The sequence below is a fragment of the Bos indicus genome, chromosome 18 (assembly GCF_029378745.1).
Source record: "Bos indicus isolate NIAB-ARS_2022 breed Sahiwal x Tharparkar chromosome 18, NIAB-ARS_B.indTharparkar_mat_pri_1.0, whole genome shotgun sequence".
NCBI classification, from domain to species: Eukaryota; Metazoa; Chordata; class Mammalia; order Artiodactyla; family Bovidae; genus Bos; species Bos indicus.
The window spans coordinates 35,189,184-35,256,858 of NC_091777.1; the positions used below are offsets into that span (position 1 = coordinate 35,189,184).

At 50.9% G+C, this 67,675-nt stretch overlaps 6 protein-coding genes across 10 annotated transcripts; 3 read left to right on the forward strand and 3 right to left on the reverse strand.

Annotated features, from left to right (window-relative positions):
• Positions 1 to 1,213: 1,213 nt before the first annotated feature.
• Positions 1,214 to 4,460, reverse strand: RRAD (RRAD, Ras related glycolysis inhibitor and calcium channel regulator). The gene is made up of 5 exons (XM_019979830.2): positions 4,312 to 4,460; positions 3,710 to 4,094; positions 2,967 to 3,040; positions 2,638 to 2,842; positions 1,214 to 1,883 (listed from the first exon to the last, which is right to left on the reverse strand). The coding sequence occupies exons 2-5, from the start codon at positions 4,077 to 4,079 to the stop codon at positions 1,606 to 1,608; spliced, it is 927 nt and encodes a 308-aa protein (XP_019835389.2). The 5' UTR covers positions 4,080 to 4,094; positions 4,312 to 4,460; the 3' UTR covers positions 1,214 to 1,605.
• A 5,646-nt stretch (positions 4,461 to 10,106) lies between these two features.
• CIAO2B (cytosolic iron-sulfur assembly component 2B) lies at positions 10,107 to 12,002 on the reverse strand. The gene is made up of 5 exons (XM_070770725.1): positions 11,821 to 12,002; positions 11,577 to 11,654; positions 11,196 to 11,321; positions 10,714 to 10,759; positions 10,107 to 10,317 (listed from the first exon to the last, which is right to left on the reverse strand). The coding sequence occupies exons 1-5, from the start codon at positions 11,992 to 11,994 to the stop codon at positions 10,220 to 10,222; spliced, it is 522 nt and encodes a 173-aa protein (XP_070626826.1). The 5' UTR covers positions 11,995 to 12,002; the 3' UTR covers positions 10,107 to 10,219.
• A 1,103-nt stretch (positions 12,003 to 13,105) lies between these two features.
• CES2 (carboxylesterase 2) lies at positions 13,106 to 25,183 on the forward strand. 2 transcript variants are annotated; one of them, XM_019979452.2, is made up of 12 exons: positions 13,106 to 13,303; positions 18,787 to 18,991; positions 19,937 to 20,072; positions 20,719 to 20,852; positions 20,938 to 21,196; positions 21,640 to 21,738; positions 22,045 to 22,185; positions 22,301 to 22,381; positions 22,617 to 22,761; positions 23,195 to 23,320; positions 24,251 to 24,323; positions 24,739 to 25,183. In XM_019979452.2, the coding sequence occupies exons 1-12, from the start codon at positions 13,228 to 13,230 to the stop codon at positions 24,923 to 24,925; spliced, it is 1,662 nt and encodes a 553-aa protein (XP_019835011.2). In that variant the 5' UTR covers positions 13,106 to 13,227; the 3' UTR covers positions 24,926 to 25,183. The 2 variants fall into 2 exon arrangements, with proteins under 2 accessions (XP_019835011.2, XP_019835013.1); XM_019979454.2 differs by lacking the exon at positions 18,787 to 18,991 and having other exon boundaries at positions 13,153 to 13,303.
• On the reverse strand, positions 17,956 to 18,226 carry LOC109572561 (small ribosomal subunit protein uS14-like). Its single transcript, XM_070770726.1, has one exon. It carries the CDS (start codon positions 18,224 to 18,226, stop codon positions 18,056 to 18,058), a length of 171 nt encoding a protein of 56 aa, XP_070626827.1. The 3' UTR covers positions 17,956 to 18,055.
• Positions 25,184 to 30,147: 4,964 nt separating the features above from the next.
• Positions 30,148 to 43,459, forward strand: CES3 (carboxylesterase 3). 4 transcript variants are annotated; one of them, XM_019979458.2, is made up of 13 exons: positions 30,150 to 30,354; positions 31,458 to 31,662; positions 31,767 to 31,905; positions 32,057 to 32,190; positions 32,649 to 32,802; positions 32,910 to 33,014; positions 33,907 to 34,008; positions 34,366 to 34,503; positions 39,786 to 39,866; positions 41,139 to 41,286; positions 42,318 to 42,467; positions 42,619 to 42,697; positions 42,809 to 43,459. In XM_019979458.2, exons 1-13 carry the CDS (start codon positions 30,273 to 30,275, stop codon positions 43,002 to 43,004), a joined length of 1,713 nt encoding a protein of 570 aa, XP_019835017.2. In that variant the 5' UTR covers positions 30,150 to 30,272; the 3' UTR covers positions 43,005 to 43,459. The 4 variants fall into 4 exon arrangements, with proteins under 4 accessions (XP_070626823.1, XP_019835017.2, XP_070626824.1 ...); XM_070770722.1 differs by lacking the exon at positions 34,366 to 34,503 and having other exon boundaries at positions 30,148 to 30,354; XM_070770724.1 differs by lacking the exon at positions 31,458 to 31,662 and having other exon boundaries at positions 30,214 to 30,354.
• A 7,450-nt stretch (positions 43,460 to 50,909) lies between these two features.
• CES4A (carboxylesterase 4A) lies at positions 50,910 to 65,316 on the forward strand. Its single transcript, XM_019979459.2, has 14 exons — positions 50,910 to 50,973; positions 54,134 to 54,335; positions 58,092 to 58,233; positions 58,310 to 58,443; positions 58,743 to 58,896; positions 60,360 to 60,464; positions 60,542 to 60,646; positions 60,771 to 60,809; positions 61,319 to 61,459; positions 61,968 to 62,042; positions 62,429 to 62,582; positions 63,247 to 63,375; positions 63,581 to 63,653; positions 64,571 to 65,316. Exons 1-14 carry the CDS (start codon positions 50,916 to 50,918, stop codon positions 64,710 to 64,712), a joined length of 1,653 nt encoding a protein of 550 aa, XP_019835018.1. The 5' UTR covers positions 50,910 to 50,915; the 3' UTR covers positions 64,713 to 65,316.
• The last annotated feature ends 2,359 nt before the right edge of the window (positions 65,317 to 67,675 follow it).

A 67,675-nucleotide genomic window follows, 5' to 3' on the forward strand; every position in this document is an offset into this window, starting at 1 on the left:
TCTGCCATTGTTGAATGGGAATGCTCACTCCTGAAACCACAATGGTAAATCCAAGCAGGCACCTGTGCCCAGAAGTCTCCCCTTCCCAGGTGTGGGCGGTGGGGAGATACACACCTCCAGCTATCAGCAAAGATGTACACATTTATACAAGAATGCAAGGCCTCTCATTCCAGGCAAGGAGGGCCCCAGGGACCTGCTCCTATATTAGGCAATGCCGAGCATGGAATCCTCTGGCGTGGCCACGCAGTGGGGAGAAGAATGGCCCTCCCTGTCCCCTCACCACTTCCTGCCTAGCAACCCAGCCTCCGCCAGGAGGTGGGGAGCCACACGGAGTCAAGTCCACCTGAGTGTGCCTTCCTTGTGCATGTGTGTGTGCTGTCACTTCAGTCGTGTTCAACCTTTGTGACCTGGTAAACTGTAGCCCGCCAGGCTCCTCTGTTCATGGGATTCTCCAGGCAAGAATACTGGAGTGGGTTGCCATGCTCTCCTCCAGGGGATCTTCCCCACCCAGGAATCATTTGGCATCAAACTGGCATCTCCTGTAGCTCCTGCATTGCAGGCAGATTCATTACCACTGAGCCACTGGGGAGGCCCTGTGCCTTCCTCACCCCAGCCTTAACAAACCAGCTGCTTCCTTCTCCAGCCAGGGAGTCTCGGAAGTCTTCCACAGTCACACCACCTTAGCAGCTTTCCAGCCCCTCAAGAGGGAGCAGGCCAGAGACAACCACCCAGGAAACAGACCCAGGAATCTTGTTTGGCCATGACACCCGGGGGCAGAACGTGGTCTCTTGGGCAGCCTCAATTTCCTTTACGTACAGTATGTGTTAGTCGCTCAGTAATGTCTGAATCTTTGCAACCCCATGGACTGTAGCCCTCCAGGCTCCTCTGTCCACAGGATTCTCCAGGCAAGGATACTGGTGTGGATTTGCAGTGATTGAACCCTTGATCAGCTGGGCAATGCCAGGCCCCAGTACAGAAGAATCTGAATAACAGGTTGGGTGAGATTCATGTCTCTTCCTGCTGCTTGGACCCCCACCCCCAACCCTGTTACCCCTGCAACCAGACCACAATCCACACCTGCCCCTTGGACGCAGCTGGGCACAAACATTAGAATAGTTAAGGCCACAGACTGGGGTAGGGCAGTGAGCCCCCTTCCTCAACTTAAGGAAACTTTCCTGTTCCTACAGCCCCCAGAATCAAAGGAAACACAAAGTTGCCAGCCCTGGCCTATCGGGAAATAGTCTTTATTACAAAAATCTGCATGTAAACAAATAGCCACTGCACTGAACAGCCTCCCTCCAGGGCATGCACACCAGGGTGTAGGGAAAGGCAGAGTCCTCTCCCCATTCACAGGCCTGTCCCCAAGGGCTGGCTGGGGTCAGCCTGCTGCTTGGGATGCACACGGGCCGGCACAGGCATCTTGGTGGGCCCAGCCCTCAACGGCCACTGGGAGCCGCCTCCCTGGGCAGCACTGTCTGTCTGTCCATGACCGTGAGCTGGGGGACGCCCAGAGTCTGAGCCAGCTCTGAGGCACCTTGGGCGGTTGGCTGGGCCAGCCCACCAATCAGCCCATCTGTCTGCACAATACAGCAAGTGCCCCAGGGTCTAGAGCACCGATAGGTCATGGCAGGACTTGGACTTGGCACGCATGGCCATCTTGCGGCTGTTTCGAGCGACGATGCGGCCCAGGAAGCGCTTCGCCTTCTTGCCCAGGCTCTCTCGCCGCCGGGTACCCGCTTGCCGACGCGCGTTGGCCTCTTTGCTGTCCCTGCGCAGGCGTATCTGACGCACGACACCCTCGAACAGTGCCTGGACGTTGTGGTGCAGTGCAGCCGACGTCTCGATGAACTTGCAGTCAAAGACAACGGCACAGGCCCGGCCCTCTGGTGTGTGTGGCGGGGGTGGGAGACAGGCACACATCAGTAAGCAAAAGGTGAGTGGGTGAGAAGCCCACTCCAACCCTGGCCACACCTTGGCAGCTATCCGTGGGGAAGGGGAAGGGAGTCCTGGATCCTCCCCAGGAACATGATGAACCCCGGCTCATGTAGGGAGGGGCCCAGGCATCACTGGGTCACCCAGCTGCAGAGCTTGCCCATGTTTAAGGAGCTCACAGAGGCCCACAAAAGGAGATTCATTTATTGAAATAATTCGAAGTTTGATATTTAAACGGTAGTGCTGGGGGGGAGGACATCATCAAGTCACTGCTGGTTCTTCTGTGGGGTTCAGGTCTGAGGGTCACAGAGGATGCTGAGCCCAATGTTGGGGGAGGGGTTCTCCCCAGGGGCAAGACTATGCAGAGACTGGACTGGGCCTGGAATCCAGGCTCTGGCCTCCTGGCCTGAGTCCCTGAACTCTCCTCACCCCTCATCAGCCAGGCCAGGGACAAAGAGGACAGAAAAGGAGGGCTCTGAGTTGGTCCAGCAGCTTTTACCTCCTCTAGTGCATCTGGTCCCTTCCCCAGGACTCAGGACTTGGGAGACCTGTGGGAGGGCAGAAGCTCTCCCCCTGCCTCCCTGAGTTTTCTTCCTGGACATTTTTAGCCACTGATGATCCCCAGGGACTCGAGCTGAGTCAAGACTGAGTGGACCACAGTGCAGCCAGGATCTCCCTCCCTTTCCAACCCAGCTCCCTGCTCACCGTCCAAGGAGACCTCGCGAGAGCGCACCAGGTCGCTTTTGTTGCCCACTAGGATGATGGGCACGTCATCTGTCTGCCGCGCCCGCCGCAGCTGAACCCGCAGCTCTGAGGCCTTCTCGAAGCTTCCCTTGTCGGTCACTGAGTACACAATGACATATGCATCTCCCATGGCTAGGCAGTGGCCAGGTAGCCAGCGACCCCCATCCTAGGGGACACAGACACATATTTACCCAATAGTCCTCACACCCCAGCTACAACGCTGTCATTCCCAGCAGGTCCCTACCCCAGCTCACCCCTCACCCAGCCCTGGGTCTCAGCCTACATCCTACCTGCTCCCAAATGTCATAGACCATGAGTGACGCCTCTTCTCCGTCCACCATGATGGAGCGGTCATATGTGTGCCCTGGGCAGGAGACCAGTAGTCAGGTTACTTGCTGGCAGCCACAAGCCCCCCCTCCTCCAATACATCAGGCGTCTTATTCTGGCCACACCCTTCAACTCCTCCCCAAAGCCCCCCAACCTTCTCCTCCAATGATGGATGCTATATAGTAACGGAAATGACAGGGCTGAGAAATGGGGGGCGGGTGAAGGGCGTGATATGCCGGGGCCCCCACCTAGCTACCCCTTCCCCAAGCTAGCAATGTCCTGGGTGGCCATTCCTGGGCTCCCTGCCCTTCTGTTGCCTGAGACCCAGGATAGTTTTATCACAGTGGCCTGAGTTAGAACAGACATGCCCTGGGGATCTTGGTTACCTAGGACTCCTCTCCTAGACTCTCCCTCTGGCTGTGTTCTCGCCGGTCCTGGCAGGGGGGGCTATCCTGTCCTCACACTACAGAACAATTAAACATATGCCCTGGGTCTTCTACTCCAAGCATTTCTTTCCCTACTAAAGGCTAGGGTACCTTCCCCCTTAGTTTCCCCATCTGTGAAAGGGGGAGGTAGACGCGATTCTCAAAGCACCTTCAGAATTCCGTTGGTATTTGCTGCTTTTAACCCTGATCCCCAGTCCTGCAGCCCCTAGTCCTAACCCTGTGTTCGCCCCTCCCTCGAACAGTCCCTCCCAGTCCCTCACCTGCGGCTTCCGCTTCAGGCCCGTCCTCTACACCTCCGAAGATGCGCGCCAGAGCGCTCTTGCCCACGCCAGGCGCCCCCAGCAGCAGCACCTTGTAAACGCTCTCGTCTGAATCGCTTCCTCCTGAGCTGAGCGAGTCGGAGGAGCCCTCGGGCCAGTCCAGCCTCGGACCCTGGGCCCCTGTCCCGGCTTCGGCCGTTGTCAGAGCGCCCGGAGACAGCGCCGCCTGCAGGTCGCGCTCGTCCACCGGCATGCTCCGGCGGTGCAGCGGGAGCGCGGGGCCCCAAGGTGTGCTGCCCCGACGGCGATCGCGTTCCCGGCCCCCGCCGCGGTTCCCGCCGGCTCCGCTGCCGCCGCCGTTCAGAGTCATCGCGTCGGACGCCGTCTGGGGAACGGGAATCCGGGTGGCCGCGTAAGCCGCGGTGGACATGGAGTAGGAGGCTGGACCCGGGACACGCCTGCCTGACCACGGGTCCGGAAAGATGCTCGGGGTGTAGGACCTGCCGCGGAAGGTCTTTGCGCCCTGACAAGTGACCCACCCTCCTGGCTCGTCCATCCCAGACGGTGAGACCACCCCAACCCCGTTCTGCCAGGACACTCACCCACTCAGACACGGTGAGGACTAGGTAGGTACCAGGCTCGGATACAGTCCACCCGTAGACCTAGGCGCGAACACTGGACCAGTCGCAGCCACCGCCTTCTCAGTCCGTACTGGGCTCAGGCTCCAGAGTCGCCTATTTAAGCCTCTGCCCGCCCCCGCCCCCACCCCCACCCCCGCGCTCGCCCCCGTCTGCGCGATGCGGGGGCTGACGTGTCGGTCTACCTCCCCCGAGGGGAATCCCCCACCCTCCTCCTAGGACCTCACACCCATCCAGCCCTGCCTCACTCTCTAGGGCGGGGCAGGGACAGACCCCGCAGCCCGGTCTGAATGTGTGTGTGAGAGACAATTGGGGGTGGGTGGAGGGCAGGTAAGGAAGAAGAAGGAGAGGGTGTATGTGAATGGTACGAGGAGGAGGGGGACAGAGGTGGAGAGTGCCATCACGGATGGGGCGGGGTGGAGGGGGGGTGCGGGGGTGGGGGGGACAAGGCGGGAAGAAGCCCTATCAGCCCAGTGGGCCAAGTCCCCACTAGGGCTGACTTAGGTCTGGCCCTTTAAAAGTGGTTTCTCGCTTCCCTCTCTCCCAGTCCTGGCCTGTTGCCCAAGCAAGCAGACCAGTTACAGGTCCACGGACTTCACCCTTCACTGCCCATGACACCCATTTGTTTTGGGGCCCTAAATCCAAGCTTCTAACCTCAACCCCAGGTCCTACCCACTCTGATTCCTGCCTTTGGGAGTTGACGATTCTACCTGATGAGCCTGCCCTTTGAGATGAGGGTTAGTGACACCTGAGCCCCCAAAGGGGCCCTCAGAGGCCTGTGGGGAAGGGGTGGAGAAGGGAGGCCCTCTGGCAGTGTGGTGCAGGTAGAGGTGCAAGTTTGAATCTTGAAGAGGGAATGTGGGCCCAGAGAAGGAAAAGGATGGACTCAGCACCACCTCCCCCTCAGCACCCTCCAGGCAGCTGCCAGCAACTCTGCTAAAAATACCTGGTCATTCGGCTCCTGGCCTGGAGGTTGCCCAAAGTTAGGGAAATCCTGGCAGGCAGGTGTCAGAGACCAGCAGGAGCGGATAGGGGTGGGACTAGACTGGATCAGGTCTGGTTCCAGTCAGAGTCTTCAATGTCTTCTTCCTTCCCTTTAGTCTCAGACTGGGCCTATAATTCAAGGCACACTCGGGGTCTGGAGGTTCATAGTCATAGAGCATGGATGGGATCGGGCTTCCCAGGTAGCTCAGTGGTAAAGAATCCACCTACAATTCAGGAGACCAGGTTCAATCCCTAAGTTGGGGAGAACCCTAGGGATTGGGAAGAAAGAAATGGTAACCTGCTCCAGTATTCTTCCCTGGGAAATCTCATGGACAAAGGAGCCTGGCGGGCTGCAGTCTATGAGGTCGCAAAGAGTTGGACACGACTTAGCAACTGAGTGTGCATGCACACATGGATGGGGTCAGGCGGTTGGGAATGGGATAGCCACCACTTGGTGCCACCACTGCCCAGAGATCAGCCCCTCCTCAGACCCAGGGAAGATGCTGGGGCACAGAGGGGAGGAGATGTAATGGAGAGACTTGGTTTCTAGTCCTAAATCTGTCCCCAGGCTCCTAGGTTTTGCTTCTCTCCCAGCTTCTATTACTCTATCCCAGCCCCTCTATTATTGCCTTGCTCGTGTTTGGGGTGTGTGAGGACTGGGGGCAGGCAAGCTGTGAGGTACTTTATAACAGGGACCTCCTATTAGACTGACGTTTGATTGTGAGGGGTGTGATGGGGGTGGGGGGCACCCATTCAGGGCTCAGGTGACATCACGAATGGATGGATCCTAGTGGGCTGCTGTAGGTTGTCATGGAGACCAGGGTCAGGGCTCTCTGGCTGCTGTGTCAGTTTCCTTGGCAATATCTGAAATGGCCTTGGAATGAGCAGGGCCTGGTTAGGTAAGTGTTAGAGAGTTCACGCAGGCCCCTCTAGTTCTTGACGTCCTCAAAGCAAGCAAGGCCTGAACTGAGGGGTGGTCCATCCATTTGTGTCCTTCACATGGCTTGGGGGGTCTTGGGAGGACTGGGCAACCCCATGTTGGCTCTAGCTTCCTGGACCAGGTCCAGTGGGAAGATGGAGTCATGGATTGAGCCTCCTGTCAAAGAACAAAAGTCTTGGGACTTCCCTGGTGGTCCAGTGGTTAAGACTCTGCACTTCCAATGCAGGGGGCATGGGTTTGATCTTTGGTCAGGAAACTAAGATCCCACCATGCCATGCAGCATAGCCAAAAAAAACCCAAACAAACAACAAAAGTCCTAAGAGCCAGCAAACCACTTTCCATCAGGAATCCCAGCTGGGCTGCTCACGGCCTCTCCTAACCACCTTACACATGACCTTGCTGCTGACAAGAGCCCCTGGATGTCCGACAGAGGGTGGGTGTTGGGGGGGTAGCTGTGGTCATGTAAGGAATTAGGGCTGGGTTTCCCCTCTGATAATCTAAGCTCTTGACCTCAGCAATGTTTCCTCATTGCCAAGGGAACTGCATCCACACTGGGCCACTCAGGCCCCAAGCATTCCCCAACATGCATCAGTATGGCCAGGGGCCCCAGGAACCATACCAGGACATGCCCTTGAAACACCCCCAATTCTCCGTCCTCTCAGTTCTCTGGGCTGAGCTTGGCTGCCTAGGAGGAACAGACCGAGGCAAGAACACCCTCAGGAGAGCCTGGCCTTCAGATCCCAGCTCTGCACCTTGCTAGCTGTTTCACCTCTTCCCATTTAGTTTGGCTGAGCCTCAGTTCCCTCCTGTGTAGAACAGGAATAGTGCCTTCATGGCGGTGGTTATAAGATATGAATAATCTGAGGACTTCCCTGGTGGTCCAGTGGTTAAGATTGCATGCTTCCAATGCAGGGGATGCAGGTTCGATCCCTGGTTGGGGAACTAAGATCCCACCCACTGTATGGTGCATCCAAAAAAGAAGAAAGAAAAGGTATAAATAACATGAAATTCAGAGGTAAACTGGTTGGCATGTGTCTGGCATATAGTAATATCGATATCTCAGTATGAACACTTTTATTATCACCCTTGGTTGGACAGGACAGGCTGAGTGGCTCTGTGGGCCCTCTCCTGCTGGTTCTCTCCTGCTCCTGCTCCATTCTGTCCACAACAGTGGTCTGCCCAGGACAGGGGCAGGTACAGATACTTCTCCCCTCTCCCCACTACCCACCTTTTCTCTGTGGGACCCTAAGCCCTTCCCCTTCCTGGGGTAGCAAAATGCTGCAAAGGGAACTTGGCTGGATTTCAGTGTCCCCACCCCTTCTCACACCACAGCTCCCATGCCCCAGTTCCTCTGTTCTGTTCTAAGGCTCGATTCATTCATTTCACTGACCTGTATTACCTAACTGTATGCCAGGCCCTTGTGCTTTGGGCAGGATGATGAGCAAAAATGGACAGACCTGGCATGTTCATATGTGTCCTCTAATCCCTGGGTTGGTCTCACTTAGCTATGATTTGTTGTTCCCATTTTGTAGACATGGTAACCGAGGCCTGAGAAGTCATAGGCCAGAAACAGCACAGCCAGACACACCTGGTGGAGGGCTTCAGGGACCTGAAACTTCATTCCCCCCTCACCCTCCAACCCTACCCCTACCCCCGTGTTTGCAGATAGCAGCTGGGATTCCAGAAAGTTACTCAGGCATTAGTCCAGTATTCACAAATGGTGTCACTGCAGGCAGCTGGGGGCCAGGCCCAGATGAGTCAAAACTGAAAAGGGGATATCTGATACGCTGGCTGGCTGGATGTGAGCAGCTTGGTGTCCCTCATCCACTGTGGCCTGGCTGCCAGGAGGGCCAGCTGAATGACTCAGTGACACCTGTCTCCCCTGTGACCCACCCCCCCACAACCCCCAGCTGAACAGAGACACCACAGATCTTAGACAGATCCGGGCTGTCACTGCAGACGTACACAGGCGGTGAAATCTACAGCTGGGTACTGGTGGTTGGGAAGCCTCCTTGGGGCCTGAGGGACCCTGGCTGGTTGGTCACCTGCCTCTCTGGAGCACTGAGCTGCCTCATCCTTGGAAATGGGAGGGTGGGTACTCTGCCTGGAAGGTCACCTGAAATGGTCCTAGATCCACTTGCAATCCCCTCAGAGCAGTCCTGAGCTGTTGTCACCACTTCCCACATCACACATGAAGAAACTGGGTGACATGAACTGATGACTCCACCTCTCTGAGCTGCCAGATCTTGGTCACTGGGTGGCAAAGCCACTCCTGCCTGGAAACCAGGTGACATTGGTGGTAAAGAACCTGCCTGCCAATTCAGGAGACTTAAGAGATGAGGGTTCGATCCCTGGGTCGGGAAGATCCCCTGGAGGAGGGCATGGCAACCCACTCCAGTATTCTTGCCTGGAGAATCCCATGGACAGAGGAGCCTGGTGGTCTATAGTCCATGGGGTCACACAGAGTGGGACAGGACTGAAGTGACTTAACACAGCATAGGCCCCTCCAGCCAGGCAACAGCGCCCCCTGCCAGCTGAGCAGTACCTGCTGAACTCCTTAGGTACCTCTACTCTAACTGGAGGTCTTTGGGAGTCACTTACTTATTCTAGAAGCTTCTTTCCTCACCTGCATAATAGAGATAAGAAAGATGCCACACAGGGCTGGCTCAAGAATTGGCCACCTAGGTACTAACATATCTAGGCTTCTGCCAATGCCCACTCTCAGGACAGGCTCAATATCTTCAGAAGGCCCCCAGGAACAGATGTGCCAAGGGCCCAGGCCCCTTGCTGAGGCCTCTGGAAGGCTCTGCCCACCAGATGGGCTGGCAAGTCTTCTTAATAACTGAATTTTTCCTCAAAGAAATGGAGGCAGGGAATCCCATTATGACTTCTGACTGGCTGATCCAAGGGCTAAGCCCCCCAGCCTATCCTGGTGACCAACTGTGCTGTGGGAGGCAGAGGCTCCAGACCTGAGCACCTGGGGTGACACAACTGGAGGATACTGGTGGAGACAGTGCTTCAGGTGGCTTTCAACAGAGAAATCTGCTGTCACTACCCTGGCCGGGGGACTAGACTGAGCTTCACCGAGGATGGGGACAAGCTGGCATCACACAGCTACTGGTGGATACTAAGGATGCATAGAACACTCCTGGGCAAGGTTCTCATTAATAGAACTAACCTGAACTCAACCAATTCCTAGTTTATAGGAAACACAGCAAAGGAAGAAATTAGACTGTGGGACTTCTCCAGGACAACTCACATTGTGCTTTTCAAAATAGTGTCAAGAAAGATTAAAAGGTGGGGAGGTGGGGAGATAGTTCTAGAAGAGGCTAAAGAGATGACAACCAAATGCAATACATGGAATTTGACTGGAGCCTGATTAAACAAACAATTATGAATGACACTGTGGGGAAATTCATATATGACTGGATATTAGATATTAGTGTCAGGGAATTGTTTGCTTTGGGACCAGATAACAGTACTGTGGTTACAGGCTTAATCTTAGGAGACATAAGATGAAGTACTTAGAAGTGAAGGGTTGTATGTCTGCAGTTTACTGTCAGGTATATTTATATTCTCCACACATATAAATAAAGCCAGTGTTGTAACATCTTAAGAACTGTTAAATCTAGGTGGTGGGTATACAAGACTGTGTGCTACCTTATTCTTTCAATTTTTTGGCATACTTGCAACTTTTCCCAATCAAATCATTGGGAGAAATTTTTTAAATGAACCAAACCTCCTTGACTCATCCTGTATAGGCACTCACTACCACCCCCATCCCAAATCGAGAGTGACCCCACAGAGATGAAAGACTCTCAGGCACCCTGGGAAATGAATATAAGTTAAGGGTTTATTACAAAATGCAAAATGTTAGTTTCTTATTGTCAATGATTCAAGAAAACAAAACCAGGAGCCCTGCGTGGGGCTGGGAGCAAAAATCCAGGCTCAAGACCGGGCTGACAGACACTGGTTCACAACCTCAAGCAGGTGGGTGTTCTCTAGGGCAGCTGCCACCCGCTCTTTATCTGCAAGCTGCTTGTTCACTAGGTGGAAAGAAGAGAGTGGTGAAATATATCTAACCCCCCCAACCCCCAACAAAGCCCTCCTGTCACCTTCCCAGGATTCCAAGTCTTGATCTGGCTACCCCAACCATCTGAGCCCATACTTCCCCCACTTTCTTATGACCCCTTCCCACCTGGCCACTCTCGTCTGCCTGCTACACTATAAGGCCTGGCACACCCTGGTCCTATATACTTAGAAGAGAGAGAAGGCAGGAGTGAAAGAATATGGTAAACACAGGAGACTCAAGTCAGGCCAACTTTGCTTTAGGCGGCCACCTAAAGCATCTGCCTAGTGCCACACCCCCAATCTTGCCCTAGAAACCATCATGGCAAGGGGGAAGCCTCGGGGCTAATGTTTCAATACCAGCCCACACTTACCTGCATGTTCTGAGGCATGGGTCCCTGGTGTAATGTGCACATCCATCTGGGAGGGAGAGAGGTGGGCCTGAGCACCCACACACCTGCCTACCCCCTTCTCCCCACTCACCCCCTCCAGTTGATCCTACTCCTAATTATGCTTTTGGACTCCGGCCTTCCAAATCCACTCACTGCCAGTACATCACTACCCAAATGTCTGGCCAATGGCTACTGACTTAAAGACCTGCCTGCACCCTCCACCCCTGCTCCAACCTTATCTGTGGCTCCCTACTGCCCAAACTGCCACACTCCTCACTACTTTTCTGCACTTTCCATGTGGGTCTTTATTCTTGTCCTATCCAGTTGGAAAGTCTCCTCCCAATTTCATCTCTGCTAGCCAGGTTCCTTCCAGATCTCTCTGACATCCAGACTCATGCTCCCATATCCTCCTCAGTGACAAACACTCACAGCTGCCCCACCCACAGGGCTAAGTTCAAACTCACCTTGAAACGCTGGGGAAGGGATCGAAGAAGCTTGACTTTGATGGACAGGCCAATAAGGGTGGCCATACTGCAGTGTGGAATGGTGGGTGTGAAGGCCACAGCCACTGTGCTCTCGGGGTCGCTCACCTAGTTGGGGAGAGGGATGTTAGGAGTCATGACCCGTTCAGTCCTGAGCCCCTCTTTTTAGTCTGTTGCTTCAAACAAGTCGTCTAACAAGTATGGGCCTCAGTTTCCTCATCCATAAAATGGGTGTGCAAATGTTCCAAAGAGCCACTGAGGGAGGAGTCCGTGTCCTGAAAGCACACCAGCCCCTAGGTGCACAGCTGAGCTATCGTGGCTCTCCCGAACAAGTCGCTACGCTGGACGCTGGGAGTGACTCACCTGAACCCGGACTTGCTCTACTACGTTCAATTCTTCTAGCGTCAGGGGATGCTCCGGGTCATTGATGGAGCGAATCAAATGTGCCAAGTGAAGGAAAGAGGACTCTGCGCCTTTGCCCACTGAGAAGCCTCCGCCGGAATGCCCGGCCCTAACACAGCTGCACCGACTACACAACGTCACTTCATCCCCCGCATCCCATGCCCCCGAAAACCGCCCTCCACCCCCGCGCCCGGCAGCGGTGGATATCGAAGATCTCGCGCGCGTCGATGCTGTCTGGAACCTGCTCGTCCTCCTCGCCCGCGGACACTGGCCGGTCCCCAGAGCGCTCGTAGATGAGGGGGTTAGCGTTCTCCAGGAGACCGCCCCCCATGCCGCCGCCGCCCACCATCGCGGAACCGCTGCCGGCGACCTTAGGCATGCACTTCCTCTCCTACGGCGCACTTCCGGGGAACGGGAATGGGGCGTGGCGTGGTGACGGGGTAACGCGAGGGACACGCGGCGCTGCTCTTGCTCCACCTGGGGTATGGGTGGGACGGTGGCCACCATGAGCTCTCCACCCGGACCCGGGAACATACCGAGCGCCTCCAACAACGGCACCGAGAAGGGAGCACTTGTGCGAGCCGGGAGGGTGCTGGGCACCGCAGGATAAGGCTGGAGCACTGAAGATCCGAATGAGATCGAGCCAGGCATCATTTCCTCTGAGAAACCTGCCCCGTAGGCTGGGCAGTTGCCTAGACTTGCCTGTCTGCCCCGGAACGGCTCACTGCGTTTCGGAACTTCCCGGACACGCACCTGTAGCTCCATCTGCACCTGGGGCCCGAGAGTGCTCTCCCAGTCCCCAGCACGCGGACCAGCAGACGTTCTTTAAATGTTTGTCCAATGGATAAATAACTGACCTCGATTTTGGAAAGAGCTGGGGACAGGGAAAGACCCGGGATGAGGTTGAGGGTGTCCTTAAGATGAGTGCCACAATCAAGTGTGCATTTCAAAAGGGGGACCTTTGCTGAGTAGGGCGGGGGGCTCAAGGAGACCCTCAGACCAGAGACAGTAAGGGGATGAAGCTGAACCCAGGAAATCGATCCCTGAAAACAAGGAGGAGTTTTTGGAATGACTGGCAGTCACGTTTTCCTGCCTTTACTCGAGCGGTTCCTTTCCCTCTGAACGAAAGTCGTTTTGATATCTCTTGTCTGTGGGAATTCTGATCGTGCCCCTCCTCAAGGAAACGCTCCCGGTTTCCCCAATTACAGCTTATTGCTCCCTCTCCGCGCTCCTCGCACCGGTTCCCCCCGCCCCCGCCCCAGCACCACATTTGTCAAGCCTGTGACTGTAGGGACACTGAACGCAAGTTTGGGGAGAGGGGTCTTGGTATTGCGGAGAACTGCGGAAGCCTCAATGCCTCTTCGAAGGAAGCCCAAGGGGACCCAGACAGAAGGGAAGCGGTTGTGCTAGCCCTTGCCTGCCACTGGGCTTAACCCATTTAGTCCCGCTCTCCTGCCAAACCCACCTTTGCTCCCGCCTACGCCCTGCCCAGTCCAAACTACAGACCTGGGCGAGGCACTGACTGGTCGAGTCCTGGCTGGACGGGTCCCCGCGCAGCCTCTTGAAAAGCCGTGTGCCCGCCAGTAGTACAGAAAAGACTTCTGAGCTCACGATGAAGCCGGACGGGCCTCGCTTGCGTCTGAGGGCCGTGGCCTTCGGGTTCTTGCTTCTCCTCGTCCCGGGCCAGGGTGAGGCTCCCGCGCAGGGCAACATAGGGACCGGGGTAGGACTTGGCCAAATTCTGCAGAGGCTGTGGGGATGGAGGTGGGGGTGGGAGAGCGGGTACTGGCGTCCGGGAGGTGGGAGCCGCTGGAGCGCTACAGTAACAGAACCATGATCCCACGCATCTCTGCGTCCCCAGAGGCGAGAAAAAGTCTGGCCTGCCCCAGGTCTAGCTACGCTGAGGGGCAAACGGGCTCTAGGTTGTGAGACGCAGCCGGGCGGGGTGGGAAGTTATTTGGAACATTTCCCTTCTAAGTGTTCGTGGTGGAGCTGGAGCTGATCGGTGATAGCATCAACAATAATAATAACCTTCCTGCCACCGTTTGGCTCTGAGCGTTGCAACCTTGGCCAGAGGGACGTCCTGACAGCCTCTGAATCTCTCTCCACGGAGTTGTAGGCAAGGTTACTGGCTCAGGCTACAGAGGCCCCCATCCCCAGCAGCTACATCTAGCAGAAGAGACTGCCACATCCTCTTCACCCCATGCACCCACCCGAGGTGAGGGTATGCCTTAGCCTTCAGGGCAAAGGTAATAGCTCTTTGTGCCAGCCCTTATCAGTAGCTTTTACTGATAAGTAGCTTAGGCTATGTGGGCACAGTACCCGAGCACAGCCCCAGCTCCTGTACCTGCTCTTGAACCCTGCTGCTGCTGCTGCTAAGTCGCTTCAGTCGTGTCCGACTCTGTGCGACCCCATAGACGGCAGCCCACCAGGCTCCCTCGTCCCTGGGATTCTCCAGGCAAGAACACCGGAGTGGGTTGCCATTTCCTTCTCCAATGCAGGAAAGTGAAAAGTGAAAGGGAAGTCGCTCAGTCGTGTCCGACTCCCAGCAACCCCATGGACTGCAGCCCACCAGGCTCCTCCATCCATGGGACTTTCCAGGCAAGAGCACTGGAGTGGGATGCCGTTGCCTTCTCCGGCTCTTGAACCCTATGATCATGTAATTCAGAGGTTCTCTGCCTGTGACACTTGACTATCTTGTCCCCTCCCAGTCCAATCTGCCCAGGAAGGGTCCACACACTCATGACTCCCCCGTGGCCCACCCCACTGGGCTTCCACCCTGACCCCTTGCTGACCAGACTCTAGGAGGTCCCCGGAATCTTCCAGCACCACAATCTGCTAAGCTTGGCTGAGGCCTCTTTTTAAACATGTTGCTGTGTTGGATTGGACCCACTTTCAGAGCAGAAGAATTGATAAGTACAGGTGATGGGTCTGTCCCTCTCCTGTTCTACCAAGTCCTAGCTTTTTGACAGGGACCATCTAGATCTCCAGGGCTTTCCACACACTGCCCAGGAGTTCACCCAAGAATGGGTGTGTGCATGCATCCTTGGTTTTCACCTAAATGGTCACCCATTGCCTCCCTTTCTGGTCCCGGCTTTTCCACTTCCTGACCCCAGGAGTGACTTCCACACCCCATCGTGGTAGAACTTCTTCATCCTGTTTAATGAAAGGCCTTCTCTTCAAGAAGTAAGCATCCTCAATGTAACCAGCCTCTGATCAGGAACATTTTAGCAGGTTTTGTCCTTTGCTATAACAAACAACCAGCATTAGAGGCTGGTGGAGGCAGTGAATTACATGGATAGACATTCCATCCCACCAGGAACTAGAGAGCAGCATGTTCCTTGGGAGAATGGTGGGCCTTCTGACTTGAAAAGGCATTGCTCAGTTACCCTCTGTGGAGCGTGAGAATAGCTGCTGACTCTGGCCTCACCCACACTATGTGTCATCAAACATGTTAATCCGTGTAAATCTAATAGGTATAGGGTAGTACAGTCACGTGAGGCTGTTTTTTGTTTTCTTTCTTTTAAAAAAAAGAACACTTTTTATTATGAAACCAGGCTCAGATCTGCCAAATTCTGCAGACAGAACCTGAGCATGCAGGAGGAAAGGCGCCAAGGAGGTGGGAACCGGTGGAGATAGCACCAGAGGAATTGGGAGCCTGATTGGATACCTCCCTGCACCCTGAGGCACAGAGAGGGTCAGGACTGCCTGAGGTCACATAGCACTGCAGGGCTCCCCATCTGAGGTAGGGAGAATAATATAGCAGACTCAGTATGCCTTCAACAGTTATCAAGACCTGGGCACCTTAGTTTTGTTTGGATTATCGCCTCTCCTTTGCACTATTATTTGAAGCAAATCCCAGACATCACATCACTTGTAAATTTTTTTAATCATGTCCTACTAAAATAAAAGGTGTATATCTCTCATAATTTCTTAATGTAATCAAACATCTAGTCAAACATTGTTTTTTCATGTTATCTCATGATATTTATGACATTTTTTAAAACCACGATTTATATAAGATTCATACTTTAAGAACTGGTAGCTGTGCTTCTTTTTTTAATAGCAAATTTAAGATATAATTCACATAGCATTTAATATGGTTTGTAGGGACTTCCCTGGTGGCCAGTGACTAAGACTCCATGATCCCAATGCAGGGGGCACATGTTTGATCCCTGGGCAGGGAACTAGGGACTTCCCTGGTAGCTCATCTGGTGAAGAATCTGCCTGCAATGCAGGAGACCCTTGTTTGATTCCTGGGTCAAGAAATTCCCCAGGAGCGTGGATAGACTACCCAATCCAGTATGTTTGGGCTTCTCTGGTGGCTCAGATGGTAAAGAATCTGCCCTCGATGAGGGACACCTGGGTTCGATCCTTGGGTTGGGAAGATCCCCTGAGGGAGAGCATGGCAACCGACTCTGTATTCTTGCCTGGAGAATCCCCATGGATAGAGGAACCTGGCGGGCTACGGTCCATGGGGTCGCAGAGTTGGACACAACTGAGCAACTAAGCACAGCACAGCACGGGGAGCTAAATCCCACATGCCATAACTAAAAAAGATCCCACATGCCACAACTAAGACCCAGCACAGCCAAAGAAATAAAATAAATAAACACACATTTTAATATGGTTTTTAGTATATTTATGGAGTTTACCACATTGATTTCCCTTTGCCCCAACATTTTCTCTCTATGAATATCCCAATTGTGATTTTGTATAAATTGAATCATCCAATATGTGGTGCTTTAGAACTGGCTTTTTTCACTTAGCATATTTTCAAGGTTCATCTGTGTTGTAGAATGTTTGGTAATTCTTTTTATTGCTGAATAATATATTCTATTGTGTAGATATTGTACATTTTATCAATCCATTTATCAGTTGATGGACATTTGGATTCTTTCCACTTTTTGGCTATTATAAATAATCCTGCTATGAACATCCATACCCAAGTTTTTGTGTGGACATGTTTCCAATTCTCTTGAGTTTATACCTAGGAGTGGAATTGCTGGGTCATTTGGTAACTCTATGTTTAACTTTTTGAAGAACTACAGGATGTTTTCCAAAGCACTTGCACCATTTTCTTTTCCCACTGGCAATGTACGAAGGTTCCAGTTTTTCCACATCCTTTCCAACATTTATTATTGCCTGTCTTTTTGAAGTATTTCGTGAAGCTCAATCTTCAGATTCCTTCTCTGCCTCGCTTCTGTTTTCCTTGTGATTTTGTTGTTGTGTTGAAGAAACTAGTTTATTCTGGAGAGGATCCCAGAGTTGGGATTTGGGTTATTTTTGTTTGTTTTCTTGAAGTATAGTTGATTTATAATGTTAAGTTAGTTTCAGGTGTACAGTAAAGTGGTTCAGTGATAAACATATTCATATTCTTTTCCCTTATAGATTATTATGAGATATTGAGTAGAGTTCCCTGTGCTGTATAAGGGCTCTAGGCCCTTGTTGGTTATTTTATATATAGTAGTGTGTATATTGGCGAAGGCAATGGCAACCCACTCCAGTACTCTTGCCTGGAAAATCCCATGGATGGAGGAACCTGGTAGGCTGCAGTCCATGGGGTCGCTAAGAGTCGGACACGACTGAGCGATTTCACTTTCACTTTTCACTTTTATGCATTGGAGGAGGAAATGGCAACCCACTCCAGTGTTCTTGCCTGGAGAATCCCATGGACGGAGAAGCCTGGCAGGCTGCAGTCCATGGGGTCGCACAGAGTCGGACATGACTGAAGCGAATTAGCAGCAGCAGCAGCAGCAGCAGCAGTGCATATATGTTAATCCCAAACTCCTAATTTATTCCTCCCCCCTTTTTCCTTTTGGTAACCATAAATTTGTTTTCTGTGTCCCTGAATCTGTTTCTGTTTTGTTCATTTGTATCATTTTTTAAATTCTATATATAACAGAGTTTGGATTTTGCTGGTATGGTGTCTTTTAACTGTTTCTCTGCCCCCTGTGTGCCTGTAAATTTGTATTTATATTCTAGAGTCTCGATCAAATTCAGATTTTACGTTTTGCTTTGTTTTGTTTAGGGTCAAGACTGCTTCATATGCAGTACAATGGACTTCCAATAGAAAACATACAATGTCTGATTGTCTTGCTTTCTGTGACAAAATAAGTTGCTGACATCACATTCAGGTTTCAGTATGCATTTCTCTTAGCATGATTGAGACAAATATCTCCTCATTTGTGTAAAAGCTATTTATTGGTATTCCTCATTCTATCTGAATATGCACTTTCACCATTTCATGTTCTTTTGCCAAATGTACGTTGCTGTCATCTTTCTTATTTATAGAATTTTTTATCTATTAGGAATTTCAGCTCCCCAACTGTTAGGTGACTTTCTTTCTTTTTTTAAATTTTTAAACTTTTATTTTCAAAGAGCTAGTATTGTTTCTGCATAAGATAGATGTGCTGGACGATCCATTTAAGCAAGTCCAGTTAGTCCAACTTAACGACGCTGATGTCCTTCGCATACTGGTGGAAACGCTGGTGGCACATTTTGAGGCCGTATTTTTGGATCAGACCATGGTGGTTTGAGCAGACCCAGCAAGAGCGAGAACTCTGGCCGAATTTTCTCTGATGGATCCAATAGAGCTGCTGGTGGCCCATGTTGCTTTCTTGGCTGCAATGAGGCAAAGGTGTTAGGTGACTCTTAATCTCTTCCTGGTTGCCAGATCCCTTTAGCAGGGCGGGCTGTGCTTTCTAATGTTCTAGACACAGCTGCCCTTTCCTCTGTAGTTCTCCTCATAACATCACTCTTTATTTGGGGAATACTTTATGTCATTCTTGCCACCTGGAATGTGAGATCCTTAAGGACAAGAATCTTGTCTGTCTGATTCCTATAGTTCTCCTGCTGCTCCTAGGCCTGCACACAGTGAGTGGAAGGGACACTCTCACCCCCATCAAGCTCATATGGCTATTTGAGGCTCCTGGGGCTAAACCATGATGCCAAGCCCCAGAGAGGTACACTGAGCCTGATGGAAAAGGCTGGAGCAGTAAAGGCAGTGGGGGCAGGGCAGAATTACAGGCAGGGAGTCTGTAAAGCAAGTATTGGTAGATCAGTGTCCCTTGAGCTGAGCTGAGGACAGGAAGGAGGTGAAAACATCAACAGTCTGGGAGGGCAGCTGAATGGGGAGACCCAACCCTGATGTCCATCTCTCTGCCCACAGGCCAGGACTCTACCCGCCCTGTCCGAACCACACACACAGGGAAGGTACAGGGGAGCCTTGTCTACGTGAATAATGCTGATATGGGGGTCCACACCTTCTTGGGAATTCCCTTTGCCAAGCCACCTGTAGGGCCGCTGCGATTTGCACCCCCGGAGCCCCCAGAATCTTGGAGTGGTGTAAAGGATGGGACTTCCCAGCCAGCCAAGTAAGCAGGAGGTCTGGGAACTTTAGGCCCTGGTATAGAGGGTACTCTTGAGCTCTGGGCCAGGTTGCAGTTGTTATTTCATCTAAGCCACAGCCAGTTTTCCTTCTGAGTTTGATGGATATTCGAATGCATTTTTCCGATAAGCATGCTGAAGCTTGAAAGAGCAAAGTAACTTTCCCAGATTGAGGACTTAGCACTCAAAAGAGCATTAGATCTACATGCTGAAGGGACAAGCAGAGACATGTAACTCCCTAAGTTTTAATCATACCAAGTGATCTCTGACACCAGAGAAAGTGGCTCTGAAAGAGGTTTGACCCTTGTAGGAGCTCCTGATTCTAGCAGCTCATACTGTAGATTCCCAAGGAGTGGCAGACCTGAGTCTTCACAGTCACTGTGCCAACCAACAGGGCCAGGTGCCACAACTGCAACCTGGCCCAGAGCTCAAGGAATTGACCAAGGAATGTGTGAATGTTCTTGCAGCTGGAAACTTTGAGGGAGAGATGAGGTTTTCTGAGAGATTGACTTGAGGTTTTTAAAGGACATTGCACTGCTCTTCTCTTGAGAAATTAAGCCATTCATTTTGGCAGCACATGTGTACGGGCTACTCCCCTGTCCCAGGTGTGTGTGAGTACAGGGATATGGTGGTGAATGTCAACACAGGCAACCAACAGTTCTCATAGAGGCCCTCAAGAGTCAAGATTTCTCAGCCTCAGGAGGATAGTATCCAAGGCCCTCATAAACTTGAGGCTTCCCTGGAAGACGGGGCTCCATTCCAGCTTTCCCAGAGTCTGTGGACTGTAACCTGGTGCAAAGGTCCTTTAAGGAGGGATCACATGTAAGTGGGGCATCAGAGAAAGTTGGACCAAGTAGCTGGGAGTAAATCGGGGCCCAGAATCTGGTTACAGCTACTGCACAGCCCCAGGACTAACTGCCTGCCACCACCAGGTGTCCGCAGGACGCCGACGGCATGAAAAGCATGGAACTATGGAATGTGACCCTGCCTTCTACCTCCATGTCTGAAGATTGTCTGTACCTCAACATCCACACACCTGCCTATTCCCATGAGGGCTCCAATCTGCCTGTGAGTGCCAGGACATAACTGGGTGAGGGGTGGGAGGATGTTTCTTCTGCAAGAAGATTGAAAAGGACAAGATCAGCTTGAGCCCCACTGCACGTGGACCCTGTTAAGACACTGAGTGCTTCTTACCCAGCGTGGATGGCTGACCCTTCGGCACAGGGTCACAAAACCCTGGCTGCTCTCAGAGGTCAGAAACTGTGTCCCTAGGAGGGACAGTGGACTCACCCAACCAACTCATACCCAGGACCCAGTCAGGTACCTAGGTGCCTAAGGCCTGCACTTTGAGGTGGCCAGAGACCCCAGTCTTGGATTATCCATTGGGCCAGTGAGAATGGAGTACTCTTAATTAATGTGCATGCATGTAAGGTGATCAGAGAAACACTCCTTTTCTTTCCACCTCAGAGGGTTCTGGGGGAAATGGAGCCAGGCTCTGGTAAGTGGGACAGGCCTTACATGTGGGAGGTGGGTTTTCCTGATAGAACATGGGTCACCTTCAGTCCAGGTAATGAAGACACTACTGTGTCTTGCTAGAGTTCTGTCCATGTGGTTAGGTGAGCAGAGTCAAAGTGGTGGTTAGTTTAGGTAGCAGCCCTGGTGGGGTTTAGGGCCAGGTGGGAGCCACATGGTAACTATACCTCGGATTCCCCAGGTGATGGTGTGGATCCATGGTGGCGGGCTTGTCCTGGGCATGGCGTCCATGTATGACGGCTCTGCACTGGCAGCCTTTGGAGACGTGGTGGTGGTCGTTATCCAGTACCGCCTGGGTTTGCTGGGCTTCTTCAGGTGAGTCTGGGGTTGGGCTGGGCTGGGCAACGAGGACTGATGGAGCTAGGACAGCCCCATGACCCTCATCCTTGCCACCTCTCAGCACTGGAGACAAGCACGCAACTGGCAACTGGGGCTACCTGGATCAAGTGGCCGCACTGCGCTGGGTCCAGCAGAATATCGCCTACTTTGGAGGCGACCCTGGCCGTGTCACAATTTTTGGCGAGTCTGCGGGTGGCATAAGCGTGTCTTTGCATGTCATATCCCCCATGTCCCAAGGACTCTTCCATGGCGCCATCATGGAGAGTGGCGTGGCCCTGCTGCCTGGCCTCACCATCAACTCATCTGACAAGGTCGCCAAAGTAAGTGCCCTCACCCGTGGAAAGCCCAGACCTGCTCCCTGCATTTCTTAGCCCTCAGCCCATTATGCTGTCTGTTAAGTGGAGATAACAGGGACTCCCCTGCCATCAGAGGACCTTGGGAACAGCCATCTACCTGGGGATTGTTCAGGGGTCAGAATTCACAAGACTCTGTCAGCTCAGAGGCTGAGTGTGTTCCGTGGCCCATAGAACTTCTGCCCTGGGACCCCCATCAGAGGCAGGACCATCTAGGAAAGTGGGATGGCACCCCCCCCCCAGCTGAGTCCTCTGAGCAACAGGGAGGTTGGGACAATTTCAACCCTGTAGAAATCCATTCACAATACTCTGTGAGATTTGGGGGTACACCTGCCTGCACCTGGGGCATTGGGCATACCTCTCTCCCCTACCTGGAAGGATGAGCCGACCACTGCCTGATCTCTTCACAGGTGGTAGCCAACCTGTCTGCCTGTGGCCAGGTTGACTCAGAGGCCCTGGTGGACTGCCTGCGGCACAAGAATGAAGAGGAGGTTCTGGCCATCAACAAGGTTTGGCTGAATGGATGTGGCTTTGAAGGGAGGGGCAATCAGGTGTGCGGCAGGCAAGCCTGGGTACCCTTCACTGTCACGGGCAAGTTTTTCTAGCTCCACACTGTGGTGTCCTTATAGCCCTCTTACAGGAGCCTCCTGTAAGCCTCCCTTACAGGAGATGAGGTGCGAATTGAGACCAGGCCATGTTGAGGCAGATGTAGGACCTTCTGGGGTGGGTGTGAGCATCCTGGGATGAACCAGGAAGGGGTGCATGATGTCTGTGGCATCAGAAAGTGTCTGCGACCTGACCTTGAGGATCCTTAGCTCGTCAAGATCATCCCCGGCGTGGTGGATGGGATCTTCCTGCCCAAGCACCCCCTGGAGCTGCTGGCCTCTGACGACTTTCAACCTGTCCCCAGCATCATTGGTGTCAACAATGATGAGTATGGTTGGATCATCCCCTTGGTGAGGCCCACTCCCAAGCCTCCAGGTGCCTGGGAGCCCATCCAATGGGAAGTCCTCAGGGCTTCATAGTTCTGGGCCCATCCTATTTCCAACTTGAGTCTCTCCCACCACCCAGAGCGTGAACAATTCTGACACTAGGAGGGAAATAAGCAGAGAGTCCGTGAGGAATGCCTTGCAGGAATTGTCAACAATGACGGTGAGGTTCTTGTGGACCTGCCCTCATGGGAAGGGGTTCCTTTCCTATCCCAAGGCACGGGGAACCCATCACCCAGATATCCTGTCTATGCAATACCTGCCCCCACCCCCACCAGAGCTTGGTCCCTGTCCTCAGTTCCCAATCCCAACCCAGAATCCATCTCCCACCTCTGCCCCTGCTGCCTCCCGGCCCCTGCCAGCCTGCCTAACCTGACTCCCTCATCCACCTGGGGCAGACTATGCCTCCTGAGTTTGGTGAGCTGTTGATGGAGGAGTACATAGAGGACAGTGAAGACCACCAGACCCTCCAAAACCAGCTCCATGAGATTATGGGGGACTACCTTTTTGTGATCCCTGCACTCCAAGTAGCAATGTTTCATCGTAAGTACATCTGTAACTAAAGCCAGACTGGCAGGGGGGCAGCTTGGAGCTGCAGGTGTCAGGGGAGGTCTACCAGTGTCCAGGTCCCCACCCATATATATTTATTGGGCCCCAGGTGCCAGGCACTTGAGATCCTTCATCTCGGTAAATCCTCATGGCTAGTCTAAGAGACAGACATTTATCCCATTTTACAGAAGAGGAAAAGAGTTCAGTGACCTTCAGTGACTTGCCCAAGACCACACCCTAGGAAGTTCCAAGGCCACGATTTGAACCCAGGCCCTTCCCACTGCCGTTGCTCCAGCCTGGGATTCCCTCACCCCATTGTCCAGATTCCAACCATCTTTGGACCTAGCTATGTCATCACCATGGATCATGCAGGAAGGCTCCCAGTGAGGGGCTGCCATGTCATGGCCCATCTGCCCTACCTCCCCAGGTTCCCACGCCCCCGTCTACTTCTACGAGTTCCAACATCAGTCCAGCTTCTTCAAGGATGTCAGGCCGAGCTCTGTGAGGGCGGACCATGGAGATGAGGTTCTCTTCCTCTTCAGAAATGAGCAAAGTGAGTCTCCTGGGTGGGGCTCCTTGTTCCCAGGATGTGGGATGCTCGCTGAGACCCTGGGTGAGGGCAATCATGAGAAAACTAAGGCTCTGAGAGAGGACGGGATCAGGTGTCCAAGATCTGACAGATGGAAAGACTGAGCTCCAGGGACTTCCCTGATGGTCCAGTGGTTAAGACTCTACACTCCTGATGCAGGGGGCACAGGTTCAATCCCTGGCTGGGAAACTACGGTCCCGCATGCTGCAGGTACAAAAAAGAAAAGGAAATTTTAAAAAAGAAGACGAAGAAGAAAAGGAAAGGGAAAAAAAAACTGAGCTTGGAGTCCAGGACTCTTCAGACCAGAACCTATACTCCATCTCTCCCCACCCTGATTTTAGGTGTCTGGCATGGGTGCAGAGAACATATTTCAAAGGCATTTTTCTCTCTCTCTCTCTTTTTTTTTTTCCCTTCCTCCCTACCCTTCTTTTTCCTATTTATTTATTTATTTTTTAAAATCACTCAGTCATGTCCAACTCTTTGTGACCCCACGGACTATACAGTCCATGGAATTCTCCAGGCCGGAATACTGGAGTGGGTAGCTGTTCCCTTCTCCAGGGGATCTTCCCAACCCCAGGTATTGAATCCAGGTCTCCCTCATTGCAGATGAATTCTTTACCAGCTGAGCCACCAGGGAAGCCCTCCTATTTATTTTTTAAATCTCTTCCAGTGTCAGAAGAAGAGAGCCTTCTAGGTCAGGGTTGAACCCAGTGTCGGGTCAGCCAGAGGCCGGGATGAATATATGGGGCTTGGGCAAGGACAGGGCCTGGGGATCGGGCAGAGCTGAAGGCTGGGGATGACAGGACAGAGCCTGGGATGGTGGGGAGACGGGGGAATGACCCACGTGCCGGACTGAACTGCCCTGACCTGGACCCTTGTCTTCTTGCTCTGTAGTCCAATTCACGGAGGAGGAGGAGCTGCTGAGCAGGAAGATGATCAAGTATTGGGCCAACTTTGCTCGAAATCAGTGAGATGTCACACCCCTACTTTAACCCCATGGTGGGGAGGGCAGGGCCTGGAATCCATCTGGGGCTCCCCTCATCTGTCTACGGTGACTCATGAGTGTATGTGTCCTTCATTGCATGGCCCCCTCCCCAGCTCCAAGATCCTCTTGGACACTCTTTCCATCTCTGGGTGACCTGGATGGTGGGGGGAGGGGCGGTGACAGTGCTGTTACCTACAGAACCTCCCTCTGTCAGGAAGGAACAAAGGCTGCCCTGCCTCCTGTAGAACTGATGCTCTAGTGGGAGGTGGTTTCTTTCTTTCCTACTTCTAGAAACCTCCCCTCTCATTCCCCAAGCCCTGTTTGGTTGCCTTGCCTGACCTGTCAGGGTGCTTGGATCTGAGCTTGGTAGGACTCAGAGTGACCCTCATGTCTACAGGAACCCCAATGGTGAGGGTCTGCCCCACTGGCCGATGTTCGACCAGGAGGACCAATACATGCAGCTGAACACGCAGCCTGCAGTGGGCCGGGCCCTGAAGGCCCACAGGCTCCAGTTCTGGATGAAGACCCTACCCCAGAAGACACAGGAGCTAATGGAGACCAAGGAGAAGCACACAGAACTATAGTTTCCTGCATCTGGGGGTGGGGGGTTGGGGGCTTGAGTATAGGTGGGGCTCTGCCAGATGTGCCCACACATGCCCAGTGAGGAGCCAGCAGTTTTTTCTTTCATTCACACAGCCATTCATTCATTGATTCTTCTACCCATCTATCCTCACGGAAACCTTGAAGAACCAACTGCCTGATGTTCCCAAGCCTGCCACGGGTCCTCTCTTCTCAGACACAATCAATAAACCTTCCCAGGAAGCTGCGTGAGCAAACACTAATGGAAGTTTACTTTCTTTAGCACTCCACTGGACCCTGAGCCCCGTCTTCCCTTCCTTACTTCCACTGCCTCCCCAGCCTCTCTCTCCTCTACCTCTGAAGGAAGGTGCTTGGGGAACCTTGCACACCTGGCTCTCAGCAAGGCCCCCATGCTCTCCGTCTGTAAATGGCCAATCAGAAACCTGGACACTAGGATCCTGGGAGTGTAGGATCTCAGCCCCACCCTCCACCCAGGCTACCCATTACTCAGAATGTCGATGTCCCTATCCCCACCCATTGTCTTCCTAGACTAAGTGCCATCTATTGTTGACCTTTAAACAAACTTCTCTTTCACTTAGTGTCCCACAGAGGTGATTGACCCTTTTTTTTGTAGGAAGCAGAATTGGGCTTGTCCATGGGCTGCTGGAGCCTGGGCCAGCTGCACAGTGGCCAGGAGAACTGGGCGGGTTCCTCAGTCACTGTCTCCTGAACCTGTCTTTATCTTCAGTGATTCTGCAGACATTGTAGGGCCCAGACTTTACATGATCGCAGCACATCCATGAAGAGGTTTATCTGTGAGATATTTCCTGGAAGCAGGATTGAGGCATCAGAAGATCTAGGATGTTAGGAGAAGAGACTTGTCTGTTGGCTCCCAATGGCCTCTTCATCCAGGGAGGTCTCCTTTGCTTTTTAGAATCCCCCTTGCTACTGCCGACCCCCACCTCCAACCATCCCCTCTGCTGAGCATTCCCCAACTCACTGTGGGCATTGACATGATTCGTTTTCCTATGGACCTCATTCTCCCTAAACTTTTAATTCCTTTTCACCATCTCTTCCCACCCGCACCCCACCCCACCAAAACCCTATCTTATATTTCATCTCAATATGCAAAAGCACCAATTATGTTCATTCTGCCTCTTTGTTCCACCAAAGCACTTTCTTTATATCAATAAGAGGTTGTATCCCTCTTCTCATAGATCCAGGACTCCCTACCTCTGACCCTCTGAGTACCTGGTTTCCCAGGAGAAATGTCCCCCTTCTTTCTACCCACTGTATTCAGCCCAGTCAGAGCCCCCTGAAGTTGGGCTTGAAGGATGGAGATTCACGCATTGCCCACTATAGACACCAGGTGGCACACAAGTACACCCTTGAGCTTGAGATGACCAACTCTGGATGAGAAAGGAGACTTCTTTCTAAAGAACACTTTCTTTTGGTGTTTGTTTTTTTTTTTTCTTTCTTTTTTTTCTTTTGTTGTTCTTGTTAGTTCATCGCTAAGTCTTGTTCGACTCTTTGCGACCCCATGGACTGTAGCCTGCCAGGCTCCTCTGTCCATGGGATTTCCCAGGCAAGAATACTGGAGTGGGTTGCCATTTCCTTCTCCAGGGGATATTCCCAACCTAGGGATTGAACCCACACCTCCTGCATTGGCAGGTGGATTCTTTACCACTGAGCCACTAGGGAAGCCCGTTCTCATGAACACTGTCTGGTTCTAATGCTTCCCCAGCATCCTGAAAGCATCTGTTGGCATGCATGCTTCTGTTTTTCAGTCCTGCTATGCACAGTGTACTTCCCAAAAGTGGACTCCCAGGACTAGTTTTAGGTAAACTGATTTTTTGAACAGCTTTATTGTGGAATAATTCACATACACATTCACCCATTTTAGGTGTGAAATGTTTTATAAATTTGGATAAATGTATAAGACGTACAACCACCATCACATCAAGTTTTAGGATGCATCCATTGCTCAGAAAAGTTCCTTTGTGCACCCTGGCACTGCCCCGAACCTGATTCCACACAACTACTAACTTGCTTTCTGTTGCTATAGTTTGCCTTTTTTAAAGCTTCATATAAATTGATTTTTTTTTTTTACCAGCTTCTGTCTCTTAGCATAATGTTTTTGAGATTCAACCAGTAGTTTTTCTCTTTTCTTGCTGAAGAAGACTCCATATATGACACGCCACATTTTACCCATTCATCCACTGACGGACATTTGAGTGATTTCTCCTTTTTCCCAGGTGGTGCTAGTGGTAAAGAACCCACCCGCCAATGCAGGAGACATGAGACATGGGTTCCATCCCTGGGTCAGGAAGATCCCCTGGAGAAGGAAATGGCAACCCAGTCCAGTATTCTTGCCTGGAGAATCCCATGGACAGAACAGCCTGGTGGACTATAGTCCATGGGGTCCCAAAGAGTCGGACACGACTGAAGCGACTGAGCATTTTTAGGCTATTTTCAACAAAGTCGCTATGAACATTTTCAGACAAGTCCCTGGACATATGCTTTCATTTCATAAATAGTAAATTGCTAGGGCTTCCCAGGTGGCAGGAGCAATAAAGAACCCACCTGTCACTGCAGGAGACATAAGAGACACAGGTTCAATCCCTAGAGGACAGCATGGTAACCCACTCCCATATTCTTGCCTGGAGAATCCCATGGAAAGAGGAGCCTGGAAGGCTATAGTCTGGTCCATAGGGTTGCAGAGTTGGACACAACTGAAGCAACTTAGCACACATGCAAATAGCTAACAGTGGATTCACTGAGTCATATGGAAAGTGTGTGCTTAACTTTGAAAGAAAATGTCAAACTGCCTTCCAACTTGACTATGCCATTTTTGCATACTCATTAGCCATATATGTGAGTTCCAATTACTCCAGATTCTCACCAGCACCTCGTCTTATCAGTCTTTTACATTTGATTAATTTAATGGATGTGTAGTGGTATCTCATTGTGGCTGGTTACCTCCCTCCATCACCCACCTTCCTCTTTCTCAGTCTCTCTCTCATGAGCCCTTGCATGTACCTGGGATTCTGAGAGAGGGAATGGCCCCACCAGGGAAATTTCCAAAGAGGATTCAGGAAGCTGCCCTGGTTGTTTCTGGCAGGAGAGAAATTTGGTCCTCAGGCTCTCCAAATTGAGGTGTGAGCTGGAACTCCAGGAGAGGATCTGGCTTCCAGTCCAGCCATGACCTTCACCCAGTCCCTCAATGAACAGCACATTCAGCTGTTCGAATTAGCAAATATTTGCCAGTGCATTGTACTCTCCACCCATCCCCCCACCTCTCACTCCCAGCCAGTCATGTTCCTGACACTGGGGCCCATGGGGTGGGGGTCTCCCAAGCCAGCAGAGAGCCGGACATCCTGTTCTGACACAAGAACAGGCTCCCCTTGCCTCTGGTTTCATACCTCATGTTTTCGTGCTGTAACCTCACTTGAACCCTGCGAGGTGGCTCCTCTTATCATCACTGTTTAATGGAAGACAAAACTAGGCCTGGAACTGTGAAGTAACTTGTACCAGGTCACACAGCTGACACGTGGCAGAGCCAGGATCTCAGGGCAGGAGGGCTGGCTCTGAAATCACGTTGCTTCAGATTTGAAGTCACGTTGATTTGAGTTGCTACAAGGAGTCTTCCTGCCCCATTTCCTCCATCATCCCTGCCCAGGAGTCTCAGGCCCAGTGGAGGGTAGTGCCCTGCCTCCACCGCTGCCACGTGAGGCCACTTTCAGAGAGTCAGCCTACCTGAGAGTTATCCCCAGCATACACCCTGGGGATCCTCAGCGCACAGGCCCCTCAGCAGGGCTGCTCGGGCCCAAGGCATCATCCAACCACCATGAAAAAGAGCTTGTCTGTTTTTCAAAACATTAAACACAGAACTACTACCAGCAGTTCCATTCCCAGCTCTACAGCGAAGAGAAACGAAAACATAGGACCGCACAGAAACTCATAAACAAATGTTTACAACAGTGTAATTCATAAGAGTCAAAAGGAGGAAACAACCCAAATGCCCTTCAATGAATGAATGGGTAGAAAAAATGTTGCTGCACCCACAGTGAAATATTATTTGACCATAAAAAGTAAGTACTGATATGTGCTACACCCTAGATGAAACTCCAAAACATCATGCTGAGGGAGAGAAGCCAGATACTAAATGTCACATATCATATGATTGCTTTAATGTGATACATCCAGAATAAGTAAATCTATGGAGTCAGAGAGCAGATTAATGGTTATCGGCTCCTCAGGGGATGGGGTTATTGGCATGGAAGGTGAGGGGGTAGGAGTGGGAATGGAGAGTGACTGTTTAATGGGTAGGATATATTGCTGGGGTAATGAAAGAATTTTGTAACTAGAAAGATTGCACGAAATCGCAAATACACTAAATGCCACTGAATTGTATACTTTATAATGGTTCATTGTAATGTGAATTTGGTGGTGGTTTAGTTGCTAAGTCGTGTCCGACTCTTGAGACTCCCTAAACTGTAGCCTGCCAGGCTCCTCTGTCCTTGGGATTCTCCAGGCAAAAATAGTGGAGTGGGTGCCATTTCCTTCTCCAGGGGATCTTCCCAACCCAGGAATCAAACCCAGGTCTCCTGCCTTGCAGGCAGATTCTTTACCGACTGAGCTACAAGGGAAGACTCGATTTTTTTTAAAAAAGGGACTTCCCTGGTGGTCCAGTGGTTAAGAGTCTGCCTTCCAATGAGGGAGATGAGGGTTCAATCCCTGGTGGGGGAACTAAGATCCCACATACCTCCAGGGATCTAAGCCTGAGCACCCCCAACTCCTGAGCCAGGAGATCTTGCTTGCACAACAAAGACCTGATGCAGCCAAAAATAAATAAAATTTTTTTTTAAAGGGGGCGTCAACCCCAGTTCCCTCTACCCTGCTGCAGAGCTCAGGTGCCCCTCCAGCAGGTAGGACCAGACAGTGGCCCCCACCCCAGTGAGCTGGTGCACTCAGAGCAGGACTGGCACCGGGGTCATGTCCACTATTCACTCAGGTAGGTGATATGTGTGTCTTGCAGTGAGTGTACAAAGTGTTCTGGAAGTCTTGGTGTCAGGAGAGCTGGAACTTGAACCCAGGGTTGTAGAGCACCTTCCCTTGCCTAGGGCTGTCATATCACCCAGGCTCCTGCTGGCAGGGCTGCTCTCCCAGCCCCACCTCCCTCCTCCCCCAACCTGGGTGCTAGACTCTGGGTCTTTGGACTGGCCACCAGTCAGGTTGGGGCGGTCTGCTGAGGCTTTCCTAACAACCGTTTAGAGATTGGCTGTGCCAAAGGGCAGGGACATTGTTCTACCTTCCACCACTTCTGCCCACAGTTGAGTGTGAGTAAGAAGCATGGGCACAGTGGTAAGAACCGGGTCCAGGGCCCTGGTCGGGGTGGCCTGTCTGCTCCTGGCATTCTCTGCTACAGACACTGGTAAGACACACCCGCAGGGCCTGCAGAGGTGGGAGCTTCTGGGTTGGTGGGAGGACTTGGAGGAAGGGGCAAGAGTTGGGTAGGGACAGGGAAGGTGGGCAGCCTGCTCAGAGAAGGAGCCCTCTGTTCTGTTCAGTTGTTCACCGGAATGCCAAGGGTTGAACATCCTCTCTGGGCAGGGGCAACCATCCGGGTAATGCTACCCACCTCTTTTTTTTATTATGATAAAACATACAAAACATAAAATTTACCATTTTGACCATTTTTAAGTGCAATTTGTCATGTTTTTAAGAGTTCCTAGGATTTCATTTAATCAGTAAGACACAGACATAGAAATGATTATCATGAGAAAGAAAGTTTACTTGCCATTCCCTAGAAACAGGGCCACTCAGGGAAGCAGGGGTCCCTCAGGAGGCAGAGGAAATGAGCAGGGTGGGGAGGGATGTGGATGAGAGCTTTCATTGTTTCCTGTGGGAGGAACAGGTGAGACAGGCAGAGTAGGTCTGGGTTAGCTCACTGGAATGGTTTCAGTAGGTTCTGGGGCACGGGGCTGTCCCTAGTTGTCCGGGACTTGGCCTTGCATTGATTAGGGCAGGTGGTTAGTTGCCAGGAGCATGAGGGTGCCCAGAGGTGGCGGGGGCCGGGGGCATGGCCTCTGGATGGACTGTGAAGGGCACATGTCTCAGTGAGTGGTTTACCATCTCTAAGAACTGGCTAGCCCTGGGAGGGCAAGGCCAGCGAGCCAGATGTCAAATTATCAGAACAGAGAAACCAAAAAGATAAGGTTGTCACACCTTATTCAGCAGGTGAGAGTTAAGAGAGGGCAAGTGGCCGGCCCAAGCCCACCACCCACTGCCCACCTGGCAGGTCTGTGGGTTGCAGGGTAGTTTAGCTTGATCACTACGGGGAACTGACTCAATCTGGAGAAGAGGTGGGGAGAGGACTTAGGTGGTAGTCACAAGACCCGTTTCACAGGTAGGCTGGGGCAGTTCATCAGAGTGCTCAGAACCCGGCCTGGCAGAGGAGGTGCTCAGAGAGCAGACTAGTGGGTCCATCTGCCACCCCATGCACACTCACCCACAGCCCCTCTGTCCTGCCCTCAGGGCCGGGGGTCACTCAGCCTGAAGTGGACACACCCCTGGGCCGTGTGCGAGGCCGGCAGGTGGGCGTGAAGGGCACAGACCATCTTGTGAACGTCTTCTTGGGCATCCCATTCGCCCAGCCGCCCCTGGGGCCCCACCGGTTCTCGGCCCCGCGCCCAGCGGAGTCTTGGGAGGGCGTGCGAGATGCCAGCAGGGCCCACGCCGTGTGAGTAGCCCCGCGGAGGTGGGCAGGCAGGCAGGTGGCAGGGGTCCAGCTACCTGGGCTGGTGGGGCTGACCCATTGGCCCTCGGGCTCCTCCTCCACCACAGGTGCCCACAGGATCCGGAGAGAATGAACAACAGCAGATTTACGCTGGACGGAAAGCACCAGACCTTCCCCATTTCGGAGGACTGCCTGATCCTCAACATATACAGCCCGGCTGAGGCCCCCTCGGGGGCAGGAAGGCCAGTGAGCTGCCTAGAGGGCCCTGTCCACCCAGCCAGTGCGGCCAGGCTTGATTTCTCCCCACTCCCGCTTCGAAAGTGCTCCAGGAGTCCCCAGAAGGCCCTGAGCCAGTCAATGGGCAGCCGCAATCACTGACCCACGGCCGTCTCTGCAGGTCATGGTGTGGTTCCACGGGGGCTCTCTCGTGACTGGCACCGCCACCTCCCACGATGGGTCTGCCCTGGCCGCCTATGGGGACGTGGTCGTGGTCACAGTCCAGTACCGCCTGGGCTTCCTTGGCTTTTTCAGGTGAGGCAGCAGGCCTGGCGGAGGGCAGTGACTGCATAGGGTGAGGGTCCGGAACTCGAAGCGAGACCGGGTCCCAGGCAAGCAGGGTGCTGGGCCGAGAAGAGTCAGCTGAGGCTCCACTCCCTTGGGGGAGGGGCTCAGCCAAAGCCAGGGTTTGACTTGGGCCTTTGGGCACAAGACTTTGGCTCCTGGCCTGTGGGTCAACAGAGTCTGTAGGGTCAAGGAACAACACATTCCAGAAGCCGCAGGAGAGCCAAAGCTGGCGGGTTGCCCAGCCAGGCCCACCCATCCCACATACTGGGAATCTTGCTACTGGGCGTCGCTCATAGCCAGGCCAGATTGAGGAGCAAGGGAAGGTGGGGCATCCCAGGGGCTGATTCAGAGCAAAACTTCAGAGGCTGAGGAAGATCTGTCAAGGGATCCAACCGGCCCTAACCACTGCCCCACCCAACTGCCAGCACTGGGGACAAGCACGCTCCTGGCAACTGGGGCTTCCTCGACGTCGTGGCTGCTCTGCGCTGGGTGCAGGGGAACATCACCCCCTTTGGGGGTGACTTCAACTCTGTCACCATCTTTGGTGAATCTAGCGGGGCCTCTGTCGTCTCTGCCCTGGTGAGTCACCCCAGGGAGGGAGCCAGCATTGGTATCTCCTGTGGTCCCAGACCTCCCGGATCTTCTGCCCTCCTCTGACAGCCATCTGTCCTCCACATTGCCCTCAGGTCCTGTCCCCGCTGGCTGCAGGGCTGTTCCACAGAGCTATAGCACAGAGTGGAATCATCACCGTACCGGGGTTACTGGATCCTAACCCCTGGCTCCTGGCTCAGGTCTGCATTTCTTTCACTCTCTCACCCCCTGTACACCTGCCCTATGCTTGCTCTTGGAGTCCCAGGGCGGAGGTGTTAACCAGTAGCCAGCTCCTTGCTGGCAGAGAGGGACACACTAGGCTGAAGGAAACACATGACCAGTGAGAACTCAGGGAAAACCGCCAGAGCTCCTAGGGTGTGACATGGTCCCTGAAGTCATCCCTCCAGCCTCACGGGCTACCTGACCCTGCTCCAGCCTCAGCACCAACCACGGTCCCCTCCCTGCCAGAGTAGCGCACACATGACTCCCTCCCCACCTAAACCCTCTCTCCTTTCCTTGTGTGCCTGCATACTAAATCACTTCAGTTGTGTCCAACCCTTTGGGACCCTGTGGCCTATAGCCCACCAGACTCCTCTGTCCATGGCAGTCTCCAGGCAAGAATACTGGAGTGGGTTGCTGTACCCTCCTCCAGGGGATCTTCCCAGACTTAGGGATCGAACCTACATCTCTCACATCTCCTGCGCTGGCAGACAAGTTCTTTATGACTAGCATCAACTCCTTCCCTTACTCCATAAAACTTTTTTGAGCCCACTGACTCTGGGACTAGAGTTAATTAGATAATGACACTGTTCTCACAGGGGTAGAGGGGACCCAGACACACACACACACACACACACACACAGATAGTGACAGTAATGACTTAATGGGGGACATATGGAGTGCCTGGGGACCACCCAAGCTGGTGGGCAAGGAAAGCTTATCTGAGTTGGTGGTGGATCTCTGGCCAGTGTCAAGGTCCTGTCTCTTACATCATTGACCCGTTTCTCCTACAAATTTGTCCTCTGTGGGAGGCAGAGGGCTGGAAGTGGGCACTGATGGGCGAGAGGGAGTCAAGACACTTTTCTTTCCCAGACCCTCGCAGACTCCTTGGCCTGCAACTCTGACTCCTCGGCTGAGATGGTGCAGTGCCTTCGGCAGAAGACGATCAAGGAGATGATCCTCGCCTACAAGTCGGTATGCTCACTTCTTGGGGAATGGCAGTGGGCAGTGACACAGAGGGGATTCTGTCCAGTGCCTGCAGGAGCAGAGGGCCAATCATCAGTGCAGGGTGAGGCAGCTACCCAGGAGGCGAAGGGTCTGGGGGCATGAAGAGGGGGGCCACCCCAGTCCTGAGGGTCTTCTAGCAAAGAAGACGGCTTAAAAGCATCATGGGCCTGGTCTCCCAACTCCCTCCAGTCTTCTCACCTTGGTGATCTCATCCCCTCTCTTCTCCTTAAGGCTCAGCCACCCAGGCAGGCAGCCAAGGCATCTCTAGGGTCCCATCTGTTGAGGGCCTGACTGGGAGGCTCTCTGCTTTGTTTTCTCCTGTAGAAAAAAATAGCTTCGTACAACATCGACGGCACCTTCTTTCCCAAGAGCGCTGAGGAGCTCCTGAGGGAGAGGCAGTTCCCCTCTGTGCCCTTCCTCTTCGGTTTCAACAACCATGAGTTTGGCTGGCTCATCCCCAGGGTGAGTGTGCCCTTCAAGGCCCTCCCTGCCCCATGTGGTTCTCTCCCACCCCGACATCATCTCCATGTGCTGTGAGCTCAGACCCTTCTGTCTCATAGGTGAGGAAGCAGAGGCTGACCCAGTTTCATTTTCTCAAAGCAGATATTTCCTTCTTAGGGACCACATTTTTGTACTTTCTAGGAAGTACTGATCCATAGCATATTCCTGCCTTGGTGTCTGGTTTATGAATCAGGCTCTATGAGACTAGTTTGTGTGACTCTGTACCTGAGAGACCAAGCCCCCAAGATTCCCAGGTTTCTGACAATGTCAAGTCACTGGGAGACATCATGGCCCACGTGCCTTCCAGTCCTTTTCAGGTGCACAGAACACCCCACACAGTGCCACCGTCATACCTTCCTTCTAAGCATCTTCTCATATTTCATTCTCACTCTCCCACCCATCTTCACAATGAATGAATTTAATGCCTGCAAAACCTTCCACAAAGAAAGGGTCGTCTCATAATTTTCCTTCATTTCATTGCTTCGGCAGCTTCTCATTTTAATCACTGAAGCTAATATTGCAGTGAATGTCTTCATGTCCACAGCTTTGTCCTTTGACTTATTTCCTTGGATTTAATTCCCAGGGGGACATTTGGGTGCTTGTTAGATGAAAGCCTTAAGCAATGTTGACACTCACTGAAGTTTGTAGGAGTTTACAGTCCAGGTGTGTGTGTGTGTGTGTGTAATAGCAGAAGAGTGCCCTGGACTCTGGTAGGCAGCCTTGCCCCCACACTTGCAACATTGAATTGTGAGTGTTAAGTGAAAGACAGCCGACTTGGCTGGCTCCCAAGACATAGGCAAACCTGTCTGGTGTGGAACGCTGTGCCCAGGACTTTGTAGCTAAAGATATTTCTCAGGTTGGTGACTCAGCGGGCTGCTCACCCCATCACTAGTGCAGGCGTTCCTTCCACTCTCCATAGGAGCACAACCATAACATTTTCAGCCAACTAGATGTTTACTAAGTATCCACGGCGAAAGCTTTAGCCATGAAAAGTAATCTGTATTCCTAATGGAAACCTCTCCACTTCTTACATGTTGCTATTGGTACCGCACTTTCTGAAATTACTTCACTGATTCAAGCTGCCACCAGCAATGTCTACAGGTTTTTTGTTTTGTTTTGTTTCATTTCGTTTGACTGCTATGAGGCTTGGGGGATCTTAGTTCCCCGACTAGGAATCAAACCCAGGCCCCTTGTGGTGGAAGCACAGAGTCCTAACCACTTGATCACCAGTGAAGTCCCTGGAATCTACAGGCTTTCTTGCAACCTTACCAGCATTTGCAGAGCACAATTTTTTAAATGTCAACTTTTAAAAAATATAATTTACATAGCATAAAAGTTACCTCTTTAAAGTGTACAATTCAGTGGTTCTTAGTATACTCACAAAGCTGTGCAGCCATCACCATATCTTATTCCAGAACATTTGCTTCACCATCACACAGAAAGAAGCCCATACCCATTTAGCTGTCACTTCCCATCCCTCCCCATGGCCCCCACCCCAGCACTTGGCAATCATGAATCTACTTTCTATCTCTGATCTACTCTCTGTCAAGTCTATGGATTTGCCTCTTCTGGACATTTCATATAATAGAATCATACACTATTTGGGGTTTTGTGTCTGACTTCTTTCACCTAATATAATGTTTTCAAGGGGCGTCTATGTTGTAGTGGATATCAGTACTTCCCTCTTTTTTATGGCTGAATAGTTCAGTGTATGGGAGAAGGCAATGGCACCCCACTCCAGTACTGTTGCCTGGAAAATCCCATGGATGGAGGAGCCTGGTAGGCTGCAGTCTGTGGGGTCGCTAAGAGTTGGACACGACTGAGCGACTTCACTTTCACTTTCCACTTTCATGTATTGGAGAAGGAAATGGCAATCCACTCTAGTGTTCTTGCCTGGAGAATCCCATGGACGGAGAAGCCTGGTGGGCTGCAGTCCATGGGGTCGCACAGAGTCGGACATGACTGAAGCGACTTAGTAGTAGTAGTAGTTCAGTGTATGGATACACCACATTTGTTTATCCATTCATCAGTTGATAGACAGTTGGGTTGTTTCCACCTTTTTGGCTCTTATGGATTCCCCTGCTATGAACGTTTGTGTACCAGTTTTTGTGCAAATATATGCCTTAATTGGTCTTGGTTATATACTCAGGGATGGAACCAGTGGGTCATGGATTAAGTCTATGCTTAATCATTTCAGGAACTGCTGAAGTATTTTTCAAAGTAGCTGCACCACTTTATATTCCCACCAGCAGTGTGTAAGGATTTCAATTATTCCACATGCTTGCCAATGCTTGTTAATATCTTTTGTTTTGATTGTAGTCATCCCAGTGGGTGTGAAGTGGTATCTCATTGTGGTTTTGAGTTGCACTTCCCTAGTGACTAAAATGGTGAACATCTTTTCATGTGCTTATCAGCCATTTTAATATTTCCTTTGGAGAACTGTCTTCTGTTTTGCCCATTTTTAAATTGAATTATTTGTCTTTTTATTGTTGAGTTGTAAAATTTTTCGTATATTCCAGGTATATGATTTTCAAATATTTTTCCCATTCTGTGGATTGTATTTTCACGTTGTTGACAGTATCCTTTGCCACACAATTAAAAAAAAATTGATGAAGTTTATCTGTTCTTCTGTTGTTTGCCCTTTTTTTTTTTGTCATACCTAAGAAATGATTGCTAAATCCAAGGTCATAAAGGTTTACCTCTATGATTACTTCTCAGAATTTTATAGTTTTAGCTGTTATATTTAGGTCTAGATTCATTTCAAGTTAATTTTTGTATATGGTGTGAGCTAGGGCTCTTTTGCACATGGTATCTTCTTGTCCCTGCATGATCTGTTGAAAAAAACTATTATTTTCTTATTGAACTGTCTTGGTGCCCTTATTGAAAATCAGCTGGTCATGAATGAAGGCGTTTATTTCTGGACTTTGAATTCTACTCTATTCATTTATCCTTATGCCACTGCCATAGTATCTTGATTACAGCAGTATTATAGTAAGTTTTAAAATTGGGAAGTGTGAATTCCTCAACTCTGTTCTTCTTTTTCAAGATTGCTATATTATTTTGTCAGAGTTGCCATAACAAAGAACCACAATCTGAGTGGCTTAAACAATGGACATTAAGTGTCTCACAGTCCTAGAGGCTACAAGTCTGAAATCAAGATGTTAGCAAGATTGGTTCCTTCTAAGTGTTGTGAGAGAGAATCCATGCCTCTTTTTAATGTTTCCGTTGGCCTCGTGTATTCCTTGGCTTAAGGATGGCGTTCTCTCTCTGGCTTTCCCTCTGACCTATCTATCTCTGTGCAAATTCCCCCTTTTACAAGGACACCAGACACACTAGACAGTGCTCTGTGCTCAGTTGCTTCTGACTCTTTGTGACACCATGGACTGTAGCCTGTCAGGCTCCTTTGTCCATGGGATTTCCCAGGGAAGAGTACTGGAGTAGGTTGCCATTTCCTTCTCCAGGGGATTTTCCTGACTCAGGGATTGAACATGCGACTCTTGTGTCTCCTGCATTGCAGGCAGATTCTTTACCCACTGCGCCATCAGGGAAGCTGATACTAGACTAGAGCCCACCCTAATGATTACCTCTGTAATCAACTGAACTTGACTAATGGCCTCATCTTTACACAAGATCACATTCTGAGGTACTGGGGATTATGACTCCACGTGTATTTATGTGGAGACACAATCAGTCCATAATTGTTTAGCTATTCTGAGTCCCTTGCACTCCCATGTGAATCGTGGTTGGCTTGTCCATTCCTGAAAAGAAAAAAAAAAAAGCAACTGAGATTCTGATTGGATCACACTGAATCTCTAGTTCAATTTGGGAAGTATTGTCATTTTAACAATATTAAGTCTTTCAATCCATGAACATGGAACATCTTCACATTTAGTTAAGTCTTCTTTAATTTCTCTCAATTATGTCTTCTAGTTTTTAATGTACAGTCTTGTACTTCCCTTATTAAATTTATTCCTAAGTATTTTATTCTTTTCAATGCTATTGTAAATGGAATTGTTTTCTTCATGTCACCTTCAGATTATTCATTGCTAGTGTATAGGAGCAATTGGGATATTGATCTTGTAGAACAACTGTTTAAAAAGTTTTGCTACTTTAGCTTCTGTGGCCTTTAGTTTAGTACCTTAATTCCTAGTGAAGATTAACGTCTCCTCTTGGGTATACACTTTTTGTGTTTGTTTATCTGTGAATTTTTTGTTCCTGCCACTACAAAGATTAGCCAAGAGTCTGGGAGCCATGAAAATAACTTTAATAACTTTAACCTTTCTATCCTGCTTACTCTGTCAAGGCCTTTATGCATTAACCCAGTTCACATAACAATCCCATGAGGTAAGATATTGTTCCTCCTTTTACAGATTAAAAGGGGCTTCCCTCATAGCTCAGTATTCTTGGGCTTCCCTTGTGGCTCAGCTAGTAAAGAATTCGCCTGAAATGTGGGAGACCTGGGTTCAATTCCTGGGTTGGGAAGATCCCCTAGAGAAGGGAAAGGTTACCCAGTCCAGTACTCTGGCCTGGAGAATTCCATGGACTTATGCAGTCCATGGGGTCGCAAAGAGTCAGACATGACTGAGCAACTGTTACTCACTTACAGATTAAGAAACTGTGACATAGAGAGTTTAAGTAACTGGTTCATGTTATGTACCTAGTAAGTAGTGGAGCTGGGACTTAAACCAGAGACCCAGCTTTTAAAACTGTAACATGCAAAGCCAACATTTTTTGAATTATTTATTTTATTTCTATTATTTATTTGGCTGTGTCAGGTCTTAGCTGCGCCATGCGAACTCTTAGTTGCAGCATGTGGGTTCCCTGACCAGGGGTCGAACCTAGGCCCGCTGCATGGAAAGCAGGGTCTCAGTCACCAGACCACCAGAGAAGTTCCTGAAGTCAACATTTAATTTTAAAGACAACATTTGAACTTTCTTTGTAACCCCTGCTACAGGACCTGGGGGTCTTGATGTTATTCTATGAAAATATTGAACAAATTCCGAGACTGCTGCTAAGCCCTTGCTTGTTGTATTTGGTGCTTTTCCCTCCCTCCTGAATTAGAAGTTTATTTTTAGGGAGGTCTTCAGGCTAGTGGGTTTGGCCACACTTGGCTCCATAATGGGCTCATGGTCACAGGGCTGTGAACACTGGCCTGCTCCAAGCTGGGAGCTGGCTGGGAAGGTGAGGGTGAGGGGCATGGGCCGTGATGAGGCTGCACTAAGAGGGCCTTGGTGTCTCCACAGGGCTGGGGTTTCCTGGATAAGATGGATCAACTGAGCCTGGAGGACATGCTGGCCATCCTGAGGCCCTCCTTGACCAATATGGTGAGAAAAAGGCAGGAAAGGGTAGTCCAGTGGGGCTGAACCCGACACAGTCTCTACCCGCTACCCTCCAACACCCAGCTACCTACCTGCCACCAAGCCTGGGGGGCAACTGTTGGATTTTAGTTCTGTCTAGGAATCCCCTTGGACATGACACAACATGGTTCTCAGAGCAAGAGCATCACCACATCATTTTCATCACAGACTACCCGTAATGAGCACACACTCTCTGCCAGGGACTGTGCTGTGTTGAGCACTAGGACAGGCATTCAAATCCTCCAATCCTCATTACAACTTTGTGAAGCAGGGACTTTCATTATCCTCATGTTACAGATGAGGAAACTGAGGCTCAAGGCCTCGTGGTAGGTAAAGGGCAGAGGCAGAGCTTGTGCCAGCCATCTGATCCCAGAGCTTAAGATGGCACTGCCAGACCTGAAACCAGGTGGTGCACGCGTGCTAAGTTGCTTCAGTCCTGTCCGACTCTTTGCAACCCTATGGACTATAGCCCGCCAGGCTCCTCTGTCCCTGGGATCCTCCAGGCAAGAATACTGGAGTGGGTGCCATGCCCTCCTCCAGGGGCTCTTCCAGACCCAGGGATCGAATTCACATCTCTTAAGTCTCCTGAATTGGCAGGCAGGTTCTTTACCACTAGCACCTCCTGGGATGCCTGAAACCTGGTGGATCTGGGGTCAAATTCTGACCCTGGCTGCTTGTCCACAGTTAACCTTCCATTTCTCCACTCATAAATAGGGATGCTACTTCCCACCCGTGTGAGCTGTTTAAGAAAGATACTGGATGCTGTATTGGAAGAGTCTGGTATCCAGGAGGTGCTCAATCGATGTACATTTCCTTCCTTTGAGACTCTCTAGTCCCTCCTCACTCACACAACCTCATCACTGCTCTCTGGAGCTGGGGGAAGTCCCATGATTCATTCTTCCACTAACTTCCTAGTAAACTTCAACTGAGTGCCTGCTCTAGGCCAGAACTCTGTGATTCACATAGGCTGCCAAACCACCTTACAGGGAGGAAGTGACTTTCAGAGAGGTTCAGCAACCTGTCTGAGGTCACACAGCCAAGCAATGATTGCAGAGCGAGCATTTAACTCCAGATTTGACCTCTTCCCACCCAGACATCATCTAGAACCCCCAAGGAAGGCAGGTGGCTAGCCTCCTGGCACATGAGCCCTGGGATATGAAAAACGCCAGACAGGAGGATGCAGGACTTCTTGGAAGGGTCTGCCATGGCTATGGGATCTGACAAGGCCTCTTGCCCCAGGATGTGCCCACTGAGGTGATGCCCACCATCATAAAGGAATACCTAGGCAGCAGCTCAGATGGACAAGCCAAGCGAGAGGCCCTCCAGGAATTGTTAAGTGACATTATCATAACCTTACCCATGTTGCAATTTGCGAGAGACCTCCAAGGTAAGCCTATCACTGTCTAACCTGTCCCACCCTTCCCACTTGAGCCCAGGACCTGAGCTATCACAGGTGACACAGCCTCACGCTCCACTGCTTCCCCCACTCACCACTTCCTCTCCGGGATGCAGTGTTACAGCAATGAGAGGTGACTCTGGCAGGACACTCTGCAGAGGAGAAAACCAAGGCACAGAGAGATGCAGTGACCTGTCAGAGGTCACTCAGAAGGGCTTATCACCAATTCTCTGGGATTCAATTGACTCATGAGTGATTTTTCCTACTTTCAGCCTTCCTCCTGGGAGAAAAGTCTTGTTTCCTCCAAGCTTCATGGCTCAGCAGTCCCCAACCTTTTTGGCGCCAGGGACTGTTTTCATGGAAGACAATTTTTCCACAGACCAGGAGTGGGAGGGGGATGGTTTCAGGATGACTCAAGCACATTACGTTTATTGTGCACTTTATTTCTATTTATTATGACATCACCTCCACCTCAGATCATTAGGCATTCAATCCTGGAGGCTGTGGACCCCTGTTGTGGCTAAACCCTAACATAGTCCTAGAACAGTTCCGAGTTCCTGTCTTTGTGACCCCTTGGGCAGATACATAACCCTTCTGGGCTCATTTTCTCATTTCTAAATTGGCTATAGTAGGGACTTCCCTGATGGTCCAGTGGCTAAGATTCCAGGCTCCCAGTGCAGGGGACCTGGGTTCTATCCCTGGTCGGGGGGAACTAACGATCCTACATGCCACAACAAGATTTGGTGCAGCCAAATAAATAAAAATTTAAAGAAATAAAATGGCAATCATAATGCATAATGATCTAACCCATAGGTTATTATGAAGATGAACTGAATGATGACACATAAAGCACATGGACTGGTGCTGAACATCCAGCAAGTACTCAGGAAAGGCTTGCTGTTCATCATTTTGTCATGATCATTATTATCACTGGTACTGGTGCTATGATGAGCCTGGCTTAGCAAAGATAGTACCTGATCAGGCTGTGGGTGACCATCTCTCATCCAGCCCTCTCTCCACAGATTCTGGTGTCTCCATCTTTTTCTATGAGTTCCAGCATCGACCCAGTTCTTTTGCGAAGATCAAGCCAGCCTGGGTGCAGGCTGATCATGCGGCTGAGTTGACCTTCATGTTCGGCGGTCCTTTCCTCACGGATGAGAGCTCCATGTTGGGTGAGGATGATGGACCGGTGATCCTTAGGTTTCTGGCTCCACCAGGGGAGGAGAGGGGCTTGCAGAAACAGAGGTCTCAGGTCAGCATAAGGGACCCTGGAGTCTCCTTCAGGACCCACCTGAACCTGATCCAAGTCTGTCCTTCCCACAGCCTTTCCAGAAGCCACAGAGGAGGAGAAGCAACTGAGCCTCACCATGATGGCCCAGTGGACCAACTTTGCCTGGACAGGGTGAGTAAGCAAACAGGCCTGCCTGGCTTTGGGCCTAGGACTACTTAGAGCTGCCTGCCTGGGAGCAATACAGGAGGCCTTGGTCTTCATTCATTCATTCCTCCCACCCAGGGACCCCAATGGCAAGGGGCTGCCTCTTTGGCCACCGTTCAACCATGCGGAGGAATACCTGGAAATCAGCCTGGTGCCACGGGTCAACCAGAAGCCAAGGGAGGCCAGAATGCAGCTCTGGGCAGAGATACTTCCCACCAAGTTTGGGCAGTGGCAGCAGAAGCAGAAGGGCAAGAAGGTCCAGGAGGAACTCTGAGGCAGGCCCTGAGACTTCTGGGCTGGAGCTCAGCCCTAGGGGTGACCACATCCCAGGCGGGCAGCCTCCTTCTCTCCCTGCTGTGCTATGTGCTAAATCGCTTCAGTTGTGTCTCTTTTGCAACCCCATGGACTGTAGCCCACCAGCCTCCTCTGTCCCTGGGATTCTCTAGGCAAGAATACTAGAGCAGGTTGCCATGCCTTCCTCCAGGGGATGTTCCTGACCCAAGGATCAAAGCAGGGTCTCTTACATCTCCTGCATGGGGAGGGGGGTTCTTTACCTCTAGTGCCATCTAGGAAGCCCTCCCTCACTGCTAAGAGACTTTAACCCAAACCAGGCTGATGGGCAGTCATGTCTCTTAAAGCAGGGGTCCCCAACCTCCGGGATCTAATGCCTGATGATCTGAGGTGGGGCTGATGTCATAATAAAAGAAATAAAGTGAACAATAAATGTAATGCACTTGACTCATCCTGAAACCGTTCCCTCCTCCCTAGTCGATGGAAAAATTGTCTTCTACAAAACCAGTCGCTGGTGCCAAAAACGTTGGGGACTGCTCGCTGCATTAGAGCATCAGCCCCTCTGTGACTCCTGTGAAATGTTGCCTGCTTCTCATGTAGGGGGATTTTTCCCAAACTTCCTCCTCTTCCCACTTGCTCCAAGGAAAGTTCCAGCTCATACCTCAAGCTCCGCAGAGGATCCTCCTCCGGAAAGCCTTCCCTGCCTTCTCTGGGCCTGGCCTGAGCTCTGTCCATGACAGTGTATCCCACTCTAGGCTGGCACTGCTGGTTTCAGTGTTCCTCTTCCCCTCTCAGAAGCTCTCTGAGACTGGAAATCAGCCTGACCCACTCTGCATCTCCCATACCAGTATCAGGCAAGACCTGGGGTTAAAGGATGCTTGCTGAGTGAGAGACTGAGAAAGTATGAGGATGGGGACTGTTGCATGTGAACCCAGGCCCTTTAGGCAGCAAAGCTCTGCTTAGTTCTGGACAAATGTTGTCCTCTCTGATCAGATGGGTGGGTGGACTCTGGTGGCAGAGACCTGGGGTTGGAGAGGGTGGGTCCTGCGGCTTCAGGGGATCCAGCGGACAACCGACCTCAGAGGCCTCTGACTAGGGCTGGGGGAGGTCCCTGTGTCCATGCTGCCCAGTCTTGGCCCTTGCACAAGACAGAGCAGAGTCCAGCAGGGCCAGGGCTCCCACCCTTGGACGTGAGATGCAAACTTCCCAGCCCTAGTACCTCACCCACTTATGGCCTGCCTGGGCTCTTTCCTCTCCCCCCAGCTGAGGGAGACTGACTTCTGGGGTTGCACAGTTCTCAGAGCACCACCAGGACATGGGAGAACAGGCTGGGGGTGGGTGTCTGGACTAGTGCATCAGTCAAGCTGCTGTCACAGAGAGAAGACAAGGTCTGCCCTGTCAGGCAACAACAGGTGAAAAGCAGCCAGAGGTTTTTGAGTGGGGCACACATTTCTTTCTTTTGTTTGGTTTTGAGGATCAATATACCCTTCCCTTGAGACATCTGGATTTTAATACAAACACAATGACTTCCCCTCCCCCCACTATCTCGTCCCACCAACTTTGGTCCCACATATACCCTTCCTCAGTCAGACTAAGTTCCTGGCTGCTGCTGCTTGAATGAAAACTACTTGCAGTTGAGACCAATTCTGTTTTGTGCACTCATGCTAAGTCATTTTAATCATGTCCAGCTCTTTGTAACCCCATGGACTGTAGCTCTCCACGTTCCTTTGTCCATGGGGTTCTCCTGGCAAGAATATTGCAGCGGGTTGCCATGCCCTCCTCCAGGGGATCTTCCGGACCCAGGGATCAAACGCATGTCTATTATGTCTCCTGCATTGGCAGGAGGATTCTTTACCACTTGTGCCACCTGGGAAGTTCTGTCTTGGGAAGTCCATTTAGGGCAGAAAAGAGTCATAAACCAGAGAGGTTCCAAATCATGCTGCTCGGCTACTCTAAAGCTGCCTGCCACCCTCAAAGCAAGTTCAAGCTCTTTACACAGCATTGAAGGCCTCCTTTTATCATCCCCATGTCCCCACAAGCTGGTAAGAGAGTCTGACAGGTAAACAGCCTCCAATTCCACAGTGTGTTACTGGAGACACAAAGAGCTGTAGGAACATAGAGGCATAGACTGGCCTGACTTGGGAGACAGGGAAGGCAGGACATCTAGGCTGACCAGCAGAAGTGGCTCAGGCCAGGGAGGGTAGGCTTGAGTGGTGGGAGCAGGGAGGAGGGCGTTCCTGGCAGATGGAACAGCAGGAACAAAGGCCTGGAGGTTAAGATGTGCTGAGGAAACAGTTCTGTACATCTGGAGAGGCCAGCAAAGAGTAGACTGGGAACAGCCTTGGAGGCTGGACTGGGGGCCTGGCCTGGAGGGTGACAGAGAGCCTGGGAAAGGTTTAACTGGGTGTGGGGGGGTGACATGAACAGGTTGGGGGTGGTGACGAGGGAGGGGACAGGGAGAGCAAGAAGGGGGCCAGTGCGGGCTTCCAGGGCGGGACAGAAGGCACTGGTGAGCTCTAGATTTAGAAGTGACAGGCTGACGTGGTAATTGAGGGGACAAGAAGGTGAGAGAAGGAAGACTCCTGGAGGGTGGGGGGCTGCCTGGGGGTGAGCAGGACTGGGTTGGGAATCAAGGGGTCGGTTTAGACCCTGCTGGAGTTACAAACAGGCCTCTTCCTCCAGGTCTGAGGGCACACCACACCTGGCAGCTGTGGGGAAGTGCGGGCTGGGGGGACACACACCAGCTTCGGTGTCACCACTGCCAGAAAGCTCCAAGGAGGGTAGGGGAGCCTGCTGGTGAGGCATCAGACCGTGTCCCAGGTCAACTTCCTCCCTTCTTCTTCTTCCCCCAACTTCTGGGGTTTTCTGTCCATGGGAGGGAGAGGAATGACTTGGCATGGTCCCAGTGGCTTGGGGTCGAGGGGGAGGCTGTGCCAGACAAGGGGGTGCTCCTAGGATTCCAGTCTTCTTGCTTCTCTACTCTCACTTCCCTGGGCCACTACTCACGGAACTCCCCTCCCCTGCCAGCAGCGCATCCTCCATCCACCGATGGTCCAGCCCCAGGACCCAGAGTGAAGGGAGCAAGCCAGGGGCACCCATAAATTCAGAAGGACCAGGCCCTGCAGGGCAGGGACTGGTGGACCCAGGGAGCCTCCCCAAGGCAGGGTGACGGGAAGGACCCAGTGAGCCGTGTGAGTGTGTGAGCATGAGGGGGTACTGCAGGGTCAAACATGCACACCTGGACCCAGCCACCTGATAAGAGATTGGTAGACACTCCCAGTAGATGCAGACAAGTGTGTACATACCCAGCGCTAGTCACACACACACATCCACACGCATATACCCTCACTAATAGGGTCCCAATACAGCTTAGCAACTACTAGATACATATGAGCAAGTTATTTAGTTTCTTTGTTCCTTAGTTTTCCCTTTATGGATATGCTATGAAGACTGAATGATAATTAGCTGTAAAGTGCCTGTAATAGTGCCTGACACACAGCAAGTGCTCAATAACTGCCCCCTGGTATAGGTGTGTCCACAGATTTCAATTGCTCTGTCTGAGAAAATCATATGGCTCCTTCAACCACAGTTCAAAGACAGAAGAACTGGGGGACATTAGGGGTGCCATCATAATGTTCAGTTCAGTTCAGTTCAGTTCAGTCACTCAGTCATGTCCGACTCTTTGCGACCCCATGAATCGCAGCACGCCAGGCCTCCCTGTCCATCACCAGCTCCCAGAGTTCACTCACACTCACATCCATCGAGTCAGTGATGCCATCCAGCCATCTCATCCTCTATCGTCCCCTTCTCCTCCTGCCCCCAATCCCTCCCAGCATCAGAGTCTTTTCCAATGAGTCAACTCTTCCCATGAGGTGGCCAAAGTACTGGAGTTTCAGCTTTAGCATCATTCATTCCAAAGAAATCCCAGGGCTGATCTCCTTCAGAATGGACTGGTTGGATCTCCTTGCAGTCCAAGGAACTCTCAAGAGTCTTCTCCAACACCACAGTTCAAAAGCATCAATTCTTCGGCGCTCAGCCTTCTTCACAGTCTAACTCTCACATCCATACATGACCACAGGAAAAACCATAGCCTTGACTAGATGAAACTTTGTTGGCAAAGTAATGTCTCTGCTTTTGAATATGCTATCTAGGTTGGTCATAACTTTCCTTCCAAGGAGTGTCTTTTAATTTCGTGGCTGCAGTCACCATCTGCAGTGATTTTGGAGCCCCCAAAAATAAAGTCTGACACTGTTTGCACTGTTTCCCCATCTATTTCCCATGAAGTGGTGGGACCAGATGCCATGATCTTCGTTTTCTGAATGTTGAGCTTTAAGCCAACTTTTTCACTCTCCTCTTTCACCTTCATCAAGAGGCTTTTTAGTTCTTCTTCACTTTCTGCCATAAGGGTGCTGTCATCTGCATATCTGAGGTTATTGATATTTCTCTCGGCAATCTTGATTCCAGCTTGTGTTTCTTCCAGTCCAGCGTTTCTCATGATGTACTCTGCATAGAAGTTAAATAAGCAGGGTGACAATATACAGCCTTGAAGCACTCCTTTTCCTATTTGGAACCAGTCTGTTGTTCCATGTCCAGTTCTAACTGTTGCTTCCTGACCTGCATACAGGTTTCTCAAGAGGCAGGTCAGGTGGTCTGGTATTCCCATCTCTTTAAGAATTTTCCACAATAAACTATGAGGCTTTTCCACTTTGAAATAATTTTCTTGGGCCTGTGTCTGCCTAGAAGGGGTGGCAGGCGGAGCCTTGTGATGTTCTGAATGAGTCTCTGGCCTTCCCTGAGGGTCTCAGGGAAGCTGTCATCCAAGCCCCTCCCACACTTTACCTGCAGTCCCTCCTTTTGGATTTTAGTTGTACGCCCTCTGGTCCCCCTGGACCCCAGTTCCCAGCCCAGCTTGCCTAGGCCCTGGGAAAACCATTCCAAGAACAGGAAGCTACTTGGCAGGGGAACACCAGCTCTGTTACTGGAGAATAGTGGCATCCACACATCCCTCCTCCCTCTGCCCCAGCCCTTGGGCTTCCTTTCCCATCAGCCCAGATTCCTTGTCTGGAGATGGCATTGCCCACTGGAGCCTCTCCTGAGGTGGCCTTGCCCGTCCCTACTGTCCCTGAGCTGACTCTTCTGACTCTGGATGTCTTGACCAGGGCCCAGGGCACCAGGCAATCAGAGGGCCAGGTCTCACCCCCCCAAGTAGCCTTGCTGAGCTCCCTCTGTGCTCAAATTCACCCACATCCTTTCTCTCCCTCAGGGCTCTGGACCATCCTCTGGGGTCCTGAGTAGTTTTATAGGACCTTTGGACCGTCCTCTGGGGTCCTGAGTGGATCCCTGCTTTACAGAGGAAGAAACTGAGGATAAGAGAGGGGAAGCACCTTGCCTGAGGCCACACAGAGAGTGAGGATGGAGCCAGGACCTATTCCCAGTACTGTGGGTCTCCCTCCAGACTGTGCCCTCATGCCTAGAGTGAGCTTTCCAGCTGCTGGAGTCAGGGTCTAAGGGGTTATGCAGGCAGATGGATTCCAATAGCCAGCACTGTCAGCAAGTGAGGCCCAGAGTGGGGAGTTTTGCAATACTTCAGGCAGTACAGAGATGAGAGATGACTGCACCGCACTGACTGGGTCTGCAGAGCTCCAGGCACAGGCTCCTCTTATCAGGAGCTTGGCTTCATCCTGTGATCTGGCCCCTAAGGACACCCCACCCCACTTGTCATGCATCTTTGTAGCCCAGTCATGAACCAGATGGAGCCTCATTTCAGTTCAGTTCAGTCAGTCGTTTCTGACACTTTGTAGCCCTGTGGACTGCAGCACACCAGGCTTGATAGAGCCTCACTTTTCTCTCAAAAAACAGAGGGTGCTGGGTGACCCAGGAGAAGATCACCTAGCATTACATGTCAGAATCTCAGGTTCTTACCCCTAAGATAATGTATTCCCAGAGCCACCTGACTGACCCAGCGCCCTACTCAATGTTCCCTGTGCCCCATGTGGGCATTGGATGGGACCCACTTGAGTCCTAGGTGCTCCAGTCAGAAGCCTGGCCTGGCATTACTCCCACTTATATGGCCCAGGTAAAAGGTTGTTTCTTCCCCAGGGAGAGGTGGCACGAATGGAGCCAGCTGTTGGCAGGACCGGTCCTTAAGGCCCACACAGAGCGGGCCAAGTTGCTGCACAGCTGGGCTGGGGATTCTACATGTGACTGACCTCCAGGCCTGCTGGGCAGGTAGACTCACAGTCTCATCTGCCTTTTCCACCACTCACTTCCCTTGTCCTCCACACTCACACTCCCCTCCACCTCCCAGCTTGGCCCTTCCTTTCAGTAACACATGCTTAGTACAAACAGATGAACTAACCTTGTCACAGCCTGGGAAGCAGAAACAAGTGGCTGTGTCACTTCCCTCAAACCAGGCTCCGTACTCCTATTGATGTGGCCACACATGGACCACGGGGGAGGCCAGCAGATGAAGTAATGAGAAGGGGAATATGATCCAGAAAGAGAAACGTGGCCCAGGCCAGATGAAACTGCTGGTAACCCATACTTCCCTGATCTTGCCTTCCCTGTTCCCTCCCATACCTGACTCTTTAAACCCCACGATGATAGTACATTCTCCATAATGTTGGCCAAAGAAAACATAGAAACTACAGAAAATTGAAAGGAGAAAGAAGGAAAAAAAAAAATCAAGGTCACTGATGACTCTGCAACTCAGAGCCAACCACAGACTCCATTTTGGCATCAATCCTTCCTGTTACTTTAGACATCTCTGGAGTATTTTGGTATGTACTTTCCATGGTCATATTCAATATACAATTTCAGATTCTACCTTTTTCAAGTTATTAAACCACATCAGCTTTTCCCCAAGGACTAATGATGACAGCTGACAATGGGTTTTCCCTGTTTGAATTGCTTTGCCTACATGAACACATTTAACCCTCACTACAACTCGGTAAGTACTATTATTGAGCAAAATTTACAGATGGAAAAACTGGAGTCCAGAAGAGTCACACAGCTTGTAAGTGGCAATGCTGGGATTCAAGCCCAGTAGCCTGGCTCATAACCAGTGCTAAATCATCGGCTACTCTAGAGTCTCATGGAACATGATATTACTGACCGTGTAGCATAAATTATATTCTGTAGGTGTAACATCCTTCTTCACCCATCCCCTACAGTCTTACTGGGGTGAGGCTGTTGTCAACAAGGCTATAGGACACTCATCCTGTAAACAATTTTTTTGTGTATTTTGGATGGTCTCCCAGACCAAATTTCTCGGTCAAAGGATAGGGTAGTTTTGTTTTGTTTTGAATATTTATTTGGTTACCCTGGGCCCCTGACCACCATCACCCAGTTCTGGACTTCCACATCATGACTGCTTCCAGACCCACATGGTCCTGGCTGAGAAAGTCAGCATGTGTGAGAAGGGTTAGGGAGTGTCTGTAAAAGAGACTGCACAAACCAGAGGGGAGCCTCTGTGTATGTGTGGAGGGGAAGCGGGGAGTGAGGCCTTTAAATCCACAGGGAGGAAACCTGGGGACTAAGAACTAAGCACTCAGGTGTTCCGCTCCAACCTTAGTACCTACTGGTGCTCAGTGCTTGACTCACACTACCTCAACTTTAAGCCCACTGCACAGATGAGCATACTGCAAAGGGGTTACAGGCTCGTCAGTTTTTCGAAGAGCCAAGATCATTGACAGTGACTTATCACCCCAAGGCAGAGATAAGGCTGTGGGCTGATGGGAGAGCTGGTTACAATTTCTCCCACCCTCTCACCTTCTATTCATGACTAAAAGAAGATAAAGGTCAGACTGCCCAGCTCGCCGCAGACTCACCTGCCATCTGACATCTGCGGGGTAGACATCATCCCAGACTGTGGCAGGAGCTGGCTGGCTGGAGAATGAATTGGATTCTGTGTTTGAGCCTCACCCTCCTTCTGGTGGTGCAGACAGCCTGGGGTAAGCCCCCATCCTTCCCTGGTTCAAGAGGGACATAGGCCATAGGGACAGGCCCCCAATTCAACCTCTCCTGGGCATAGCAGTGTAGGGACATTTAGAGATCTGGGTGGATGGGGGTGGTGGGCAGCTGGGAGCATGGACATTTATATTTACATTTTTATAAAATATATCTTATAATTTATGTAACTTTATGTTTATGACTATATACTTATATTCTTTATATAATTAATACTATTTAAAATTCTTACTATATTAGTATATATATATGTTATTATATGTGTGTGTGTGTAAAATCATCATGTAACCACCAGCCAGATAAAGATCTAGAACATTTCAGGACTTCTCTGGTGGTCCAATGGTTAAGACTCTGTGCAACAATGCAATGGGGTGGGTTCCATTCCTGGTCAGGGAACTAAGATCCCACATAACATGAGGCAAGGCCAAAAAAACAAAAAAAGATCTAGAATATTTCCAACATCTGACATGTACCTTCCCAGTCATATCCTCAAAATAACCACCACCATTCTGATGGCTATCATAATTTAGTTTTGCCCATATTAACACATTAATTTTTTTTTCTTCGTTACATGCAGGAACTTAGCTCCCCAGCTAGGGATCAAACCTGAGCCCTCTGCAGTGGAAGTGGAAAGTCTTAACCACTGGACCGCCAGGGAAGTCCCCACATTAAAAAATTTTTTTAACTTGAAACTTTGCTAAAACAACTTTTGGCATTCTGGCACATTGTTAGTCTTTTCATTGCATATTTGTATATAGTTGTGATATAAGCACTTAAACAATTTTATTCTTTTTTTTTTCACTTAAGGTCGTGCATAAACAGTTTATAACTTGAGTTCATAATTACATTTACTTTTCCTGATCCCCAGATACAAATAATGCTTCTTGTCCTCACTATGGCAAGTATGACTGTGGTTCATAAAGTCGTTATTTTAATGCATTTCTGACTATTTTCATAAGGGTGGACCAAGAGTGGAATTACTGAGTCAAAGCATGTGAACATTTTATGCCTCTTATACATTTTGCCAAATTATTTTTTCAAGGTGGTGTGTCAATTTATCTTCCACCAACAGCATATGAGAGTGTCCTTCTCATTGCATCTTTGCCAGAATTGGGTGCTATCATTTTTTAAAGATTTCTCTTTTTTTGGATGTGGACCATTTTTCAAGTCTTTACTGAATCTGTTACAATATTGCTCCTGTTTCATCTTTTCGGTTTTTTGACTGCGAGGCATGTGGGACCTTAGTTCCTTGACCAGGGATGGAACAACACCTCCCTGCATTGGAAGCACAGAGTCTTAACCACTGAACTGCCAGGGAAGTCGAGGTGCCATTGTTTTTATTAGGTAGAAATTGTAACTCTTGGTTTTAATTAGTGTTTTATGACTTCTAAAAACATGGAATATTGTTTTCATAAGTGCTTACGTATTGCCTCGGGGTAGCAGAGTTAGGACCGGGAGCACTCCTCGTCAGCTCTGATTCAGGGGTTTAGAGCACTCTGTCACATGCTTAGGTGCTTCTAGAGGCTGGAGTGAGGACAGTAAAACATTATTGTTTAAAGCAGAGCTCTGATGTGAGACAGTCTGTGTCACCTTGGACAAGTTATATACCCCTTTGAACCTCCATTTCCACATTTGTGTAGTAGGAAAATACAAAACAGTTACCTCATAAATTTTTTTAGGCAGATGAGGTGAGAGAGCATAAAAGTGTTTGGCAGAGTGCCAAGCTATAATAAAAGATCAGTCAGTCATAGTCAACAGCTATTCAATCATGAGTGGACCCATAATTCAGGGCAAATCTGAGTAATACAATAGGTCTTGACCTCCTGGCTCTGTCCTATGAGATCTCAAGCTGGTCACTAACCATCTCTGGGCCTCAAGGCCCCACCCTGCTCCTCCAAGGGCCACTGAGAAGCCTACATGAGAGGACCATGTGAAAGGGCCTTGTAAGTTGCAAGGGACGACACACACACACAGAGGAGGTGTGAGATGGTCCCTTGCCCCCACTGGCATACCTCCATGTTTGAGGGGTCACTATTGCAGCCAGTTCTTTGTGCCCAGATATTGCTCATGTAAAACCTGGGTACGTGGGCAGAGAGGCCACCTGCAGCTGGGGTGTGAGGGTGTGTTCTTATCACACCAATTGTTCAGTTGCTCAGTCATGTCCAACTCTTTTCCATCCCTCTTTGCTGCCTGACTGCAGCACGCCAGGCTCCTCTGTCCTCCACTGTCTCCCAGAGTTTGCTCAAATTCATGTCCATTGAGTCAGTGATGCTATTTAACCACCTCATCCTCTGCCACCCTCTTCTTCTATTGCTTTTAGTCTTTACCAGCATCAGGTCTTTTCTAATGAGTCAGCTCTTGACATCAGGTGACCAAAGTATTGGAGCTTCAGCTCAGCATCAGTCCTTCCAATGAACATTCAGGGTTGATTTCCTTTAGGATTGACTGGTTTGATCTCCTTGCAGTCCAAGGGATTCTCAAGAGTCTTCTCCAGCTCCACAGCTCGAAAGCATCAATTCTTTGGCATTCAGCTGTATCAATGCTATTTGAAAAATGAGTTGCAGCAAAATCTTCTAGAAGGGGTTGAAAATCTAATTTCCTGATGCCACCTGAGATTATCTTTCAGAGGATGTAGAATGGGACCTAGGAATCTGAATTTCCTGATGATTTCTCCAGAGGATTCTAATGCCCAATCAAGTTCGATAATATTTTGATTAGATTTGCTTTCTGTCATCTCCGTAGGGTGAGCCCCCAGGGAACCAGGGCACAGAAAAATTCAGCTTTTTGTTTTGTTTTTTGACCATGTGGCTTGTGAGATCTTAGTTCCCCAGCCAGGGATTGAGCCTGGGCCCTTGGCAGTAAGAGTACAGAGTTCTAGCCACTGGACCATTAGGAAATTCCTGAAAAATTTAGTTTTGATAAAGGGGGCGGAAGAGAAAGAAATGACAGGGGTGCTTCCGGAAGGGGAAAAACAAACAAAGAAACATAGCTTTGATACCTTAAATCAAATACACTAGATAAAATTCCTAAGAGGAACACAAAAGAAGTAGGCAATGACACAAGTGAAAAGTTTCAAGCTGGTGCTGTGGCAGATGGGTCAAGGTGTTTCTGATGTCCAGGGTGACCCTTCTCTTCTCTTTCTAGGTGCCTTGCACACCAAGGAGCCTCTAGCGGATACCAAATATGGGACACTCCGAGGAAAGCAGATACACGTGGGGAAGACGCCCATCAATGTCTTCCTAGGAGTTCCCTTCTCCAAACCTCCTGTGGGTGCCCACAGATTCGCTGCCCCAGAACCCCCAGAGCCCTGGGAAGGAATCAGAGATGCTACCACCTACGCCCCTGTGTAAGAACCAGAGGACTGTGGGCTGGGTGGTGGGCAGATCCCAAGCAAGGCAGTGAACCCATGCCCGCTTCTGGGCCAGGGTTTGAACAACTCACTGAAGAGTGCACTGTGTGGCCACAGGCAAGCCTGGGGACCATTCTGGGCCTCAGTTTCCAAACCTATATAATGAAGCAGCTGGTCTAGATGGTATTTAAGGCACTGATAAGGCTGTTTTTTATTCTCTTGTGGGAAAGCTCCAGGCAAAGAGGAGGTGCATACTGACTGTGCCCCCAGGACCCACTGGGAAGCTGTTTTCCTAAATGTGTGTGAGGAACAGTACATACACAGAGAACCCTGAGCTCTTCCCTCTTCCTTGGTGCTTGAGCCTAAGAAGCCCACATGTCACCCCCAGCCCTTCACTGCAGAATATGGGGAAACCTGGACTCAGTTGCAGTTTCAATGTCCCAGGGTCTTAATGCAACCCCTAGCTGGGCCTGAATCACATGAGCATGTTGGGACAATGACTGCCCTTTGAAGCACTGGGCTTGGCAGTTTACCAAGAACAAATATATTTACTGTTCACTCAGACCATTGAGTAACACACTGTCCAGAACATTCTATGATGAACATTAACACTGTTCAGCATTGGTTGGATAAATTACTGGATTTAGAAAAATGTCTACTATGAGAACCTGGGTGTCAGGTGATATAAAAAACTACAACTACTTGGGTATCTAGTTGTTAAAAGACAGGATGTCCACTGTTAGAACATGATTTACTGTTACTGGAACACTGGGGTGTTGGTTGTTAAACTACTGGCCATCACTGAGAGAAGCCTAGGCATTCTGAACATTGTGTGACTGTTATTCGGAACTCCATGGATCAGGTGACAGAACATGAAAAAACCGTTGTTGGAACACTGAGGATCAGGAGTTTTGAGATTGGGGTGTCCCTTGCATAAACATCTGGGTGTCAGTTGTGGGAATATTGGCCACTGGCTGTTTGGAACACAGAGTGCCAGGTGTACAAATTTGTGGATAACTTAGAACAGATTGTGGGGTGGTAATTAAGGGGAGAACAGGGAGAAAGAAAGGTCTTGCAGAGATGGTGGCTTTGGCCAGGGTAGTTACAGTGGAGGTGAGTGGGAGAGTCAGGCTCCAGATTTATTTTGAAGGTAACACTGACAGGATTTTCTGGAGAATTGGATGTGAGTCACAAGGAAAGAAGAATAATCAAGGATAATGACTAGTTTGGGGGCAGAGTAGCAAGGCGAATAGAGGCACAATTTACCTAAATGGAGAAGACTAGGGCAAGAGCAGGTTTGGGCAAAACAAGAGTTCATTTTGGGGTATGTTAAGTTTGGCATGTCTAATAGATATCCATGTGGAGATGTGGAATAGATGGTTTGGACAAAGGGAGCTGGAAGGAGACTAGTCATCAGAATGTCAGTGGTGTGAAGCCCTAGGCCTGACGGACATCAGCTCAGGAAAGAAAAATCAGACTGAAAAGAGAAATGAGGATTGAGGCCTGGGGCATTGTCCTACTTAGGCCAGAAAGAAGAGAAGGAGTCACCCATGAGGTGGCAGGAAAACCAGGACAGTGGGATTGCAGAAGCCTAGAGAAGGAAGTCAGGTGGCAGAGGATGAGATGGTTGGATGGTATCACCGACTCGATGGGCATGAATTTGAACAAACTTTGGGAGACAGTAGAGGTACTGTAGTCCACAGGGTCACAAAGAATAAGACATGACTTGGTGACTGAACCACAACAGAGAAGGAAAGCTCTGAAGAAGCAGAGAATGGTCAACCATACAGAGGGGCTATCAGGGCAAGTAAGATGATGGGAGAGATTTAGCAAGATGGAAGTCATTGGTGACTTTGACAGGAATGGCTTTAGTGGCAGGTTGGAGACAGAGGCCTCAAATGCTTATAACCCCAGTTCTAGGCTCTAAGAGCCCTGGCCTTCCTGCTGGGATGCTGGATGTGATTTATTGGACAGCATAAAGAAAGCTGAGCGCTGAAGAATTGATGCTTTTGAAGTGTGGTGTTGGAGAAGACTCTTGAGAGTCCCTTGGACTGCAAGTAGATCCAACCAGTCCATCCTAAAGGAAATCAGTCCTGAGTATTCATTGGAAGGACTTATGCTGAAGCTGAAACTCCAATACTTTAGCCACCTGATGTGAAGAACCAACTCATTGGGAAAGACCCTGATGCTGGGAAAGATTGAAGGCGGGAGGAGAAGGGGACGACAGAGGACGAGATGGTTGTATGGCATCACTGACTCAATGGACATGAGTGTGAGTAAATTCCGGAAGTTGGTGATGGACAGGGAGGCCTGGCGTGCTGCAGTCCATGGGGTTGCAGAGTCGGATACGACTGAGCTCCTGAACTGAACTGATACTAACACCAACATTAGCTGCTGCTGAGAAGTCAAGCAAAGACAATCTATATAGAGAGAGACAAGTTGCCTACTGGTGATCTTGGACAAGGTGGTAGGTGTGGAGGGAAAGAAAATCTATTGAAAAGTTTGGCCTTGAGGGGAAGAGAGAGAGAGATTAGTTGCTGGAGAAGGTGGGTAGTAGAGGATAGGTTTGGACCAAGGTATGTTGAAGTGCTGTGGGGAAGGACTGAAAAGGAACAGGTGATGATCTAGGGTTAGGGAGGTGGAGATGAATTACACCTACAAAAACTCACATACACATAGTGAAGACAGGCTGGGACAAGAGAAGGGAACAGAGGAGTAGGTAGACAGGGTTCCTGCATCCAGTCAAATGCGCCCAGCCCCACCTGTTATAAGAATAGCCATCTCCAGGGCTGGGCCAGCATGGAGGGAAGGCAAGATGGCCTGACAGCCCAAGATCTATACAGTGCATATGCACAGGGCCAAGTGCCAGGAATCAGATGAACACATCTCCATCCCTACCCTTTGGAAGCAAAAACAACCAATCAAAATTACTCCAGGCCAGTATTGTAGTTAGTGGTGTATAGAGGTTTGGGAAGCCCAGAGGGGAAAGTGCCCAGCAGAGACACACATAAGCTGGACCTTAAATGTGAGTAGGAGCTTGCTGGGCAGAGGAGAAGGCATTTGGTAGAGAGAATAGAGGCATGGGAGCTAGGAGGTGGGAGGCAAGAGGTCCTCTGTATTTGGAGCAAAGAGTGACTGGGAGGAAATGACTAAATGGGAAGGAGAGCCTAGGTCAATGTGGGTGAACCTAGACTTTATCCTGGGGGCAGAAGGAACTAGGGAAGGTAATAAGGAGGGGAGTGACATGGTCAGATTTGTGTTGTCTGTCAATCTTTCCAGCCAGGGAGTGGAGGATGAGTTGGAGGGGAGGTGAAGAGGCAGGGGCAGAGTCCTGGCCAGGGTGATGGTGGCTTTCACAGGGCAGCAGCCTTGAAGTGAACAGAGGGGGCCTACTCAAAAGCTGTTTTGGAGTCAGAATAGAGACTGAGGGGAGGACAGGGCAGGTAAGAAAGGAGTTTGCTCAGGGCATCCAGGTTTCTAGCTTGACAGCACCAACAGGTCTCCAACAGGAGCAGGGAACTGCTTCCTTCCTTGGGAAGAGGCACACCAAGGCGCAAGGCAGGGAATGCCAACCTGCCCCTCACCCCTGGACCTAATGTTAGTGGAGACTGCTAGGACAAGGACACACACACACACACACACACTGCCTAAATTTTGTTTTGGGTTCTAGTCCCTCACTATTGGAACCTGGGTTGAAACCAATCTCCCCAGTATCACCACGGTGCCGGACCCCAACTCACATCGTGTCCACAGGTGCCTCCAGGAGTCCTGGGGGCAGGTCACTTCCATGTATTTCAACACACACAAACGATATAAATGGCTGCACTTCAGTGAGGACTGTCTGTACCTGAATGTGCACGCGCCAGTGCGAGCGCGCGGGGACCCTCTGCAGCCCGTGAGTACTCAGCCTTCAACCACCCACCATTCAAGCACCCCACTGTCCCGCTCAGGCCTCAGCCTTTCTCGCCCAGGTGATGATCTGGTTCCCAGGAGGCGCCTTCCTCGTGGGTTCCGCTTCCACGTACGATGGCTCCGAATTGGCTGCCCGGGAGAAAGTGGTGGTCGTGGTTCTGCAGCACAGGCTCGGCATCTTGGGCTTCCTCAGGTGGGCGGGACCGGAAACCCACGCCTGGGATCAGGGGCGGGGCCTCCTCGGCTCTTGGGCTAAGGGCGGAGGAGGTGAGGATTGGGTGGAAGAAAGGGGCGTGGTCTATGGGGGCGTGTCCTCGTGAGGGGCGTGGCAGGTGTAATGCTTGGAGCAGACAGGTAGGTGCTCGCTACCGCTCAATGGGGGCGGCGCCCAATTATAAGGAAGGAGATGCGGTGGTTAGACCCAGTCTCTGAGGGACAGGGCGGAACAAGGCGCGGGGCTCCTGACCCTGATAGTGAGCCCCGCGCTCTCAGCACTGGCGACAGCCAAGCGCGCGGGAACTGGGCCCTGCTGGACCAGATTGCGGCTCTGCGCTGGGTGCAGAAGAACATCGAAGCCTTCGGTGGAGACCCAGGCTGTGTGACTTTGTTCGGCCAGTCATCAGGGGCCATGTGCATCTCGGGACTGGTGAGTGCAATGCCCAGATAGACCTAAGCACAGTCGCAGGACCGCGTGGCCCACGGGTTCTGCACATATACTTGTGCAGATTTGGGTATACAAGAACATTCCAATCCACAGACCTGCCCTCACCACTGCCATGGGTACCACGCCTCACAGTCAAGGATATCTGTTCCATTCAGGGAGGAAACCAAGCCAGCCCAGAAAGGGCAATGCTAAGTCTATGAATGTGGTGGGCCAGAAAGATCATCCAGCACTTCCTGCCTCTCCACATTCCCCCAGAGGTCTATGCCCGAAACAGAGACCACTATGTGCCCTCTGGGCAGGGTTGGGGCCACAGATCAGGCATACGAGTCAGGCCTAGGTTAGAGACTGGGCTTTGCCCCTGACTTCTGGGGTACTGCTGACCTAGAGTTTGAGGGTAGGTCAGGTGCCCTGTGAGGGTCATGTGGCTGGGCAGTCAGCGGGGACCACATCACACAGGACCTCATGGGCCACAGTAATAACACTCAAACACTTGAGCACATTCCGTGTGCCAGTCACTTTTCTAAGCACTTAACGTGTATTCATTCACTGAATTACCTCAACAATCCAAAAAGGGGAGTATTCCCTTTCTGCACTCTACAAAAAGAGAAGTGTTCTCCACTCTACAGAGGAAGAAAGTGAGGCCCAGAGAAGTTAAGCAACTTTATTGAAAATGCATTGGAGAGCAGGCAAAGACTTTAAGCAGGGGCGTGACACAATCAGATGTGCCTTTAGAGTTGGCTCTGTCTGCTGGATCTGGGTTAAAATGAAGCACAAACAGAGGCTTGGAGTCCACCTTGGGGTGAGGGATGTTATATCTAATGGGGGCTAGTTCTGAAAAAGAAGCAGGAAGGATGGACAGTAGAGGAGCAATGCAGGAGGTCAAATAGTCAGGACAGGGCCAATTGCAGCATGCAGATGACTGGAGGAGAGAGGGAAGGCCCAGGTGGATGATGTGGGTAAGGGACAACACCCAGATGGGGAGTGGCTGGAGCAAGTTTGGGGCACATGAAGTCTGAGGTGCCCAGGGGATAGGATGGGGGTCCCATATATGGTTGTTCTCTCCAACCTGGGTAGCAGGGGAAAGCTAAGAGCTATCAGTGCAGGTAATTGGGGTCATGGGAACCATAGGGTCCCCTTCCCATATTCCTAGCCCAGTAGCAGAGGGGAGGCCCTTTTGGTTTGTTACAACAACAGAACCACTGCAACAGCACCAGATGCCCTGGGGGAACCCTGGGGCCATTCCACAGACCAGGACATGGATGCCCAGAGAGTAGAAGGCACAGGCTCTAGATTTAGGACTCCAACCCAGAACTCCTGTCTCCCTCCTTGCTTCTGCCCTCTCTGGGCCCCTTCAAGCAGCCTAGCCAGGCCAGAAAGGCACCCCAAACTGCCCAAGTGGTCCCCATTTGTGCATGTCATGGCTGCCACTCCCCCCACCCCTGCAGATGACATCATCCCTAGCCCGGGGTCTCTTCCATCGGGCCATTTCCCAGAGTGGCACTGCAGTATTCCAAAACTTCATCACTCCTGATCCACTGAAGGTGGCCAAGGTGAGTGTCTCCTCTCTCCTAAGGTTCAGCAAGGGAGGCAGGATGGGCACACACTCAAGCACCTCTTCTCTTCACAGAAGATTGCCCAGCTGGCAGGCTGCAATCACAACAGCACAAAGATTCTGGTAGACTGCCTGAGAACACTATCGGGGGCTGAGGTGATGCGTGTTTCCCAGAAGATGGTAGGTAGAACTTCCTTCCGGCCTCTGATCCAGCTGCCTGCATCCTTCTGACCTGGTACCCAGCCGCCCCAGGCACCATGCCTCAGAAGATTCCCTTTAGTCCCATTCTCTTCTCTTCCCACAGAGATTCTTCAAACTGCACTCCCAGGAAGACCCTCAAAAGGTGAGCAGACCCCATTCTGTCTGAACATCTCCTGTGAGCCAGACACTTAGGATACTCAGGCCAAAATTCCTTCACAGGGCTGATGTTCCACTAGGGGCAGACAATAAACACTATAAATAAATGAATTAGTCACTTCTTTAGGAGGTGATAAGTTAATGGAAACAAAAGGAGGAGAGTCAGGAGGTTGGGCATGTTGGGAAGGGTAGGATTTTAAATAGAAGGAAAAGAGAAGTCTTAGCAAAGATTTTCAAGAGATGAGAGAATGCGCTATGTGAATACCTCTTGGTGTCAGCTGAGGGGTGGGAAATGGGGGAATCCTGAGTCTGAGTAGCCTGGTCCTGCCTGTGGCTGGTCCTCTCTCACACCAGGTTGACTAAGCCCCAGCCTTTTCCCAGTCAAAGCGCATATAGCTAGAGTAATTTCTGGAACTTGCTGAGCTGGTGTCTTAGACCAACGGGGTCCTAGGAGGGTAAGTGAGAGGATTGGCTGGAAACCCCCTTGCCTTATAGGTTGTGTGGTTCATGAGCCCCGTGGTGGACGGTGTAGTGTTCCAAGACAACCCTATTGTGCTTCTGACTCAAGGGCAGGTTGCACCTGTGCCTTACCTTTTGGGTGTCAACAATCTGGAGTTCAACTGGCTCTTGCCTTTTGTAAGTGAAGAGGAGGGATGCCCATCACAGTAGGGGTAGGAGAGGATGCCTCTTGAGCAGTGCTGAGTACCAGGTCAGATCCCAGAGGTCTCTCTGGGGATGCCCAAGAGCTTGGAGCCTCCTGCAGTCCCTGTGCAGTGAGAACTGTACAGGAATGATGAGAGGGAGAGAAGTGTAGTCTCTTGGAGGTTTGGGGGCCCCAAATCTTTAGCTCATAGTGTGAATGGGTCCTCATATCCATTCGTTCCCCTCCAGGTGGCTGTACGTCCTGGGTCCCTCCCTTGCTCCCTGGGTGGATCAGGGCAGATGCCCGAGCACAGGAGGGCCCTCCCAGCCCCCACTGGAGCTCCAAACCAAGTTAGCGAAGGAGACATTGGGAGCAGGAGTGTGGGAAAAGGTCATGGGCACTTCTGCTCTGAGAAGAGCCTTGGGGCCTGATGTAGCACAGCTGGAATCCTTCCTAATGTTTGGGCCTGGCCTACACCTGGGCCCTTGCCTTGTGGAGCAGATCATGAAGTTCCCGATGAGCCATCTAAGGAAAGAAACCATCGCCAAGCTGCTCTGGAGTACCAGCACCCTGTTGGTGAGGGGCCGTGCTGTCACGTCTGCTCTGTTTGGTAGGACAAGGCAGCCTCCCTATTTTTACCTAGTAGCTGCTCTTCACAAAGGGCTCCCAGCCTGGACAGAGATATTCCTTGAGGGGGCATGGGGTTTTGCATGGGATCAGGTGGCTGCTGCTGGGCAAGGCTCTCCAGACTTCCTCTGGGACACAGCAGGCAGTTCTTATGCAGCTAAAACACTGGGGTAAGAATTGTCAAAGGGGGAGACCTTCCCAGGAGGCTCCTCATCCCCCCACACCCAGGCCAAAAACTCCTGGGGGTTCCAAGCCTAGATTCAAGTCACCGGTGTGCCTACCTCTGACCCAGCTGACACCCCACACCTCAGGGTGGGTGTGACTTCCCCACCTAGAATGTCACCAAGGAGCAGTTACCACTGGTGATGGAGGAGTACCTGCGTGATGTGGATGACCATGACCAGAAGATGCTACAAAAACATGTGATGGACCTAGCAGCGGATGCTACCTTTGTGTACTCCACACTGCAGGCTGCCCACTACCACCACAGTATGTGGGGTCCTCAAGAGTGGCCACACCCTGTCCACTGGTGCTGCTTGCCACTGGGCTGATCAATCACTCACTCACCCTCTCTGTACCTCTGGGCTGATGTAGAATTCCAAGTGGCCACAGAAGAGGCAGCATACTGTCAACTGCAGAGAAGAGAGGCTGTTCCTTAGGGCTGAGGAGGGCAAGGCCAAGGCCAAGGCCAGCCCAGAGGAAACAGCCTAGGGTGGTCAGGGAAGGTCTCCTGGCTGCAAGGACAGGCCTCTATAGGGGTATCTTGGAGATCCTTCCTAGGCTGACTCAGGCTTGGGCAACACATGGGTGAGAGGTCAAAGGAGGGGCTGGAGAAGGTAGACACTGAAGAACCTTAAGTGCCAAATAGAGAGAGGAGAGGTTCAGTGGAAGGAAGAGGAAGGCTTACCACAATCCCATGAACTGTTTTCCCGTCCCTAGTCTGCAGATGAGGACTTGCAGCTCTGAGAGGTTGGGTGTCTTGCCCCAGGTCACATGGCTAATGAGTAGTGTAGGTAGGATTCGAATCTGCTCCCTGGGTTCTGAAGCCCAGGCTCTTTCCCCTGCTTAATGCAGGTGGGTGGGATGCGTGGGGTGAATGAGAAGCCCGGGCTGAGACTTTTTCAGCAGCCCTCATTGGGTTCCTTGTTCCTAGATGCTGGCTTCCCTGTCTACCTGTATGAGTTTGAGCACTACGCTCCTGGCACTATCGTAAAACCCCGCACTGATGGGGCAGACCACGGAGATGAGATCGGCTTCATCTTCGGAAGTCCTTTCTCCAAAGGTGCCTAAGCCCCACGTGACTCCCCGCTGGGTGTCTAATTTCTCCATCTTTGTGTTCTGACCCCTGGCTGACCACAGGGAGTTAGCTAGCAAATTCTTAATCTGGAATGCTCTCCCAAATGAAAGCCTCCCAGCATGGAAGCAGTGGGGTGGGATGTCCCCACCCCATGCTCTGTTCTAAACACCACCTTCCATTCTGCCTCCAGGCCATTCCTCAAACAAGGAGAAGGCACTGAGCCTCCAGATGATGAAATACTGGGCCAACTTTGCTCGCACAGGGTGAGTCTGATCCCCCAACAGGTGCGGGTGGTCTTCCTACCAGCGCTAGACCCAATGGTCAGCTGTTTCAGATATTTGTCCTTGTGTGTCCCATAGAAAAGGCACCCGGGCCTAAATGTCCCTAGAATGTACCTCTCTTTGTCCCATGACCACATCCTTCATTCACTCAAGCATTCCACAGTCAATGTGTTTTTATGTGGCCAGTTCAGTACTGGGAGCTGGAATTCAAGGGTATCATAGACATGATCCCCATCTGCCAGTGGCCTGTTAATGGTTAACAAAAATATTAAATTACCATCTGGCATGATGAGAATTGTGTTGGGGGAGCAGAAGGCACTATGAGAGCATAGAGGAGGTGTCTGACCAACTGGGGTGGGCAGGGGTGGCTTCCTGGCAGAGATGACTTCTCAGCTGAGCTTTGGCTAGTCTTGCAACTAGTTTCCATCTCCACATTCTCTCTCCTTTCTCTCCATCCTCCTGATGACACTCAAGGGATCTTTCTGAAATATCATTTGACCAAATCACCCACTTAAAACTTCATGGCTTCCCTTTGTTCCCAGGTAAAGTCCCACCCCCTTCACTTGGAACAAAAGTCTTCAAAATCCTTCCTGTTTCATCTCCTCTCCACACCTATTCTCTTCACACACTGTATATTTTCACCTAACCCTGTACTTGTGCTTTCTTCCAAAAGCCCTAGGCTTTCATACCTCCAACCCTTTGCACATACAGTTCCCTCTGCCTCGAAGTCCCCTCCCACCACTCTTTTCCTCCTCTTTCTTAAAGATCTGTCTAAATATCATCTCTGTAAGGCCTTCTTGAACCCTACCTCCCAAAGGGAAAGTGAATGAGGGAAAAGTAACAGAAGGAGGCAAGATGAAGATGAGCTCAAATAATCCTCTCTCCTTCCTCCCGGGCAGAAACCCCAATGGTGGGAAGCTGCCCTACTGGCCACGCTACAACAAGGATGAGAAGTACCTGCAGCTGGATTTAACCACAAGGGTGGGTGTGATGCTCAGGGAGGAGAAGATGGCCTTTTGGAAGAGGCTGCATCAGAATTAAGGACCTGAAAAGCCAGGCAATTCTGAGGGTGGCTCTGCAGGAAGGAGCCTTAGGGATTGTCCCACCACTCAGGCTTTGGGAAGACTGGCCATGGACATATCTGGGACAAGCATCCGGCCCTCCCCAGTCCAGGTCCTGCAGAGGGTCCCTATTCCTTCCATGACAGAGCCTTAGCCTGTTTGGGGCCCAGAATCACCCTCTTCAGCCTGACATCCCATGATGTCCAGCTATCTCACTGACCATTGGATTAGTCCAGGCCCTTTCTGCCAGATTCTGCCCAGCTACCCAGACTCAGAATAAATGCTTCTCTTCCTTCTCCAAATCCTCCCACCCATCAAGGTCAACTTCAAGCCACTTCTTATGGGAAGTCCACCCAGATTGCCACTGCCCCGCCATTGCAAACAGTTTGCCGTTCGTCATTCATCCTGCTCAACCTTATGCCTTTTCACATTGGACTGAGGCCTTGGGCAGGTTATATGTTATAAGGAGTGATGCTTTGACAGCTGGGGATCTTCTCCCCTTTCCATACCGATTTTTCCCAGGGCCCCTTCAAAGCCTGGCCACAGAGACAGTCCTTAATAAAGACACGTTGACTTGCCCTGAATTTGTGTCCATCTGTGAAACAGTTGGGTGAAGTGGATGGTTTCTTGATTTGAGTCCTTGGAGGGAGGGAGCACTCTGGCTTCTCTCTGCTGGGCTGAGCCTGCGCTGCTCACTCAGTCAAGGAGAGCTGCTACAAAGTTGCCTGGGCTGCAGAACACCTGGCTTTTTTTTTTTCACTGTCTCTAGTGCACCTCTCAGGACATCCACACGCCATGCTCACTTGTCTACTGGGTGAGGTCTTGGTGCTGCATTCAGACTCCTCACTCTCTGGTCTCTCTTGCAACCTGGGCATACCGCCACTGATCCCACAGGTTTTTTGTTTTATTTGGGAATATTTTGTGGATTTTTTTATTTTTGGAAAATATACACAACATGCAATTTACCATTTTAACCATTTTAATTTCAGTGACATTAAGTACATTTATATTATCATCATCATCATCCATCTCCAGAATTTTTTAATCATCCCAAACTGAAACTCAACGTCCATTTAACAATAGCTTCCTATGCACCCAAACCCTGCTATCCACTATTCTACTTCCTAGCCTATGAATTTGAGTATTTCAGGAGCTTCGTGTGAACGGAATCATACAGTATTTGTCCTTTCATGTCTGGCTTTTTTCCTTTGCGTGTCTTCACATATTGTAGCATATTTCAGAATTTTATTCCTGTTTAAGACTGAATTATGTTCCATTGTATGTACATACCACATTCTGTTTCTCTATCTGTGGATGAACATTTGGGTTGTTACTACCTCTTGGCTGTTGTGAAAAATTCTCTGAACATGAGTGTCGTGTCCCACAGGTTTTGTGCCATAAACTATAATGTCAATTAGATTCTTTATTCCTAGAGGGTTTCCTTAGTGTCTGAGACAACTGGAGGCTGCAAAGCCCCATGGGGTGAGGGACACCCAATCCTCCATACCCTCACGTCTAAGCCCCCAACACAAAGGGATGGTTGGAGGAGGGAGAAGAGCCCCTTTCAGGTAAACATTTATCTTCACGACAATGCTGGCACATAGATTTTATTATCCCATTTCTACAGACAAGTAAACTGAGACAAGAGACATAAAAGTCCTTGCTCAAGGTCATGAACTAGTGGTGGCAGAGTGGGAATTTGATCCAGGCCTGTCTGACTCACCCTGCCACCTCTATCCAGACCTGGAACAACCCCTGAGAGAAGGTGGCCCCAAAGGAGGTGTGACAGCTCCAATTTCAGGGGAGGAATAGCCAGAAGTCCCTGTCTACCTCTAACCAGGGAACGGGTGACTAAATAGCCATTTCTCAGTGAGAGCCAGAGTGAGGACTAGGAGCTCAGCCCCCTGGAGGGCAGTCCTGGGCAACCAATACAGAAATCAGCAGATGCTGGCTGCGGTCTAGCTGGGCTTCACACACACACACACACACACACACACACACACGAAGGATGCCTATATGGGACACCCTGCCCTGGGGATCCAGAGGCCTAACCTCAGGCTGGTTCAGGCCTGCTTCTGAGGCTCCCTCATTTCTTCCCTCCTCAGGCTTCTCATGCAGGGCTGGGAAGGGAGTTTATGGAAACAGCCACCCACCCATAGGGTATTCTCTTCCAAATCAGAGGGAGAGCAGCTGAACCAGAGCGAGGGCTCAGCCAGCTGCAGGAGCTGTGAGGATCATAAAGGAATTCCGAGAACCCTGGCACCTTCTCTAAGAACTCAAGCCAGCGAGAACTCTGATGGGCAACCTGGATGGTGGGCTGGGCCCCTGCCTCCCAAAGTCCCTGCCTCATATCCTCCCTTCTTGCCTGCTCTTCTCAGATGTCACTGCTGGATGAAGGGGTTGGAGAAGGCAACGGACTGCCCTGTCTCCATCCTGTCTTCATGCCTTCGCTGGCATCCCCCGATGGCCACCCAGAGTCCTTCCTAAATCCCCTGTCGCAGGGAGCCCTTCTAAGAACTGATTAGATCTTGGTGAAGATCCCAGGGCGCTTCTGTGGCTTTTCCCCACCTTTACCTCGGATCGCCCGGGCCACTGTGAACACAAAGGCGCACCGCTGCAAAGCTGGCCTGGGAACGGCGCTCACAGGCGGGGTTCAGCTGGCCCCTTCCTCTCCTCCAACACCCCCAGCTCCCTACCCCCAAGGCTGCAATTACCGGCAGAGGCGGCCGGGGAAGGGCCAATTAGTGCGGGAGTCGCAGCCCCTCCGCTGTGCCCGCGCTGACCGCAGCCCCCGCAGCGCCGCCGCCGCCCTCCCTGACCGGCAGACAGCGCCAGCCGCCTGGGAACCCCGGGGGACGCGCCGTCCGGCCTCCCGCCAACTGTTGTGATGGATCCAGCAGGCTGGCGTGGGGCCAGAGCCCAGGCGGACGAGAGGGCGCCGGG

Excerpts from the sequence above, each read along its gene's own strand:
- RRAD (XM_019979830.2), bottom strand. The coding sequence starts at position 4,079 with ATGACTCTGAACGGCGGCGGCAGCGGAGCCGGCGGGAACCGCGGCGGG. Across the intron at positions 3,041-3,709 it reads GCCTGAAGCGGAAGCCGCAG|GGCACACATATGACCGCTCC; the intron begins GTGAGGGACTGG and ends TCTCCTGCCCAG. Across the intron at positions 1,884-2,637 it reads TCGCGAGGTCTCCTTGGACG|AGGGCCGGGCCTGTGCCGTT; the intron begins GTGAGCAGGGAG and ends CACACACACCAG.
- CIAO2B (XM_070770725.1), bottom strand. The coding sequence starts at position 11,994 with ATGCCTAAGGTCGCCGGCAGCGGTTCCGCGATGGTGGGCGGCGGCGGC. Across the intron at positions 10,760-11,195 it reads CCCTTCCCCAGCGTTTCAAG|ATGGATGTGCACATTACACC; the intron begins GTGAGTTTGAAC and ends TCTCCCTCCCAG. Across the intron at positions 10,318-10,713 it reads CCATGCCTCAGAACATGCAG|TGAACAAGCAGCTTGCAGAT; the intron begins GTAAGTGTGGGC and ends CTTTCCACCTAG.
- CES2 (XM_019979452.2), top strand. The coding sequence starts at position 13,228 with ATGAAGCCGGACGGGCCTCGCTTGCGTCTGAGGGCCGTGGCCTTCGGG. Across the intron at positions 22,382-22,616 it reads AGGAATTGTCAACAATGACG|ACTATGCCTCCTGAGTTTGG; the intron begins GTGAGGTTCTTG and ends CACCTGGGGCAG. Across the intron at positions 22,762-23,194 it reads CCAAGTAGCAATGTTTCATC|GTTCCCACGCCCCCGTCTAC; the intron begins GTAAGTACATCT and ends CTACCTCCCCAG.
- LOC109572561 (XM_070770726.1), bottom strand. The coding sequence starts at position 18,226 with ATGGGCCACCAGCAGCTCTATTGGATCCATCAGAGAAAATTCGGCCAG.
- CES3 (XM_019979458.2), top strand. The coding sequence starts at position 30,273 with ATGGGCACAGTGGTAAGAACCGGGTCCAGGGCCCTGGTCGGGGTGGCC. Across the intron at positions 31,906-32,056 it reads CCTCGGGGGCAGGAAGGCCA|GTCATGGTGTGGTTCCACGG; the intron begins GTGAGCTGCCTA and ends CCGTCTCTGCAG. Across the intron at positions 41,287-42,317 it reads ATTTGCGAGAGACCTCCAAG|ATTCTGGTGTCTCCATCTTT; the intron begins GTAAGCCTATCA and ends CTCTCTCCACAG.
- CES4A (XM_019979459.2), top strand. The coding sequence starts at position 50,916 with ATGAATTGGATTCTGTGTTTGAGCCTCACCCTCCTTCTGGTGGTGCAG. Across the intron at positions 61,460-61,967 it reads TCAACTGGCTCTTGCCTTTT|ATCATGAAGTTCCCGATGAG; the intron begins GTAAGTGAAGAG and ends CTTGTGGAGCAG. Across the intron at positions 63,376-63,580 it reads CGGAAGTCCTTTCTCCAAAG|GCCATTCCTCAAACAAGGAG; the intron begins GTGCCTAAGCCC and ends TTCTGCCTCCAG.